At 36.8% G+C, this 69,547-nt stretch overlaps 4 protein-coding genes, 2 long non-coding RNA genes and 1 pseudogene across 7 annotated transcripts; 3 read left to right on the top strand and 4 right to left on the bottom strand.

Annotated features, from left to right (window-relative positions):
- Positions 1-21,014: 21,014 nt before the first annotated feature.
- Positions 21,015-22,960, bottom strand: LOC133869055 (pentatricopeptide repeat-containing protein At2g17525, mitochondrial-like; annotated as a pseudogene).
- Positions 22,961-31,119: 8,159 nt separating this feature from the next.
- Positions 31,120-34,680, bottom strand: LOC133869513 (beta-amyrin 28-monooxygenase-like). Its single transcript, XM_062306541.1, has 3 exons — positions 33,669-34,680; positions 32,919-33,106; positions 31,120-31,654 (listed from the first exon to the last, which is right to left on the bottom strand). Exons 1-3 carry the CDS (start codon positions 34,618-34,620, stop codon positions 31,358-31,360), a joined length of 1,437 nt encoding a protein of 478 aa, XP_062162525.1. The 5' UTR covers positions 34,621-34,680; the 3' UTR covers positions 31,120-31,357.
- A 2,682-nt stretch (positions 34,681-37,362) lies between these two features.
- On the top strand, positions 37,363-41,142 carry LOC133869543 (uncharacterized). The gene is made up of 2 exons (XR_009900467.1): positions 37,363-37,694; positions 40,662-41,142. It is a non-coding gene; the product is annotated as an uncharacterized LOC133869543 (long non-coding RNA).
- Positions 41,143-43,306: 2,164 nt separating this feature from the next.
- On the top strand, positions 43,307-45,232 carry LOC133867703 (uncharacterized). Of its 2 annotated transcripts, XR_009900146.1 has the most exons (4): positions 43,307-43,608; positions 43,676-43,730; positions 44,682-44,781; positions 44,875-45,232. It is a non-coding gene; the product is annotated as an uncharacterized LOC133867703 (long non-coding RNA). The 2 variants fall into 2 exon arrangements; XR_009900147.1 differs by lacking the exon at positions 43,676-43,730 and having other exon boundaries at positions 43,313-43,608.
- Positions 45,233-45,792: 560 nt separating this feature from the next.
- LOC133869054 (uncharacterized) lies at positions 45,793-50,502 on the bottom strand. The gene is made up of 6 exons (XM_062306030.1): positions 50,434-50,502; positions 50,269-50,337; positions 47,552-47,797; positions 46,408-46,515; positions 46,263-46,312; positions 45,793-46,104 (listed from the first exon to the last, which is right to left on the bottom strand). Exons 1-6 carry the CDS (start codon positions 50,500-50,502, stop codon positions 46,014-46,016), a joined length of 633 nt encoding a protein of 210 aa, XP_062162014.1. The 3' UTR covers positions 45,793-46,013.
- Positions 50,503-52,522: 2,020 nt separating this feature from the next.
- On the top strand, positions 52,523-53,644 carry LOC133869053 (extensin-like). The gene has a single exon (XM_062306029.1). The coding sequence runs from the start codon at positions 52,523-52,525 to the stop codon at positions 53,642-53,644; it is 1,122 nt and encodes a 373-aa protein (XP_062162013.1).
- A 4,708-nt stretch (positions 53,645-58,352) lies between these two features.
- On the bottom strand, positions 58,353-59,189 carry LOC133869052 (uncharacterized mitochondrial protein AtMg00310-like). The gene has a single exon (XM_062306028.1). The coding sequence runs from the start codon at positions 59,187-59,189 to the stop codon at positions 58,353-58,355; it is 837 nt and encodes a 278-aa protein (XP_062162012.1).
- Between the last annotated feature and the right edge of the window lie 10,358 nt (positions 59,190-69,547).

Raw genomic sequence — 69,547 nt, 5'->3', positions numbered from 1 at the left:
GGAGTGTTCCAGATACTACGGAACCAGTTACACGTGGCAACAATGGCAAAGATCAGGTACTTTCTCCTCTTATTACCGCATCTAACGATAGTGGAGGAGGAAATCTCAAACATTGGAAAAGATTGGCTCGAGGGGAAGGAGTGGGTCATTTTTTTGTGTCACCTACTCATTGGGATGAATCTTCACATATTCGGCCTCCTCAGGGGGATCAGAGGTTTGCTATGGAGACTCGGGGCTCCATGTATGCTTTGAATCTTTTGGAGGATGGTGATGTATTGGCGGAGGCTGCTGAGCAGCCCCACCCATAGCAATGAGTATGTTCTGCTAGAACTCCCGGGGACTTGGGAACCCCTAGACAGTTCGTGAGCTTCGCCGGATGGTGAAGGATAAGAAACCCCATTTTCTGTTTCTTTGCGAAATGAAAGTGCAATCAAAGAAGTTTACAAAGTTTACGAAGATCAATGGGCTATGAGGGGATGTTCCACGTTGATCCGATTGGTAAGAGTGGTGGTTTGGTTTTATTTTGGAGGGAAGGAAAAATCCTTGAAATCCAGAATTTCTCTTGCCACCATATCAATGCAAAGATTACCATGGCAGGGTCGTCTCTCTCTTGATTTTTTTCGGGCTTCTATGGACACCCGGATCGAACCCAGCGAGATAAATCGTAGAAGTTGCTGTCATTACTCGAAAATTATTGCCCAGGAGCTTGGTTGTGTATGGGTGATTTTAATGAAATTATGGATCAAAAGGAGAAGCAGGGAGGAGCTCTGCGTAGTCAAGCTCAGATAGAGAATTTCAGGAGGGTGGTCCATGAATGTCATTTCGGTGATTTGGGCTACAATGGTTCTAAATTCACTTGGAGCAACAAGCGAGAGTCGGGCATTTTTGTGAAGGAAAGGTTGGACCGTGCATTAGCAACTCTTGAATGGTGTGCTCAGTTTCCGAATGCTATTGTGGAGGTGAGTTCTGTTACTAATTCGGATCACAAGCCATTTTGGCTCTTTTTTAAACCCTATGTTCGGCCGGCTCCAAAACATTTTAGGTTTGACGCTTGTTGGAATGTCGACGAGGATTGTGGCACAGTGATTGAACAGGCATGGAACAGAGATTTGGAATGTTCTAATTCGGTGCAGAATGCTATGCTCAAACTGGATTTATGTAAGATTAAGTTGGCGGAATGGAGTAAGCAAAAATATGTGGCGGGGAGACATACTCTACGGGTCCTGGAAAAGAAGCTGGAGAGTTTGCAGCATCAGGAGCATCCTGGAATGATAGATCAGATCCGAAGCATTCAAGGGGAGATTAACAAGATGCTGGAAATGGAAGATATTAAATGGAAGCAACGGGCAAAAAGGAATTGGTATTGTATGGGTGATCAAAATACGCAATTCTTTCACACCTGGGCAAACCAAAGGCGACGTTCTAATGCTATTGGCTCTATAAAAGACCTATCAGGAGCAGTTTGGACAGATCAATGCGGGATTGGCAGTGCTTTTACATCTTATTTCCTGCAGCTTTTTACCTTTGAGGGAGCTCCAGGGCTTGAAGAATGTATTCTCACGGTAACTCCCCGAGTAACATTAGAGATGAATGCTCATTTGACTGCAGCCTTCACGCCCGAAGAAGTAGACCAAACCTTATTTCAGATGCATCCCTAAAATCACCTGGACTAGATGGCTTTGGAGCAAGTTTCTATCAGACACATTGGCAGATTGTCGGTGATGAGGTTAGAAAGGTTGTTTTGGAATTTCTGAATTTCGGTGTTATTGATCATGCCTTAAACTCTACTTTTATTGCCCTAATCCCTAAAACTGCTAATGCTTCTTGTGTTAGTGAGTTTAGACCAATCAATCTTTGTAATGTACTTTATAAGCTTATAGCAAAAGTCATAGCAAATCGGTTTAAACAAGTGTTGCCTGCCATCATTTCTCAATGCCAAAGCGCTTTTGTACCTGGTCGCCTTATAACAGACAACATTTTGGCTGCGTACGAAGCTCTTCACTCCATGAATACTCATATGAAGGGCAAGAAGGGTTATATGGCTGTGAAGTTGGATATGAGGAAGGCATATGACCGTGTGGAATGGTCTTTTCTTGAAGCAATGATGAAGCGCTTAGGTTTTTGCAGAGGGTTGGATTGCCATAATCATGAAATGTGTTCATAGTGTGACCTATTTAGTTTTGGTGAATGGAGTACCTCATGGCAACATTATTCCCTCCCGGAGTCTACGACAAGGGGATCCGTTATCTCCTTATCTTTTTCTATTGGTGGTAGAGGGACTTAGTTCGTTACTTGTCTGGGCAGAGATGGAAGGCAAAATTACAGGGGTTCCCTTCTCTTATAGGGGGATTCGACTCAACCATTTATTCTTTATCGACGACAGCTTACTCTTTTGCCGGGCAAATTTCAATGAATGGGGGAACATTTTGGGGATCCTAAAAGTGTACGAGGAAGCATCAGGTCAAAAGCTCAATGTGGCCAAGACCTCGATTTTTTTCAGTAAAAATACTAGAGAGGAATTTAAAGACTTCTTGCGTTCCTCTGTCGGAATTTCTGCGACCTCTAGATATGAGAAGTATTTGGGTCTCCCATCCTTGGTTGGGAGGTCAAAGACAAAGACCTTTGCTGGGATTGAAAGCAGGGTACGTAAGAAACTAGATGGGTGGAAAGAAAAATTCCTTTCATAGGCGGGCAAAGAGATTCTTATCAAAGCGGTGGTTCAAGCCATTCCCACCTATACTATGAGTGTATTTCAATTGCCGAAGACTTTATGTAATTCAATAAATTCGATGACAAGCCAATTTTGGTGGGGTAAAAATTTAGAATGTAAAAGAGTTCCTTGGATGAGTTGGAAGCGAATGGGTGTATCCAAATTCCATGGTGGTATAGGGTTCCGTGACCTGGAAATTTTCAACAAGGCCTTGCTAGCTAAGCAAGGGTGGCGACTATTAAAATTTCCAAATTATTTGGTAGCTAGAATATTGCAGGAAAAGTATTTTCCAGGGGGAGATTTCTTAAAAGCTCCATTGGGGAGGCGGCTGTCTTATGCCTGGAGAAGTATGTCAATGCTCGAGAGGTTTCGGAGTGGGGTCTTGCGTGGAGGGTGGGAGATGGCACCTGCATTCGCATTTGGGGGGACAAGTGGCTTCCACCACCCAATTCCATCTTGGTTCATCAACCACAACAAACATTAGCAGTTGATTCCCGAGTTATAGAGCTGATAGATCCCCATACTCGATGGTGGAATTTTGACCTTATTCGAGCAAACTTTAATCCTTGGGAAGTGGGTCAGATATGCAGTCTTCCACTTAGTCCCCTTGGTCAGCCGGATCAAGTTGTTTGGCAAGGTACCAAAAATGGATATTTCACAGTCAAAAGTGCCTACTATCTAGAGATGCAACACAGAGACTGCTCCAATGGGGAGAGCTCTACGCGACGACATGATGAAGGGGTGTGGAAAACAATCTGGAATTTGAGTGTGCCACCAGTTCTAAAGAATTTTGCTTTTGTCTAAACATACTTCCGACAAAGGCTAATTTGTTCTTAAAGAAAATTGTCCAAGACCCTCTTTGCCCTTGCTATTCCAGGGAAGAGGAGAGCCTCTTTCATAACCTTTGTTCTTGCCCTTCTTCTATGGCAGTTTGGCAGGAATGCTCTGGGAGAATTCAGAAGATGGCTATTGAAATAATAGATGGATGGGGGCTGGTTCAAAGTTGGATGGCAAGGTTGGAAGGGGATGAGCTCATTCTTGTTCTCATGGTAGTAAGGCATTTTTGGATTAGAAGAAACACTTTTGTTTTTGAGAACCTGTTTTTGTCTCCTGTGCAGGTGTTGAATGAGGCAAAATCTATGGTAGTTGCTTTTGAAGTAGCTATCACCCCCCTGGGAGTTGCACATAGTCCTCCGGGTTACCCATAAGTCAGATGGAAAAAGCCTCCCTTAGGCGTTGTGAAGCTTAACTGGGACGCTGCTTTGAATAAAGAGACGAAGACTATGGGAGTTGGTGCTGTTATTCGGAATGAGGAAGGGGAGTTTGTGGCAGCCTTGACAAAGATTGTCCCTTTCATTATTGATCCTCTCATTGCTGAAACGGTTGTTGTGTGGCATGCAGCTCAATTTGTATGTGACCTGGGCTTTCAACGCATGCTTCTAGAAGGTGATTCCTTACATGTGATATCCGAATTGAAGAAGGTCGGCCCTTTAGAGAGCAGTAGGGGATAATTAATTTTTGATACAAAGCTTATCCTTTCTAGCCTCGCTCAATGTGGTTTTCAACATGTTAGAAGGGAAGCTAATAAGGCAGCCCATTGTTTGGCTAAATTTGCTCTCTCTCTCATCAGCTTGAAAAAGTCTGGATAAAGGCTTGCCCCTCTGTTATTTAGCATATTGTACTTGCGGAGCAAAACGCAATTTCCTCATGAATGAAAATTTCTTGTTACTCAAAAAAAAAAAAAAATTAATGCGTTATGCACAAATCAAGATTCAAGTCATTGATTGACAAAGAAAAAAAAATCAAACAATGGTTGTTCAAAAAATTAATGCTCGCTTCTTCTCGCATTAGATCCAACATTCGATTTGCTTCTAGCCTTCTACAAGATTTGGTTTTGAAATTGAAAATAATTTATTGACTTCTAAAACAAAACAAGTGTGTGTGTTTGTGTACAAACAAATATCTTAAATGCGAAATTTAAATAAGACAAGATATTTGTTACGAAGTGGAAACTCTGTGAAGAGAAAAAACCACTCCGGGGTAGCCAAACCCAGAAAATCCACTATCCAAAAACAAAGCTAGTTACAAGACACTCATACTCACATAACCCTATGCAGTAGTCGTACCTTTAACTCTGACTCAACACGAACGCTTTCCAACCAGATCTTCCACCTGAAGGGGCTTTTGATGGATTCCTTTACCTTAGGGCCAACCCCTAAGATAAACTTCACACGAACACTTGAGCACACACTGGCAATGGCTTCAGAGCTAGCAGATCTTCGATTCTCCCTAAACACCCTCTCAAAGCACTATGGAATTCACTGTCGAATTTTGTACAAAACACTAGCCTAGAGCCCTCTATTTATAGGCTTCAAGAGACCTAAAAAACAGCTGAAAATCGGACTCTGGCTGGCGAGCGTCCGGACGGAAGTTAGCCTTGTCCGGACGGATTTCTGTGATATCCGTTCGCTAAAATCCTTTCCGTGTTCGAACGAAATCCTGGAATATTTTGATTTATTGGATATCGTCCAGACGAATTTCCGAGTCGTTCGAACGTCTTGCTGAGACTGGACATCGTCCGGACGGATTGCAGAAACTTTCCAAACAGTGTCGACTTATGAGATACAACTCCTTGTTGAATACTAATTGACCTAGCGTCCGGACAGTGTTGCTCTGACGTCCGGACATCTTCAATGTTTATCTGTAAGACACTGCAGGACGTTCGGATGCCTTCGAAGGCTTGTCTGGACGGTTGCACAGGAACCGGCTGATTTGTCTTGGTTTTTGCAAATGACTCTTCATGGATAACTTCTAGAAGCTTGTGAATAGTAGATGTCTAAATATATGAAGATTCCAATTTGAAAACCAACTGTTCGAGTATATGAAGATTGAAAAACCGACTGTCTTGTTAAAACGCAACCATTACAAAAAGTATTTTGTTTTAACCAGAATGTAGCCAATAAAAATACTAACAGAAATCTTTTAGAGTTTCGAACCCTTTTCGTCGGATTCGAACCAGAAGACACTGATCAACTATCTCATATCACTGCTAGATCCCAAATTTTATGCCAATCTTCTATTTTCCTCACACGTACTCTTCGCTTTGGCAAAGATAACTTTTGTTCTAATTGGTATGCTACTTATGTACTGAGCTATAAATCTCTTGATTTGGTTGTATGAGAGCAAGAGCATTTCGAATGGAGAACCCACACCCTGACTCTTGATTCTTGAAGAAGACTTCAAGCTAGTTATGTTTCATATAACCTTCGATGTTCTTATGATTTTTCTTTCAATTAGTACTTATTTTTTCAATATCTCTGAGCTCTAATGGTAATGTTTGATATGATTTTTCAACTTTCAGGGGACGGCTGTTCAATCTTTGCTTCTTTGGTTTTGTTTTTTTGACTCTACAAGCTACAAACCCGAATACAACATACTAACTCAGTGGCTATTTTAATTTGTTAGATAATTTGTAGATATATTTTTTGTCTGAACTGCCATGTAACACGGTCATTACTTACCTACCATGTGTGGTTTTTTTCTTTCTGGTTTATGCTCTAATTAATGATCATAAAACTTGAGATACCCTTTGTTTTTTGATTGTCGAGTTGTGAATCAACCCATTTCTGATTAATGTTATGCTATGTAATAGAATATATTTTTTCTAATTAATGATTAAGAGTATGCTTTGTATTTTTTATTACGATGATTATGCTTTGTATGCTCAATATTATTGTAATGTTTATTTGATTAATGATCATGCTCTTTTTCTAATAATACCTATTATCTACTATAATATCTTAAAAGGATGAAGGGGGATTTGAACTAACTTGATCCAGTGGAAGAGTATGACAACGAGAATTCTTTTGAAATTAGCAATGGTGCTACTACTACTTCCCCATAAAATATTGGAGTTCAAGATATTGCCTTTAATAATGTTCCAATTGAAGAAGATCCGCAAAAGCATGCTTATCAGAGAAAGATTTGGAAAGATTTTTCTGAGGTGGAGATAAGAGGTGTGAAAAAACATAAATGCAATTGGTATAAGAGGACATTCACTGTATCAAAATAAAGTTGTACAACTATGTTGGGTAGGCACATGACAACTTGTTTTTCATACATTGGTTCCAAGAAGAAGCAAAAGATTTTGTCCATTGATGGTAAGAAGTTTGATGGTGTGGGCACGGTAACAAATTTTAGTTATGATGAAAGGAAAGAGAAGGTAAGAGAACTTTGTTCTCATATGATTCTCTATCATGAATATCCTTTTATGCTTGTGGTGCATGTGTTGTTTAATAAGTTTATGAATGCTTGCACATTGTTTTGCTTAAAAATGACTCGGGCTACAACAAAGAATGATTGCTTTGCCACTTATGAGAATGAGAAGCAGAAATTGAAAACTTTGTTGAATGGGTTCACAAAGTTAACATCACAACTGACATGTGGACTTCGTATCAAAAAGTTTCGTATATGGTTGTCATATGTCATTTCATTGATTTTAATTGGCGTCTAAATAGGTGTGTGTTGAACTTTTGTAATATGCCATTGCCACATACCGTTTTTCTTATTACAGATGCACTACATAAATGTTTTCAAGACTGGAGGATTGAAAATAAAATTTGTTCAATCACTGTTGGCAATGCAAAAGTAAATGATACAGCCATGAGAGTCTTTAGGGATTTTTTAATATGAGAAAAGCTTTGCTTGTTGGTGGAAAAGTTTTATGTATGCTTGGGGTGTAAACGAACAAAGCTACTTGTGAGCTCGCCCGGGCTCGATTCGGTAAAGCTTAACTTGTGCGTGACTCGATTATTATATAAGTCATTCGTGAGTACGAAACTATACTCGATTATTAAATGATGTATACTCATATAAAACTCGGTTCGCTCATTTAAAATTCGCGAACATACTCGTTTAAGGGCTTGACTCGTGTGTGTGTGTTTGTCTATATATATATATATATATATATTAATTATTATAGTATATTACTTATTAAGTAACCATAATTGATTGGTATACAACATATAATTATAAAGTATAATTAAATAATTATATCTATAGGTATCTATATAATATATAGTTTAATGATAAAAGTACTCATATGGTCATATCTTAAATGATCTATCCATTAAGTAGAGCTAATTTGGCCAAGCAATGAGTCACAGTGTTAGCCTTTCTTCTAACATGGTGAACAGAACAAGGCTGCAAATGCTGAAGACAAATCTGGGTATCCGCGATCAAATGGCCATAGCTACTCCAACATGGACCTTCTTTCTTCAAAGCTGACACTACATTCAAAGAATCACCCTCTATTTGCACAGTAGAAAGACCCATATTACATCCTAACTTCACTGCAACCCATGCTCCCAATGCTTCAACCATAGAAGGGTCCACCAAATAAGGGAAAAAATTTGCATGTGTTGCTAGCAATCCCCCCCCCCCCTATTGTCTCGAATCACAACCCCAATTCCGGTCCTCTGCTGCACTGGATCTAATGCAGCGTCCCAATTTATTTTCTTCCACCCACATGGAGGAGGAACCTTGCTAACCACACGGTCCTTGAGTCCTTGAGGTTGTGCTACTGAGCTCTATGTCACCTAAGGAAAATTTCCAGCCATCCTTCTTGCCAACGCTAACATGTTGATAGGAGCTGAGAAGTCCCTACCAAATACCAAGTTATTTCTCCTTACCCAAATCAACCTCACTATTGTAAGTGCCAGCAGTAACTCCTCACTATCAAGTTTCATCCACAAAAATTGTAGCAAGCCCTTCCCACTTGTAGCCTCGATTGCAAGCTTATGGATTTTACGTCAATGTTCTTGCCACACCGCCATAGAGGACTTGCATCCTCATAGGATGTGGACCACATCTTCAGTTTCTTGTAGGCATATAGGGCAAACCAAATTGTCAACTACGTGTGTTTGAAATAGAAGCCCTTTAGTAGGGAGCAAGCTCGTTGGCCACTTTCCACACAAAATTCTTTACCACAGTATGGTCCTGCAACCGCCAGATTTTAGTCCATATACCTTCCTCCTCCCTTGCATTTGAGCTCTCTCCCTTACCTTGGACTCTCTTATGCACTTCCATGTAGTAAGCACTCCTTACCATGAACACCCCTTGTGAGTTCCCCTTCCAAATCGTAGTATCTGGAGCTTGTAGAGGGCTGGGAATCACACTACAAATACGTACTACCTCCTCCTGAGTGAATTTCTCATGAAGGAGAGGAATATTCCACCACCCCGTCCGCGGTTTAATGAGAGTAGAGACCTGGGAGTCCACATCCAACCCTTGGTGAGGGGAGTAAATAAGGGTAGAAAAAGGAGGAGGGAGCCAATTATCCTTCCAAATTCTAACCTTTTCACCATTCCCCACCTGCCACATTAACCCTTCCTTTAAAACCCCCCTAGCTTGAAAAATGCTTCTCCAAGCATACGAAGGCCGGTGTCCCAACTGAGCCGACATGAAATCCCCATGAGAAAAATATTTATCTTTCATAACATGAGCAACAAGAGACTCCGGGTGTTTGATCAATCTCCACCCTTGCTTTGCTAGCAACGATTGATTAAAGATCTCCAAATCCCGAAATCCCATACCACCCTTCTTCTTGGAGGCTCCAAGATGACTCCAACTCATCCAAGCTCCACCTTTGGCATCCCCCGTTCTACCCTATTAGAACCGACTCATCAAAGAGTTTAGATTAGAACACAGTTTCTTGGGCAGCTGGAAGACACACATGTTATACGTCGGGATTGCCTAGACCACTGCTTTGAGAAGGATTTCTTTCCCCGCCTGGGAAAGAAATTTCTCTTTCCATCCGTCTAGCTTTTTACGAACCTTGTTCTGGATACCCTCAAAAGTTTGCATTTTGGATCTACCCACCAAAGTAGGAAGGCCTAAATACTTTTCATAGCATGATGAGGCTACAATACCAGCCGAGGATCGAATAAAATCCTTGAATCCTGCTCTTGTATTTTTGCTGAAGAAGATAGAAGTCTTACCCACATTAAGCTTCTAGCCTGAGGCAACTTCATAGGCTTTCAAAATCTGTATTGGGGACTCCCATTCAGGAAAATTTGTCTTGCAAAACAGCAGGCTATCATCTACAAAAAAACAAGTGGGTTAGCCGTATTCCCCTTGCAGATATACTGATATGTCACAATGTATCTTCATTATATAATGTAAATTATGTAATAATCACATGATTCATATCAACAACATTTATTTTGTATGACTATTGACTAAATATGATCTAATTAGGTAAATTATGTAATATGATCTAACAATTTATATATATATATATATATATATAGATAGATATAACAATTCACATAATTCTTTAATCCTAACTTATAAGTATACAATGCATAATAATATAAACAATAAAGATTATGTTATAAGTTATAACTATATACAATAAGCACATAATTTTAATTAATACAAATATACAATAATACTTCTAGCTTAAATATAAAATGATAATTACTTTTTTCTAAAAAAAAGTGTAAAATAATAGTTAAGTATGAATGTATGATTATTAGGAATTTATTATTATAGTTTATTAGTTTAAATATAATTAATGATTTGAAGGCTGGTCCTATGATTAAATGTAATTCTGATTAAGAATATAGTTGACTTAGTAGTTAGTATGCTAGTAGAATGTTAATACTTAAGGTAATAACATACAAAGTTAATACTGAAAAAGGTTATTTTTTTGCTATTAACATGTAGTACTTAATCTTATATGTTAGTGTATGCAAGGGAGGAGCCTGGGGTCGAGAGGGGTCAAGTGCCCCTCTCACCTCTCAAAAATCCACATTAACTCTAGTGGAATTTTTTTAGATGTTCCAGGGATGGAGCCAGAGGGGTCGAGAGGGGGCAAGTGCCCCCCCTCACCTCCTAAAAAGTTTATTTACTTCCTGTGAAATTTGTTTGAATATACTTGTTGCCCACCCTCAACAACTTATTACGGGGTAAATTATTTTTCAAAAGGATTGAGATTTATATATCTTAGCCAACGATTTATCGTGTTTTGGTAAAATAAGTTGCACAAAGTTGTTCAGTCTTTAGAAGAAATAGAGGTTGAAGACGAACAATACAGTTCGTAAAATGCGGTGTTTAAGCTGTGGAACAATGAAGGTGTTTACAAAACAAATTTTTTTATTCAAACGCTCCGTTTCATTTATTTGCTGGAGTTGCATTTCATCAAGACTCAAACGCACTGTTTCTTTTATCTTTATCTTTATCTTTATCTTTTTCTTTAAGCAAAAGAGCAAGGAACAACTTTCAGGGAAGGGTATTTGTAAGAAAAAGTTCTCTCGGGAAATGGTCTTGGACTCTTGGGGAAATCTCACGAAGCTAGTACAACAGTACTCTAGTCTCTATTCTATAATTAGGCAGGCTACCTTGAATGGATATAATTCGGTGTGAAATATATTTAGTTAATTCCGTGTGTATATTTATTAATAAAAATAAGTTATATATATAAAAGTTTGTATCGTTTAATAATTAAGTTTATTTTCGTATTTACGAATAGCTCATTTAATAATCAATTCGAGTACGAGTCGAGTTTAATTGAGTCGATCTCGAGTAAACTCGCGAGTATTTCAGCTCGTTTACACCCCTATTTATCTGTAATTATGTGAGACTCATGAGACTTTTGTTTTTTCACCATGATATAGTGACTTTGTGTGACTGGTGTCTCTATGTTAATTTATTTATTTATTATTATTTTTTTTAATGAAAGTGATGTGAGTTTGTCACGACAAGTGAGAGTGTGAGACAGTGAGAGAGTCCAAGGAGTAGATGCCCAAACACTGTTTCAATTGAAGGGTGGGTCTATGACGTTTGTCTGTGAGAGGCTAGTTTTTTTTTTTTTTTTTTTTTTTTTTTTTTTTTTTTAAAAAAAAAAAAAAACACAAAAAAAAAGCTGAACATTAAGAAGTAGCTTGGCTTTAAAAAAAAAAGTTAATTCATTTTTTATTAAGTTTAGATTATTTTCATTTATCAAAAATAAAATAAAATTGACCCCCTAACTAAAATCCTAACTCCGCCATTGAGATGTCCAGGTTGCCCACCCTCAGTTGCTCATCAAGGGACATCGACTTTACACCGAACTAGGATTCACGCTCAACCGCTAATGTGATTTTTTTTTTCCTGTACCTGTTAGTCTGTTTAGGGTTAGGAGATTAGGTCACGAAGGTAAAAGAAGGAAGAGGGGAAGACGAGCTTTTAAATTTTACAAAACGCAACGTTTAAGTAAGGTAAAACACTGCGTTTAAATAAAGTAGAAAACACTTATTTTGTTCACGAGAGACCCATTGATGCCACTTAGGAAAAAAGAAAAAAGAAAAGAAGGAAAGACTTGGTTGTTGACGCGGTGACGCCTCATAGCGTTAAAAGTTGAAAGGAGTTAATGGCCTTGTTTGGAAACTCCAGGGACGAAACAGAGTATTGCTCTTTACTGTTTACATTTTTTTAATTTTATTTTTATATTTTTCAATAACAATCAACATCAAAATATTCTCACTTTTTTCACTTTTTATATCACATAAATAATTTTTTATTACTATTCAAATAAAAAAATTCACTACAATACAAAACTTTTTCACTTTTCTATATAATTTTTTTTTTTTTACTTCATATTACAACATCACTTTTCACTAATTTCAAAATTAATAACTCACTAATCTATTTTGTACATGTATTTGCCAAACAACACAAATATATAACTTCATGATTTCAGTGCCGAATTTAAACATGTGTTTTTTAACTTCTTCTTCTTTTTTCTTTTTTTTTTTTCTTTTTTTTTTTTTTAAAGCACCGAGTCACCTACTTTAAACCTGAGTTACCTAAGGGCTAAGTATATATAAATAAAACATTAGTGTGACTTTGTGCGATTTGATTCCTTGTTTTCGTCTACCGAGTACAATTAGCAAGAGAGACCTTTCTTACTTTTTCATAGCGAAACAGTCAAACTAAGGCCTGAAGGCCCTGAACTTGTCTTGTGATTAGTGAATTTTTTTAATTTTTTAATTTTTTTTTTTTTTGGGGGGGGGGGTGGGGGGCGGGGTGGAAGACATGCTATATTATATGTACATCTTTTGTGTGGGTCCTAAAAAAAAAAAACATTTCTCTTTTCTTAGCCAAATTTGTCAAAAAAAATATTTGAGATTATAGGGAACAATAATAATTTCATTGAGCTCCAATTATATTCTAAACGAGCTCGTGTTAAGGTAGGTTTAACAAATCTGTCACTAGATCTTTGCTTAGTTTTTTTTTTTTTTAATTATTTTTTTTCCATCATAATTATAGAGACCAAATCCAAATAGCATATCTACGAAAATGACCTTATCAACAAGTTAACCATTATTTAAACAATAATAAAATTTTGTTAAATTATTTATTTATTTTGTTAATTTATTATTTAATAATATTTTTAATAAATTTTTGTTCAACTTAAATTATTTTCATTAAAAAACCTTGACTCATTTGAGCCAAAATCCTGACTTCGCCACTGAGTGTATGTTAAATATACCAACTATATGTTAATAAGTTATTAGCAAAAATTACATTCTAAGGTATTTCTCATATGCTTTAAAGACACGTCTCACTATCCCCAAGGGGTAGTTCAATCGGCTAGAGACCACGCCTCATGAAGCGGAGGTCACTAGTTCAAATCCCCCATTTTCCCTCTTATGTGGACTTGTCAAAAAAAAAAAAAAAAAAGACACGTCTCACTTTATGACACTGGTTTGTAGGAATTATCTACAAACCACTTTGTAGCTAATTTATGTCCTTAACTTAGTATGTTATTACCTTAACTTAGTATAAATATTCTTTCTTTTAAAAACAAAAAAAAAGTATTAACATTCTACTAGCATAATGACTACTAAGTCTACTATATTAGTGTGTTAGCTTAGAAAAAACAAAATCTTATATAAAAAAATGGGGTAATTACCTTTTCCCCCCATGAACTACCAAAAAATGTGCGATGCCCCCATGAACTACCAACTCGACCAAAATAGAGCATTCAACTACCAAAGATAACCATTTTCTCCCCTTCCGTCAGTCACACGCCGTTTTACCCTCATTTTCTTCCTCTTTTCCCCCTATGAACTACCACCATCTTCCTCTTTTCCCCCCATGAACTACTATCATCTTCCAACATGCCCCCATATAAAACGGCACATGACCCGTTGACCGTTTGTTTTAACCCCTTTGACTGACGGAAGGTGGGAAAATGGTTGTCTTTGGTAGTTGAATGCTCTATTTTGGTCGAGTTGGTAGTTCATGGGGGCATTGCGCATTTTTTGGTAGTTCATGGGGGAAAAAGGTAATTACCCCTAAAAAAAAGTACTTAATATACTATTAACTACTAGGATAATATACTAACATAAGTACATAAGGTAACATAACTAGTTAGTATACTAAATGTTAATATATTAATGTATGTGCTAGTGTATATTAACTACACTAACTATAGTTAAATTATATAATTTTTTCATTAATATACCATATTAACAACTATATAGCATATTAACTAATTACTCTAAATGTCCCCAAAGAGCAGCTTAATCGGCTGGAGATCACGCCTCATGAAGCGGAGGTCACTAGTTCGAATCCCCCCTCCCCCTCTCTTGTGTAGATATGTCAAAAAAAAAAAAAAAAAAAAAAAAAAAAAAAAATTACTCTAGATGACTTGCACATATTATATAACATATGTTAAAAAATTAACCAATTAACACATCAAAATGTTAGTCTATTATTAATGAAAATTAATTAGTTAATAATTAATAATGCTTGATTATATAAGATACGATATTTATATAATAAAACGTGACAAACGTTATAGAAATTTGTTGTATATTAACATATGTTGGCAACACGACAAAAAATAAAAAAGTGTTCACTAATTTAATTTTTTTTTTTTTTTTTCCATTCAATTGTGGGGAGGGAAAAGGGTCACTGATTTAATTGTTGAACACTTTAACGAACCCTTAATGTTTAACATCGAGCACCATTCAACATCTTTCTCAACAAATCTTATATAAGTGTGGCCTGCTATGGGAAAGATGTTGAACACTAATTTAATTTAAAATGAAATAAAAGAGAGCTCTAATAAGTCATAAGTACGTCTAATTGGGTTGCTCAGGAAAAGAAAAGGAAAGGTACGACTAATTAGGTTAGGGAGGTGACTATTTCTACCTTATTATTTCACTAATTCATTGTCATTAAGTAATGGGAAATGAAAAGTACGTACGTCCATAAGAAGTTCGGAAGGGCCAGCAACTAAAGTCACGTAACGTTGACGCACTTCTCTCTCCCCTTTGGTCTGCTCAAGGTATCCATCAATACTTTTCCTTTGCACAAAGCTTGTTTTATCTTTTTTTTAGAAAAAAAAAAAAAAAAAACCCCTTCCCAAGGCCAATCCTACTTTTCTTCCCCTTTTTCAAGAACCATCCCAACCGTTTATCCCAACATTACTCACCCATATTCTTCCAAAATGCAACCAGTTTAATGCCTAGGATAACGACCTTCCAAAAAACCATTTCAATTCTTCAAACTCTCTCTGACCCTAAGCGGCAAGGTCTCTATCTCCCTCATTCCAACGAGCCCAACCATGGTTGAGAGCCTGAGTGCGATGGAGTGTTAAGGATATGCTCTCTACTGTATCAATCAAGGGAACCATTCGAGAAAATTATGCAGCAAATAATGCTGCAAATTATGAGAAGAAGCAATCACCAGCTCATAGTACATATAAGGAAAGCTATGCAGCAAATCATGCTGCATGCTATCAATACACGCTGCTTGACCATCACTCTAAGTCCTAGAAGGCAAGTGCAGCAAATGCGTGCCACCACGCAAGGCAAGAACACAATCACAGTAATGAAGAGATTCGGCCTAAATAGAAACTTCTCAATCATCACTGATTTGGTGAACTATGACCATCAATGCTTTCCATTTTTTGTACACCTCAATACTTGTATATATTGTGATAGATATCACATTGTAATTCACTCATTAAAAACAATTGAAATAATATAGCGTTTTCTAAACTCAAACTTGGTATCAGAGCCATATTGGCTAACACCTCATTTTTTGATCCATCTCTCCCTTCCATTGTTTCAATGGCATCTGCAAGTTCCTCAGCAGTTTCTGCTCCTTCCTTTGTTGTCCCCAACATTACCTCTTTGGTGACAACCAAACTTGAGGGTCCAGACTACATGAGTTGGACTACTCAATTTGTTCCGGCTTTGAGCACACATGACCTTCTAGGCATTGTTGATGGCTCTGAAGTTTGTCCCTCCAAGTATGCTATTGATGTAGAGGGCAAACTCACATCTACTCTCAATCTAGATTTTCTAGTATGGCAGAAAAAGGACCAGTTTGTACTGGCCTGGCTCAATGCCACCCTATAGGAAAAGGTGCTTTCCATGGTTTATGGACTCAACACTTCTCAACAGGTTTGGGCACATCTAGCAAAGCGGTTCACGCCTATCTCTCATACCAGAATTTTCAACCTCAGAAGGCAACTTCAGACCATTAGCCAAGGGTCTAAAAGTTGCACAGATTACTTGCTCACAGCTAAGAACCTTGCTGCAATAGGCAAAGGGGTTGAAGATGAAGATCTTATCTCCTATGTGATTGGAGGACTCAACCCCTCTTACCATACATTTTTCACCACCTTCAGCTATGGCAACCGTAATGTACAAGTCTCCTTTGAGGATTTCCAGACTGAATTGCTCAACTATGAACAGCTGCTTGAAGCACATCAAAAACCACTTCAACCGGATGGAGGACAATTTGCTTTTCACCTTCATAAACAGAAAACTCAGCCATTCCAGCACAGAAAATATCGCTCTCCTCAGTATGGCAGGAACTCTTCTAGACAGCCCCAACATCATCAACCTACTGCCCCTCCTCACCACTCGGCACCTCCACCATCCAATTTTCCTGCATCCTCTCATTATGGTAAACCCCTCAACCCTGCCACTCATTTTTCCCCTAATTGTCGTCCCCCATGTCAGATCTATGGGAGATCAGCCATCAAGCATTGGATTGCTACCATAGGATGGACTTTACCTTTCAAGGCAAGCATCCACCTGCTCAATTAGCAGCAATGGCAGCCTACTCTCCAGCCACAACCGAAGTTGAACAGCCCTGGTACCTAGACAGTGGAGCCAACCAACATGTCGCTTTTGAACTGGAAAAGCTCACCATTCAACAACCTTATCAAGGGCAATAAAAGTGTGACAGTCGGCAATGGCAGTAGCTTGCAGATAGCCAACATTGGTTATTCTCTAATCTCTACACCCTCATCTCAATTCTTTCTTCACAAAGTTTTACATTGCCCGAATGCTTCTGCTAATTTGCTGTCTATACAAAAATTCTGTAGAGATAATAACTGTTATTTTATTCTCACATCTACCCATTTTACTATTAAGGACATGCAGACCAAGGAAATTCTGCTGCAAGGGCCGAGTGAAGCAGGGTTTTACCCCATTTATCTCAAGCATCTCCAATCCAATAAAGTCAAGAATCAAGCCTCTTTCCTCTCTTCCACAACATTCCTATCTCACTTCACTGCCTTCCTAGGTGTCACTGCCTCCCTTGACATTTGGCATACACGACTTGGTCATCCATCTAGTTCTGCTATGAATAAGTTGTTGTAGCAATCGTTAATCTCTTGTAATGGTTTCACCAAAATGAATAAATTATGTGATTCTTGTCAAATTGCCAAAAGCAAAATCTCCCCTTCCTTGATTCCCATCATATCTCTAAGCATCCACTTGACTTAATACACTCGGATGTATGGACATCCCCAATTTTATCCCTTGGAGGCTGTAAATTTTATGTCCTTTTTGTTGATGATTTTTCCCGGTTCTCATGGCTCTATCCTCTGCAGGCTAAAAGTGAAGTCCTTGCTTGTTTCATCAAATTTAAAACCCTTGTGGAAAAACTATTCTCCTGCCCCATTAAACAACTTCAAACAGACAATGGGGGATAATATGTTTCCTTGGCCTTTAAACAGTTCACGGACACACATGACATCCTACATAGGTTCATATGTCCCTACACATCTGAGCAAAATGGTATTTCTGAACGCAAGCATCGACACATAACTGAAACTGCCTTGTCCCTCCTTGCTCAATCACAGCTAGCTTTTCATTATTGGGTTGATGCATTCCTTACAACAATCTATCTCATCAACCGTCTCCCTACCCTTGTGTTACAGCATCAATCCCCATATTTTAAACTCCATCCAGATTACACTCTTCTCAAAACTTTTGGATGTGCTTGCTACCCCTTGCTCAGGACCTACATTCCACATAAACTGTCCTATAGAAGCACCAAGTGTCTTTTTCTCGGGTACGACAGCACTCAAAAAGGCTATAGATGTCTTGACCTCACCACCAATCGGGTATACACCTCTCGGCATGTTATCTTTGATGAACAACAATTTCCAGCAGCTCATGCAAGCCCTGCTTCCAAGCCCTCTGCAGCTGAAGCTCCTCCCGGTGTTGTCATTTCCATCCCACTAGGTATCTCTACTCCCTCCTCCTTACTTTTATCCCCTACTACTACTGCTCCTGCCTTACCTTCCCCTACTTAGCCATCTACCTCCAAGGATGCTTCATCCTCACCAAGCCTTCCCTCTCCTGAACCCATTTCTGCCCTAGAAGCTCCCTCCCCACCTTCTACTCCGTTGGAACCTGAACCAACCTCTCCTTTGGAACCTGCTCTTCCCTCCACTCCTAGCTCTCCTTCCTCACCCACCTCTAACACTGCCTCTCCAAGTCCCCCTGCACTCCCTGATCATCCACAGCCCCCCCCCCCCTCGCATGCTGACTCGGTCTCAAACCAACTCCCTTCATCCCAAATCCTTTCTTGACTACAAATTGTATTCCTCTACTAAGTACCCTCTTCTAGCTCTCACCAGTGTCACCTTACCTACTGAACTTGAGACTTATAACCAAGCTGTTCAGAACCAATGTTGGCTTAATACTATGAAAGCTGAGTTTGCTGCTTTACTGTCTAACTATACTTGGACTTTGTGTCCTCGTCCTCTCCACCAGAAAGTTATCCGCAACAAATGGGTTTTTAAACTCAAACAAAAGTCTGATGGCACCATTGATAGGTATAAGGCCCGGCTCGTGGCCAAGGGCTTTGATCAAGAGGAAGGGGTGGACTTTCATGAGACATTCAACCATGTTATCAAGCCAGCAACCATTCGGTTAGTCCTGGCCCTCACAGTTCACTTCAATTGGGTTATCCACCAACTTGACATCTCCAATGCCTTCCTTCACGGCTACATTGAGGAAGAGGTCTTCATGGAACAGCCTAAAGGGTTTGAAGATCCTCACTTTCCAGACTATGTATGTCGTCTTCACAGGTCCATTTACGGCCTGAAACAGGCGCCCCGTGCCTGGTTCATGCGCCTGTCCCAAGCCTTATTGGAATTGGGTTTCTCAACCTCAGCAATTGACACCTCTCTCTTTATGTTTCATCATAATTCTGTGCATATTTTTGTACTAATATATGTTGATGACATCTTAGTTTCCAGCAACTCTCGAACAGCTGTTTCAGGTCTTATTAGCCACTTGCAACGTGAATTTGCAGTCAAAGATTTGGGGGCCTTGTCCTACTTCCTTGGCATTCAAGCTACTCAGCTTCCTTATGCTCTTTATCTCACACAGAGCAAATACATAACTGATCTCCTCTGCAGAACCCACATGGATGGCGCCAAACCTGCCTCCACGCCTTGCACTCCTGCTGTCAAGCTCTCCCGCTTTGTTGGGGACCCTCTTGCTGATCCATCCGAGTATCGTCACATCGTCGGTGCCCTGCAATACTGTACCCTTACGCGACCTGACATTGCCTACAATGTGAACCAGCTCTGCCAGTTTCTACACTCCCTAACCACAGTCCACATGGTTGCTGCCAAACGTGTCTTGAGGTATCTCAAGGGGACACTCAACTTTGGCCTATGCTATACCAAAGGATCCCTGCAACTAAATGGGTATTATGATTCAGATTGGGCTGGTAGCCCTGATGACCGGAAGTCCACTACTGGCTATGGGATTTATCTCGGACCTTGCCTCATCTCTTGGGCTGCCAAGAAGCAATCAGTCATTGCTAAGTCCAGCACCAAAGCGAAATATAGATCAATGGCCTTTGCTGTTGCTGAGATGTATTGGTTGAGGATGTTGTTTCAAGAGCTCCGTGTTCCTCTCTTACTCACTCCCTGCCTATGGGTTGATAACCTTGGTGCCCTCTCCTTGTCCTCTAATCCTGTTTTCCACGCTCGCACCAAACACATAGAGGTTGATTACCATTTCATCCGCGAAAAGATCTTCAATAAAGACCTTTTCGCTCGTTACATATCTTCTCAGGCTCAACCTTCGGACATATTCACTAAAGGCCTGACCAAGTTAATGGTTCGTTCACTACCCATTAACTTGAGCGGGGATGTTAAGGATATGCTCTCTACCGTATCAATCAAGGGAACCATTCGAGAAAATTATGCAGCAAATAATGCTGCAAATGATGAGAAGAAGCAATCACCAGCTCATAGTACATATAAGGAAAGCTATGCATCAAATCATGCTGCATGCTATCAATACACGCTGCTTGACCATCACTCTAAGTCCTAGAAGGCAAGTGCAGCAAATGCATGCCACCACGCAAGGCAAGAACACAATCACAGTAATGAAGAGATTCGGCCTAAATAGAAACTTCTCAATCATCACCGATTTGGTGAATTGTAACCATCAATACTTTCCATTTTCTGTACACCTCAATACTTGTATATATTGTGATAGATATCACATTGTAATTTGCTCATTAAAAAATAGTTGAAATAATATAGCATCTTCTAAACTCAAACTTGGAGGTGACTGTAGTTGATTTGGGCGAGGCGTTAGTGGTGGTTTCTTGGGTAGACTGTGGTCGTGGAGGCCCACGTAAGAGACTCTGCGACAAGGCGAAGTAGGTGTCAGTGACGACGTTGGGGCATCTTGTGAAGTCCGGAAGGACAACACTAGTAAATGGTGATTCTTTAGGAACATGAATGGTTATTACAAAGAAAATAGGGAAAATACATTTAACCCATTGAAGTTGCACCGCTTTTTCGATCTTGCCTTAAATTTTTTAAATTGGCAATATACCACCCCCCCCTGGAAGTTTTTGAGATAAGTATTACCCATTTGTTAGCCATTTCCGTCATCTCTAACTCGTTTACACCCCTAATCACACACACACACACACATAATCTTTTGGAATATACGGAAAACCATAAATTAATTCATGTCTCAGCAATCTGCTGCAACAGGTGAGTTACTCGGAACATGTTATTGCTGGTTTCTTGGCACAGACATAGAAGCATAGAGTTCCACGATGAATAATCAGGGGTGATCCCCATTTGTACCATATGTGAAAGGAGCTCCAAAGCCTTGTGAAAATTTCCCTTCCTACAAATAGCGTCGATGAAGGGATTATAACTTGTTATATCGAGAATGCAACCCCTCCCAATCATGTCATCCATGAGCTTCAAAACGCTGCTAACTTTTCTTTGCCTGTAAAACCCATTGATCAGGGCATTGAATGTTCGTGCAATTGGAAAATAACCAAGATGAACCATCTCATTCACCAATTCAAATGCTTCACGCACACATCCTTGTTGGCAAAATCCATGGATTAAATTATCATAAACAACAACACTTGGAGCTCCCCTTTCTCCAAGCATCTGATCAAAAACCTTCTTTGCATCCTCAATAGCTCCCTCCGCACAGAAATCTAAAATGCTTAAGCTCCTATCAACAGCTCTAGGAAATAACTTCCACATCATGGTCAGAAATGTGAGTGCTTCATCCAACTAATTTTCCTTATACAGACCATATAGCACACTATTATAAGGACTAATACGACTCCCAGATCCTGCCTTACTCTCCTCCATTAGTTCCAAAATCTTCAACCCATCTTCCATCCTACCTCCTAAAAACAAAGCTTTAATTAGTGTATCGTATGTAACAAAACTCCAATTAATCCCATTTGTTTTCATCTCTTTAAACAGATCAAGGGCCAAATCCAACATCCTGTACTCACAAAATCCAGAGATCAAAATGTTGTAGGTGTCTATATTTGGAAGGTAGCCCTTCCTCTCCATCTCCATCAGAAAGGAATACCTCACTTTCATTTTCCCTAATCTACAAAAACCCTTTATCAAAGTATTATAAGCCACAATGTCAACCACACCTCCCTTACTCTCCAGTCTCTCAAATCTCAACAGCCTCAGTTACACGACCAACATTACAGAGAAGTTCCAGAACCTTAGTTTTTTTTTTTTTTTTTTTTGAAGGGAATCCAGAACCTTAGTTACTGAAACAACATCTGGCACATACCCCAAACTGAAGCACTTCTCCAACAGAGTTAGAGCTTGAACCAAATTCTCTTCTTTAGAGTAAGCAGATATTAAGACAATAAAAGTCTCATCATTGGGCTCCTTCATTTCATTCATCAAGCTCCTTGCTCTCCCATTTTTCCCATTCCTGCAAAATGCATGAAGTAATGTGTTATAAATTACGGTATTTGGCATAATTCCCCTTTGACGTCATCGCTTGCAATAGCTTACAGCCATCACCAATCCTGTCAGTTAAGCAAAGTCATTTCATTAAGATCCTGGAAGTTTAATCATCACCTTCAACACCACTTCCCATCATTCTCTTCCTATAAAACCATCTAGCCAAATCAATATCGTCCATGACAAGAGCATTTAGTATTGAATTAAAAATCTTCAAAGACGGTTTCCTTTCACACCGAGAAACCAAGTCAACCACTTTGATCCCTTGCTTAACCATACGTGCCCGCCCGAGACCACGGATGATCGTTACGAAAATGTCGTCATCTGGGGGTGACCCGATTGAGTTAGGCATTTCGTCGAGCAGATCCTTTACAGTATCAAAGCAACAAAAAGCACATATATAGATTGCGTATTAAAGCACGATAGGTGGACTGAGAGTGGGTGAAGTCGGGGAGTTTGGAAGCCCATTTGAAGGTTTCGAGGGCTTGGGAGGCCGATTTCTGGTTTAGTATCAAATGGGCAATTTGCTGCTGGGTTGGGACATGATATGATGATGTGGAGGAGGAGGAGGACAATGAAATGGGTTTTGATTTTCAGCGGCGAAGAAGAAATCTTTGAAACGCTTCTGGGGAGAAGATTGCAAGAGTTGCAGAGTTGGGGGTTTTCGGCATGGATGACTGATCATTCGATGACTGCCAGAACCTAATAAGTACTAAAAACATCTACAATAACCTAATCTCGAGCTTTAAACAAGATCCTAATGATCTCAGAAGTTCTATAATATACATCATACATCATCCACATACGCTTAAATCCAGCATAATTTCATACGTAGCTTTAAGACGTTAAAGGTACTAGCTTTTATTCTCATAATCATAATCCATTGCTAACCAACCATGGAAAATTATCTTAAAGTGTTGGAAGATGCATTAATACTGTTTCACATAAAAGGAAACCCATCTTTAAGGTTTTATGAATTTTCATGCACTAATCAACTTTCCTTTTATAAAAATATCAACTTTTTAACTCATGTAATTAAAGAAAGCATCTAAGCATGTTTAGTTACAAAAAATTACAGTAAAAGCATGCATAAAAACTGAAGGTTAGAGATTGGGTTAAGCTCATTACCACATGGCCCTCTCTCTCTCTCTCTCTCTCTCTCTAGGGATGGGTTTCTAGAAAGGGGCGGAAAGGGGACCTAGGGTTTATCCTAGGTTCTTAAATAGGACCCCTCTCACACATCAAATGATGAAAACCCTACAAATTTTCATGCAAGTGGGCATCGATCATTTGATCAATGACAGCCACGTGCATTGATCATTCGATGTGGGATCGATTGATTGATAGCCGAGGTTCAATTTTTAATTATTATTTGAAACACCCTTTTTAAATACAATTCATGAAACACTTGTTACATGCTTATTATATACATTTGAAAGAGGAGTTTGCATTTAAATAATTTAAATATTTAAAACATGTGTTGTTTATAGTTGGTTTGTTGGATGATGATGGGAACGGTGGAGAAGCATCCCTTACGTTTGTACCTTTTTCACCTATGAAACATGCGTTGTTTTATAGTGGAGCCTTTTAAGGATGCCAAAAACGGTAGTAAAGGAGCTTTTGTTCTTGGTAGTTATGGAGAATTTGGCCTAACTCCTTTTTGCAGAATCAGACCTCGGGTTGTCAAAGATAATAATGGTTGTGCATATACGGGAGAGGATAGTTGACTGTTGCTTAGCTAGACTATTTGCATGGTGTAACGCCCTACCTTTTCAAAAAGCGTAAGTGAATTTTTTTCGATTTCCACGTGACATTACTAACTCATCAGAGTTATAAATTAGCAGCGGAATATAATTTTTCTTTAACAATGACACATCAGAGCTGACTAAATAACCTCAATATATAAAAATAATAACCTTTTGTTCTGATATAATAATTACATCCAAAATAATAACATATGCGTCACATGCGGCACTTAATAAATACATAATTACTGTCTTCTCCAAGATAAAAAATATTTCATATTAAAATAATTATTCCAATAGTCTTGACATTTGATACACCCTGCAAAAACTCGCATGAGATTGCGGTTATCATCACAATTTCATGCTGTGATCAAGTGAGTCAACAGTCCTTGACCATAGTGAAATACTGCATTATTTAAAAGTACACTGAGCAATCAAATGATGACAGTTATATAAATACATGCACAACCTTATATACTTCTCGCATTAACCTTACTAAGAACCTATGTTCCATCCATTTGAAGCCTATGCTTTACTTATTATGAGCCTATGCTCCGTTAGATTGAAGCCTATGCTTCTTTCATTATGAGCCTATGCTCAATGCTTATTAATGGAAGCCTATGCTTCATTAAATCTCTCAGATGGCCTATGTTCCCACTGGTGGCCTATGCTCACCAGCTTTGTTATTATTATTCCTTCAACATTTGGTTTATTCGTCGGTTTTATCAGTGTATTAATGCCTTGGTACCTAAACTTCGGTTTACCCGTTGGTCTAGTCAATTGCTTGACGCCTTAGTACGTAAACCTCAGTTCATCCGTTGATCTCCTCAATCACTGACGCCTTGGTACCTAAACCTCCAGTCTTTTTATTAACCCATTTATAACTCATAACTTTACCACAGTATAATCATGCAAACAACATCATATACATAATTACAATCAGAGCATGTTAAACATACCAAATGCCAAACCATATGCATACAATTAAATAAAGCAAACTTCTACATATAATCAAAAACCACCACACGTTTCATTCCCAGTAAGTAAGAAATACTCACAGTAGTTCTTCTAGCTTCAGGAAAGCGTTCACAGATATAATCACTGCAATATATACATATATAATACAAGCAAATAGTGAATTAGTATAATTCACTAAAAATTACATTTTAATCCTATTCTAATTTCTAACCTTTAATTCTTAATATAATTTCCTATTTAAGTAAAAATATATATAACAGTTAATATAACCAATTGTAGTCATAAATAATTCCAATTTTATATCCTATAAAATTGAGCAAAATAATAGCATTAATATTAATAATGCCTAATATTACTTTTAAAACACTTGGGCATCATAACAACGTGTTTTATAAATTATTACTCCGCTTTGAAAAGCCATATTTAAAAACATCACTTAAAACGTTAGATACGTTATAATAAAACTCATAAAATTATAAATATTAAAACAATATTTTATTTAAAAGTAAATATCCCCTTCCTTATCCTTTTATTCATTATTTCTTTTAATTTATTACTTTTTGTTTGTACCCACCGAGAGAGAACTCATCCCATCTACTTTTTATCTACCTTTTTTACTTCTTTGTTCCTTCTTTGTCCTTTTCATTTTATCCCTTCTTTCTTTTTCCTTTGTTTATTCTTCTCCTCCTTTACGGTTCCAGCCTTCTTCTTCTTATATTTTTCTTTTCTCCTCTACCTTTCTTCTACTTATCTTTTCCTCACTGCAGGTTGAACCCGAGAGAACAGAAACAGGGAGAGGAAGAGAACTAGAGAGAGAGAGACTACCTGTGGTGGAGAGGATCCCTTTTCTTCCTATTTTTCTTCAACTAGGCCGAGAGAAAGGAGAAGAAGACAGCTGCTGGACGAGTGGGGAGAAACAGAGAGCTCTTATGCTCTGTTTTTCTATTGCTGGACGGAACTACACAGGGAAGAAGACGAGTTTGTTTCTTTACTATTTGGTTTGGTTTTTGGCTAATGGAACGACAGAGGGAAGAGGAGAATCGGTTTATGGGTCTCCTACTCAATTTCTTCTCTCCATCTCACGGTCTCTCACTCTCTCGTTCAGACTCCCTGTGTCTCTCGGCAAGAGAGAGTAAAGGGAAGAACGGAAAAGAAGGAGAACAAAGAAGAAAGAAGAAGGAAGGAGAGAGTTGCTGCGGGTTGGAAGAGAAACATAGAAGATGGAGAGTTTCTGCTTCTTCTTCTTTTCTTTTTCTTTTTTTTTCTGCAGAAAAACTGAAATGAAGAAGAGGATATGTGCGAAGAATGAACGGGAACTGCACCTCCATTTATACACGCATGGAAGGTTAAGATCAATTGGGCAAGGATTGATCCATGGCTAGGAAGGATTCATCTCACCTGGGCGTGAAAAGGGGCTGCAACACGGTTAGATGAGTTGTCCAATGAGTCATGCATGTAATGATTGGTTTCTCTCTCTAAGAGACGAGTAGTTTTGTTCTAACTATTGCCTTGATTCTCTTTGTAATTAAACTGGGCGGTAAACTGGGCAATATCCTATTATCCACGTGCAAGGAGGCTGGGCTGGGCTAACATGGGCTTGGCTAGGTTTTTATAAAAATAGAAATGGGCCCACAAATAATATAAATCTGAATTTTCGTCTAACTTAGAGGTATAATTTTTCGCAGATGTTTTCAGATACTAAATGGAGTCCAAAAATTATGAACTTTGGAGGGTAGCTAAAAGACTTTGAGACGAGCGTTTTGACTTTTGAATCGACTAAAATGGAGTTCGTTTGACCCTATTTTCGTAATTTCAAAGTTTAAGGTCCGTTTGAACTTTTATTAAACTAAAACTATAAATACATCTTAATAAATAAATATTTATTTTCATAAATATTTATATTTATTCATTTGCCTTATTATTAGGTCTTAAATCATATTTTAAGATATTTTATTTAATATTTTAAAATACGGGGTGTTACACATGGTGTTTACCTCATTTCAGTGTGTTTGGGCTAAAGCTCCTCAAGTTAACTATGAGCCTGTGGTGGAGGTTATCTAGGATTGTAATCTAACATATGAGGATTTTGACGAACTTAACTTTTGGTCTAGTTGATTGTGTTTTAATGTTTTAGTACCTTTAGCTTTGGCTTGTAATATTTCTCTTTGATGTGATGATCGATCTTAGATCGTAACATTGGATGGATATCTATGTTATGTTTTGATGTTTTAGTTTAACTCTAGTGGTCATCTATTATGACTTTTAATTAGTAACTAATCTTGATTCATTTTCTTAATTGAAGTCTTTTGTTGCATGAACTCTCTCTTGAGGGAGGAAGTTAATGCATGTCCCTTGTGTTTCCATTTTGTCTGGATGAGAATGGGGTGATGTATCGTGGAATCAATTACCGGTTAATTTTCTTCTCGGAGTTACACTCCTAACTTAGTTCCTAAGAGAAGATGGTTCAACAATGGCCGACAAAGTACCCGGGGAGATAAGAGAGGTATTGCAGATCGATGTCAATGAACCAGTTTGGACAGTGCCATTTGACGGATCCTCCACCACAGCTGGAGGGGGAGTAGATGCCCTGTTGACCTAATAAAGCGAGGTGCCTATAGCTGTGTCATTTGATGAGTGCCAAAAAGTGTATATTTGGACCCCTTAATTTACATTAGTTAAACCTTTAGTTTTGTTATTTTCTAATGTTTTGGGTAGTTTTTGGTGTTTTCTGTTTTTGTAGGACAATAAGAGAGGAACGACAAACTTCATAAAGAAATAGCGGGAAATTCGGATGCAGCAGACCACTACATTTAGACTGATCATAATAGGACCAAACGATATCCGTTTTGGGAGTTTCTTAGGTCTAAATTGAATTTCAAGATGTCAGCTTTCCAACGCAACAAGTTTCAGCCAATTTGGAGACCCTGACAAGTCGATCGATCGAACTTAAAAGTCGATCGATCGAAAAGTCGATCGATCGAAATAAAAGTCGATCGATCGAACTTATGCGGAGCTGGAATTCCAGAAACCCTAGCTAACTCTATAAATACATTCTATTCTCATTTCTTACGGGAAGAGGCCGCTTGAGAGCGCCCTAGGGGCCGTTCTCTCTGTAGTTTAGGGCTTCTTGTGTATATTTTCTCTTAGAACTTCAAATCCTTGTAAGTTTCTTTGATTTTAATGCATTCCTTTTGTTTATTTATGCTTTCTTTTGTTATGGGTAGCTAATATTTTCGTTTGGGGTTGAGGATGAAACCTCACCAGTGAAGAGAAACCGAGTTTTGTGCTTGTTCATGCTATTTGAGTTTATGGTTTTGATTTCTCATTGCTCTACTTCGGTTTTCTTGAAATGATGTTTTGATATCTCTTGTGGTTTCCGGATACAAGTGATGATGTGGAATAAGTTTCATTAAATCGGTTGCTTGGTTTTTCATCTATCAAAACATTGGACATTCATTGTGCGCCGTTTGACTAATACATTGTTTTATCGGTTAGAATGAAGATATCCATTGTGATTGAATGATACATTGGATGTTTGGATTTCAATTGGTACTCTTTGTGATTTGTGCTATGAACGGAATCATTGAATGATCTAAATGATTTTTGAAGCAATGTAGAGCATACCTAAGATTTATAAGTGACAACCTCGAATAAGTGTGATGAGCATGAGATTAGGTTGATATGATTTGGTGAGTGTGGATTCCAAAACCCTAGACCCCTTTATTTTCGTTATTTTTGCTTATATTTTCTTTTATTAAAAACCTAAATTTGGAACTAGGTTAAAATAGGATTAGTTTGAATAGAGATTAATTTTCGCAACACAATTCCCTGTTGGATCGACCTCGCACTTGCATAACGCTATATTGTAAAACGATTCGTGCACTTGCGAGTACTATTTTAAAACACATCATCATTCAAATATGAATTCCATGCTCTAACAATGTGGCAGGGCATAAGGTTTATCTCACATGGCTCTCAGTGGCCCGAAAAATTGAAAGTAAAGCACCTCCAAAGATCATCAATGACTCCAACTCAGTGGTCTGCCAAGCAAAGGGGACTTTCACTACAAAAAAAAAGGAAATTCTGGACGGTTTTAAACCGTCTAGAAATGCAAAAAAACCGTATGGAATCAATTCCAGACGGTTTTTTTTGGACGGTTTCAAACCGTCTAGAATATAACGTCGTTAAATAAATTTCTGGACGGTTTGGGCAAAACCGTCCAGAAAAATTATGGACGGTTTTGCCCAAAACCGTCCACAATTTATTATTTTTTTTAAAAAAAAATAATTTGTTTTTTGTTATTTTTTTATTTTGTCCAGTGGTCAATAAGCTTCTACGCGTGTTCTACCGGGAAATCCACCGGAAAATTCATCGGAGAATCAAGCTTCTTCGGTTCAGCTGCACCATATCTCCTAGCTCCCTTATTTGCACAACCCAACAACTACAGCCACGGCTAAACACCCCCCCTTTCACAAATCAACCAAAAAATATACCAACCCAAAACGACCCAGAGCCGGTTTCGGTCGGATCTGGCCAGAAACCCCAACGGCCTCGCCAGATCGGCTAGAAACCCATGCACTGATCTCTCTTTCAGAAATGAGGAAGATTATTCTCGTGATATGGGCAACCCATTCGACTCTGTAATAGACGCAGTAATTAGGGGAGAAAATATACCGATCCCTAATCGCTTTGATGGCAGAGGCGTGACTCCGGGTATTTATGGCGTGCTAGGCGGAGGCAACGATCTTTCCTTCATAAACGAGGATGTTTCTTCGCGTGATTTGGGCAACAATTTCAACTCTGTAAACGGCTGCAGTACGTAGGGGAGATGATATGCAAATTTATGGCAAAGGCATGATTCAGGGGATTTCTGAGGGAGGTAGCGTGAAGACAGGGATAGACGCAGATGGAGGGTTCAATGGGCCGGAGGAAGAAGAAGAACGAGAGAGAGAGAGAGAGAGAGAGAGAGAGAGAGAGAGAAGAGATTGATGGTTTTAAGAATACAGTGTGCGTGGGTTTTCAATACAGCTAGTGGGCGTGATGGTTTTAATCGGACGGTTGTATTTTGGTTAAGAAAGAAATCGGAAGGCTGCAGTGAAATAAGGGGTATCACGCGGATCGATGACATGGCATGTGCAAAAAAATTTCCAGACGGTTTGTTAAAAACCGTCTATAAAATTTCAGACGGTTTTAACTAAACCGTCTGGAAATAATATTTACAGACGGTTTAGAAAAAAACCGTCTAAAAATTTATAGACGGTTTTTATAAAACCGTCTGGAAATGAAAATTTCCAGACGGTTTAGTTAAAACCGTCTGTAATTTTATGGACGGTTTAATCAAACCGTCCATAATAAATTTTTTACAGACGGTTTTGAAAAAACCGTCTGCAAATTTTGTTTTCTAGACGGTTTTAGAAACCGTCTAAAAAAAAAACCGTCCATAAATGCCATTTTTTTGGTAGTGTTTGCGCTCAAGGAAGCATCTTTAGCCCCCCGACTGAGCCCTTGCCTAAAGATTGGAGGACTGTTTCAAGACGTACATTCAAAAACTAGCACACCTAACCGATATGTAGACACACTTGCAACATTAGGCTCAAAGATCACATTTGAGGGAGCACACACCGAAGTTACACTCATGATCGAAGAGAGAATCAGCGATCACAGACCGGCCTCTAGAAGAAACCGACTGCCGGCAACTGTTAAAAGCCAGTCTATCGGCCTCAACAGGGATAACTAACATGAAGATTATCAAAGATTACACCGAAAGGCTCGAGCAAACTACCAGAAGCTTCCGGGGGCGTGCTATCTAGGTGCCTAATTACAGTGGCGGAGTCAGGATTTTGATTTGGTCAATATTAAAAAAATAAAGTTAAATAAAAATTGATTAAAGAATATAAGTAACGAAATAAATAAACAATTAAACAAAAATTAATTATTGTTTAAAACATATAAATGTAAATTACAATTTATTTTGTCAGGCCTATTGCCTAACGTTAATTTACTCGGTTATTCTTGACAAGTTTTCATATTTTGAAATTAATACATGATTTTCTTCATTACTAATAGTCTTGAATATATCATTCTCAACGTACGTAACCAGACAATCATTTATTCATTGATCTTCTTTATTTAGTTACGTAAACGATATTTAACAATAACTGTCACAACTAGCAAAATAAATAACAAAGTTTAGATCAGTGGATACACGTTATCTATTTTCATCTCGACCATCCTTTCAGCAAGTTATCCAATTCCTTTGATGATTGCGAAATCCTCGGTTGGGATAAACTTGAGTAAGACTGTAATTTTTATTTGTTAAAAGCAGCAAAGAAACGAGGCGTACGGCTAGTGAGGTTGAAGACGAATTGGAAGTCCTTTCTGTGGAGCGGGCATCATATCACCGATAATTTGCTCGTGGGGAAGCACCAACTCCCATTTGAACCTCTTTACCACGTTGTGAACAAAAGTGAGGATTGCGAGGCGAGCGTACTCTTTCCCAGGGCACATGCGAGGTCCACCTCCAAATGGAACAAATGTGAACGGAGGAAATGCATTTGCGTCATCGTACCTTGACGGCTCAAACCTTTCTGCTTCTCCAAAAAACTCGGGCTTCTTGTTTGTCGTGCTCACTGTCCAATATATCTGCCAACAACAAAATTTTTTGTCTTTACTATTAACTATTAAGCTCTTTTTTTTTTTTTTTTTTAGAAATGATCCATACATTCATTTCTCACAACAACCCCACAACAAGCTGATGTGGCTGGTAATATTTTATTATTTTTTTTGTTTTGTTTTGTTTTCTTTTTGTAAAAAAATAATAAAATATTACCAGCTACGTTAGCTTGTTGTGGGGCTATTGTGAGAAATGAGTGTAGGGATCATTTCTCTTTATTTTATTTATTTATTTTTTTTTTTTTGTGTGTGTGTGTGTGATGAGACTTAAAGTAAAAGGAATTGTGAGTTTTTTTCATAGAAAAATTGTTTATTAATATTTTGACCTTTTTTTTTTAGTATAAAGGAAAAAAATAAAAGAAAAGGAAAATGAAAAACTTCACTTAACCTTCCTAAACTTCTATTACTTTTGCAATCTCTCTTTTGATGTTTGAAACTCTCAATTTTATGTATCGAACTTTCAATTCTTTGCAATCTCACCCCTCCCTTTAAAGTTTTGGGTTAAATCAAATGGTCAAAGGGTAAAATTAATGACCCGTATATACCCCTATAAACTCTATAAAACCACGAAATTATCTTTAAATTACAACTAATTTTCTTCAAAAAATGAGGGTATTTTGGAAAATTTTCATCCCTCCATTGGAATTTAACGGATTGCAAATTTTTTAAAGCTTGATACACTAAATTGAGAGTTTTTTTAATTGTGGGAGGAAAATTGTAAAAGTAATAAAAGTTCAATAAAGTTAAGTGAAGTTTTTGAACAAAAAAAAAAGAAGCAAAGAGAGCCTTTAATATGTTTTGTGCAAATCTTTTCCTAGTAAATGCCCAAATTTCTTGCTATGTGATAATATAATTGTATAAATCCTATTTGAATATACGAGTAATATATATATATATATAATTCAAATATTTAGACATGGATATTTTTGTAAATTTCATCAAATTCTGACTAATTCTTAAATCTTTTCATTTTTTTTTTCCCAAAAAAAAGAGAAAAAGGATGAGTATTTTGATAATTTTAAATCCGAACGAGGGATGAAATTGAAAAAAATTAAAAAGATTGATACACTAAATTGAATTTTTTTAAAGTTTAGGGATTAATTGCAAAAGCAATGACAATTAGATGGATGAAGTGAAATTTTTATAATAAGAATAGAATGAAAATTGAATATATATATATATATATATATATATATATATATATATATATATATATATATATATATATATACACCTTCCACCCCTTTGGAATGTTGTAGCCGGCATAGGTAAAATCAGTGAGAGCCTCTCTGAAAGTCCCCTGGAGTGGTGGTGTGAGCCTCATGACTTCATATATCACGTTCCATGAATACTTCATTTTCTGTATCTCATCCCAATCCAATACTTCCCCAGACTTCTTTGAGGCTGAGACCTCCAATTGCTCTGCCATGCCGTAATTAAAAAATAATAAAACATAAAAAAAAAAAAAAAAAAAAAAGAAAAGAACCCATTCACGAGCATTAGCAATGATGCTATGATACATAAAAGAGAAATAATCCCTACACTCATTTCTCACAACAGCCCCACAACAAGCTGACGTGGCTGGTAATATTTTATTATTTTTTTACAAAAAGAAAAGAAAACAAAATAAAAAAATAAAAAAAATATTACCCACCACGTCAGCTTATTGTGGAATTATTGTGAAAAATGAGTATATGAATCATTTCTCTACATAAAAACCAAAGAAGATCGACTTTGATAGAAAAAAAAAGGAAACAAGAAATGATACACACACATATATATATATATATTTTATTTTTTTTAAAATTTTCATACAATTAAATTTTTAATTTATCATTGAATTTGTGAGAATATTCAATGGGAGTCACAAATCTAATAATAGATCCTCGCCGGTTATATATATATATATATATATATATATATATATATATATATATATATATATATATATATGTACTTTTTATAAAACAGATTAAGTCATCACCGGCGAGGATCTTGTCGTAGATGTCGGGCCTCTCTCCAACATATTTCATGAAGAAAGTCATGGTAGTAGCAACTGTGCTATACCCTGCAACCAGCAAACCCATAATGTTGTCCGCAATTTCAGCCTCCGGCTTATATTTCCCGGACGGGTCAGTGGCGACAATCATGTGCGACAGTATGTCCTGCATAGGTGGTCCTGTTGCCATGGCAGCCTTCTTCTCCTGAATAATTTTCCTTAGCTCCCTGCGGATGGCCACAGCTGCTTTGTTCGCTTTATGAAAAATTGTTCCCGGGAAATTCAGAGGAATCGAATGCATCCCCAGAGTAATGTCATCGAAGCGGGTAACAAGCCTAGCAATACGCTGTGGATCATCCGCGCCCAAGAAAAATCTGCAAGCAAGAGTCAACGTGAGGGTCTTCGTAAGAGGGAAGGCGTTGACCGTGTCTTTTCCTTCCCAGTGGGTTTGCAAGTGTTGCTGTGTGATGGAGTCCATTTTCCCCAAGTACCGCACCAATGCTTCGGGCTTCAAAAACCCTGGAGATTTTAAGATTTTTGCCTCGGCGGCGCGTGAGATTTGTGCCTCGGCGGCGCGTGAGATTTGTGCCCCCGCTCGGTGAGGCCGGAAGATCTTCTGCATTGAATGAGGGCGGAACGCGGTGAAGAGCTTTTGCTCGTTGGAAAAGAGGAATTTGTGTCCGCTGGGGCCGCATATGACGGCGGTTTCCTCTCCAAGAATTTTGGTCTTGAAAACCTCAGGCGAATACTTGTTCATCCTATCAAACACAAACTTTTCTGGCTTCCCAGACAGGAACTCAAGAGTTTCACCCACGATAGGCCATCCCAAACTCCCTGGCGGCAGGTTTCTGCAACCCTTGGACCTGCGTGTCAAAGCAAAGATGCCAAGAACAAGAACCACAGGGACCAAAGATAGCAATAGGAAGAAGGCCGCCATGGTTGATGTTAAAGAGGTTGTTGAGAATGAAGATATACAAGGGGAAGTTGGTAAAGCACGCTAGCTTGAGACTAGAATTTATATAGTTGATGACTATATGGCATGGCAAGGCGAATTGAATGCCAATGTCGTTATTTAAGTACATTTTTGTTTGAATAATTAGACTGACATTTAGAGGTTGTCTCACTATTTATATGACGTGGTAAATTAACGGATTATTTTGACTTGGTGGACGGAAAATAGGTTAAATGAGTGATTTGTAATTATAGTTGACCACAAAGATCCTCCATGAACTTTTTGTACCACATGTAGTGTTTCGTAATTTAGGCCAACCTCAAGGACCAGTAGTACAATTATTCCTAAAAATTAATTAATTTTTTATTATTTTACGAGCATTAATTATTATTTTTAATCTATTAATAAAAACACAGTAAGGATTTAAAGAGATGAAAATGAATTATCTTCCTTGTATGATGTGAATCTGCATGTTCTTCTGATGTTCTTCACGCTTATCAATAATTTACGGGACTTCGATGCCTAAATTTGATTATGAGGGAAAAATTTGCTCAATGCATAAAATATTGAATCTGAGTTTATACCTGGGGTATGTGCCTATTTATAGGCAAGAGATGGAGTTAAACCTGGATTTGGATTCTTGCTCCTTGTTGATTTAGAACTGCCGTCAGAGTTCTAATTGGACTTTGATCCTTTATTAGACTTCTAATCTTATCATTTATTAAACTTTTGATCTGATCTCTTATTTGACTTCTAATCTGATTAGACCTTGAGTTCTATCTCAATTCTACCAATAATAGGATTACTAATCAAACTATACTTGGACTAAGAGTCCTACCCCAATTCTACCAGAATAGGACCACTAATCGAATTATGACTCTTACTTCAATTCAACTTGGAGTAGAGTCGTAATCCAAATCTACTAGTATAAGTAATACCTGATTTCTCGGGAATAGCTGTTAAGTGTCTAACTCCCGGGATTAGACTTTCTAGGAGTCTTGTTCTCTCCTCCTTCAATCGGGTTGAGTGAAATTTATTCCCAACATTCCTTATGTAATATATAAAACTTAATTTTTTGCAATTATATATATATATACACTATTAGATACTTACAGAGTCTAAATTTGACATCACCATTATGCCAATATTTCGTCAGCTTCTTGAGAAAAAAGAGAAAAGAAAAACTCTTTTACATAATATTTGGTTTAATTTCTTTTGAGTCATCAGCAGTAATTGTGGAATTGAAAATTTTGATGGGTAGTTTCTATTTAAATTGACATGACTATGTATATATGGGAAATGATTCATGCACATTACATAGGTTTTACTCCAATGTGTTATGGGGTTGTACACTAGTTGTGCACTAGTTATATTTTTAACATTTTCCTATATATGTAAACTACCACTCATAAATCATTAATCGATAGATTTTTGAGATGTGATGAATGATGATGCCTATCATTCTATACATGCTGGATGTGGACCTGTTGAAAGACTCAAGAGCTAGTTTCCTGCTGGCAAATGACAGCGCCCATCTTCTGCCGTATAGACTGTTTTGAAAGAAAATGAATTGATTTTTTATTTTATTTTATTTTTTTAAATTTATGAATAAATGAATGAATGAATGAATGATGGCTCCTTTTAGTTTACGACATGTGCAGAGTATTAATAGGAGAAGATGATCCACTTTACAAAGAAAGAAATATTTGTACGATAATTTTACATAAAGGTAAGTTGTGCTAAATAAAGGATGTCGGAAGTGTAACAAATTGAGCAGTAGATAGCCCTTTGGTGAAGATATCAGAAGTTTGATTCTCTGTCTGAACAAATTGTACCTTGAGAGCACCATAATTGATTAGATCATGCATGGATGAAGTGATAATCAATTTTGATGTGATTTGTTCTTGCATGAAAAACAGGGTTCGTAGCAATATATTAACATTGTCACAATACCCATCAGCTCTTTATTTTTATTTCTTTTTAATAGGCTGATCTAAAAATTGATGGCTACTGTCATATTAATCCAATAGAAGAGAAGTTCAGTATGTTGCATTACTCAATTATTATAAACCACTACCATTAAGAAGCATATATGTACTACAAATTCAAATCTTTCTATTTGTTAAAAAAATAAAAAAAATAAAAATTTGAATTTTTTATTTATTTATTAATTTTTTTTTTAAGAAAACAAAGAAAAGATGTTACTATGCAGAGTTTAGCCTCCCCCGAATTTGGATCCCCATTTAGTGTAAGAGTGAGGATGTAGTTGTCTTTTCACATGTGAAATTACCAAAATACCCCTCAACATAAGGGACTGGCTCTTCTCCCGTTGAAGTACAACCGGAGAGGATCCTAATCCCCCCCCCCCCAACTTGATCGTACACAAAAACAATAACATATACTTTCTGTTCTAATTAAAGTTCTATGCAAACGAAGGGAAATACAGAAGGTGAAATTAACCAATAGATGGGTGGCGTATGCGGTAGAAATTCTAAAGATTTAAGGGTCAAATGTATAATTATTAGGTGTAAAATTCTAAAGATTTAAGGGTTAAATGTAAAATTATTAGGCCTTACACCTTGATCATTATTCATCATTTCCTTACCCTTAAGGTCCTTGATTAAGTCCTCTTAGAAGATGAAAAAAATAAATTAGAAAAAAATACCCCCGAAAATCGTTGGTGATTCTTGCGTCAAATACCCCCGGGTTTGTCATTAACTTAATTTAATAAAAAAATAAAACCTACCTTTAGTATTACCCCCAATACCCGTAAGGCCATAACCCTAATTTCTCCAACTCGTCTCCACCACCGCCATTCAACTCCAACGCCGCCAAGCCCATCTCTGTGAATCCATTCAACTCCAACGTCTCTGTGTTCAACTCCACCGCTAGCTCTTGATGATCAAAATCCGATTCTTATGGGATGAATTTTAAATGATTATTGGATTTCTTGAATTTCTTTCTTGTATATCTGGGTTTATTCCAGAAACAGAGAAATTGTTGGAGGGGAATCGGTGGTTGAACTGTTATTGAAATGATTGATGTCATTGAAAATCCTGGTAATGTTTCTGTGATCTTATTTATGATTTTGATCATTGTTTGTGTTTATGCTATTCAATAAATTCCCCTTTGTACGTTTGGATCAAATTGATGGAAGAGAGTCTAGTCCTTGTTGGATACTCGTCAACTAATAGAATTTCAAGAGTCTTGGGTTTCTTTTAATCTTTTTTCTCAATGGGTATGTATAGGGTTTGGTCAGGAATCGGTAAATTAAGTATGTGGAATTGAAAAGTCAGGGAATGAGTAATCAACACTTGATCTTGAAGAATCAAAGAAATTTTATGGTTTTCTGAAGAATCAAAGAAATTTTTGAAGAATTGAAGTGTTTGATATTGGTTACATATTTATGGTTTTCTGAAGTTTTTTTTTTTTTTTTTTTTTTTTTTTTTTTTAAATTTCTAAAAAAGTTAATACCCGGTTTACCCGGGTTAACCAGGTAACTCCCGGGTAACCAGTTTTCCCGATTACCCGGATCCGGACTAGGTTTTTGAAATTCCGAAACCGAGCACCCCGGTTCCGGTTCTTGGTTTTGACCAATAACCGGGAATTGAAACCGAATTTACACCCCTATTTTCTATTATTTGGTTTAAAATCACACGTTTGAAATTATGATTTCGTGAATAAAAAATATTATTTTAAATCAAATCGCAAAAAAATAATTTGTTTGGGATTGTATTTTTAAAAAAATTGCGATTTGAAAATGCAAAAACTTTTAGAATGCAGAAAAATTGGTGCTTTTTTGAAAACGCACATTATTAATTTTAAAAGTAACGCTTAACTGCATTTTTAATAATCACATTTCAAAATCGTTGTGTTTAAATCACACTTATTGAAATGACAAATTAGAGCAAATCCATATATATAAATATTGTCGAGATTGTCATAAACATCCGGTACAAGTTTTTGACAATCTTAATAAACCACTCATTTCTTTTGATATATATATATACCATTGAAATGAGTGGTTTATTAAGATTATCGACAACTTTATTGTCAAGATTGTAATAATCATTTGGTACAAGATTGTCAACAACTTTGTTGTCAAGATTGTCATAATCATCTGGTACAAGATTGTCAACAACTTTATTGTCAAGATTGTCGTAATCATCCGGCCCAAGTTTTTGATAATCTTAATAAACCACTCATTTCTACTGGTATATATAAAACTCATTTTATATATACCAGTAGAAATGAGTGGTTTATTAAGATTGTCAAAAACTTGCAATAAAAGTTTTTGACAATCTTAATAAACCACTCATTTCTCCTGGTATATATACCACTCATTTCTCCCGGCAATGGTTATATATATCCGGAGAAATAAGTGGTTTATTTAAATTGTCAAAAACTTGCACGGGATGTTTATGACATTCTCGACAAGTTTTTTGGGGCATGTTTGCGTGTGTTAATTTGTTTTTTTGTATTATATTTTATTATTTTTTGCTATATTCAAAATTACGAATATCGAAAAAAAATTAATTTTTGAAATTATGTTTGGATGGTTTAAAAAATATAAAACAAAATTAAAAAAAAAAAAAGTTGAATAAAACTTAAATAGAATTCAATTTTATTAAAACAACCTAAACATATATTTTGGTCGATTAATAGAATTTGGTGTTAAAAGGACATGTTGGCTGCCGAATTGACCGTTGCCTGAGTCTCTCCTTTCACGTCACCTACGGCAGTTTGAGCCGTTGGGATTTTTATTTTTTTAATGGTGGACAACCAAACGGGCCGTATAACTTCAAACAGCAGGCTTGAAAAAGTGGAAGGTTTAATTACTTCACCATTTCAGCTTAATTTGAAATTTGATCAAGAAATATATGGTCTCTCTTCACAATGGCACTTGTTCTAAATCTTTCGATCATCATTTTCTGTACATACAAAACCAAGTTTGGAAGAAAATTGGATAATTTGACTTGACTTGGCTACTCGGCCTTCTGCTGTACGTACGTGTGCGTGTGCACGTGGTGAGATAATTATCTCACTTTCATAATTTTTTTGGTTTTTTTTATTTTTTTATTTTTTTATTTTTTATTTTTTTATGAAATGTATTTAGTATTATTCTCTTGCACATTTTTTTTTTCTTTTCTTTTTTTACAAATTTACTAATGAATATGTGAAACCAATATATAGTCTTAGACTCTTATAGATTCAATGGTAGATTTACATATCTTTTGTACGTAGATGAACAATAGATGTGCAATAGAATTAATTAAACATTCTACAGTTTTTTTTTTTTTTTTAAAAAAAAAAAAAATTAAAGAAGACTTTATACTTTATTCATAATCATGAAGATAGAGCTAGTTCCTCTAACAAAAAGTTTTGGCGTGCACATGTTCTACAAAATAATTCATAATTTACCTTGTAGTTGCTGAAGCTTATGGTGCTTGGAAGATAGTTGAATTCTGACGAGATATAGAATTGTAAAATATTCTGCTGGATGGAGATGCAATGAAAATTTAAAATGCTTTACGAATGGAAGGACAATCCTGGAGCCATTATGGTGAATTGATTAAGGATGCTAAGTTTTTACTTTAAGGTTTTTGTTCTTGGGATGTGTGCCTGTTAGGATGGGAGCAAATATGGCTGCCCATGGACTAGCATAGGAGAATTGTACAACAATCTTTAGAGTAAATATGGATAGAAGATTCTTCGGTTTTTATTCGATCATGACATTGTATGTATTGAAAAAATTTCGGAATTTTGAGTTCTATAATCAGATATCGGCCCCTTCTCCATAAATACCAATAAACATTTTGGCCCTATTCACTAAATTAATTTGGCCTCACCCAACTAATTTTTTTGCATTACCCAATTAAGCCTAAAAGCCCAAACAAAGATTCCTCTACTACAATTGATGAGTGCCAAATATTGTCTATTTAGACCCCTTGATTTACATAAGTTAGACCTTTAGCCTTGTTATTTTCTGATGCTTTGGTTAGTTTTTGTGTTTTTATGTTTTGTAGGTCAATAAGTGAGGAATGGCAAAATTCATGTGGAATTGCTTGGAAAATTCGGAAGTTTTGAAGAATTCGATTGATCGAACCTAAAAGTAGATCGATCGAATTTTGCCCGAAGTCGATCGATCGAACAAAAGTCGATCGATCGAAATTTCCCAGAACTTACTTTTGCAGAAGTGCGCCAGAACACCCAATCAGGAGCTTCTCCATGACAAAAAGCAGTTCTCCCTCTGATTTTCGCAGCAGAACACACTGGTTGCATGACCTTGGTTGTCTCTAGCAAGAGAGGAACCCTAGAGGGGGTTAGAGGAGTCATTTTACATGGGTTTCTAGCCCTAATTTCCCTCTATAAAAGCTATAGCCATACCTCCTTGTTGAGGGAGTTCAGAAAACAGTAACTAGGTTTAATTTCGTGCATTTTGTAGTGTATTCCAGTAGCTTTTGTTTTTAGACACTTTCTTTTTGTAAAGCTTTCCTTTTATTTCCATGGTTGTTCTTCATTTTCTTGTGGTGTTCTTAGTTATGGAAGGCTAGTAACCTCAACTAAGGTTGAGGATGAAACCTTTCCATTGATGACACTCACACTCTTATTATGATACTTGCACATTTAATGATATATCATATTTGTTATTCAAGTTCCATTCATCTAAATGCTTTATCTTTTGCAATGAATGTGGTTGTTGGTAGATATAGGACATTTAATGTGTTTCAACCGATGGATACATTGTTTTATCGGTTTGAATGATGATATCTATTGTGATTTGTTCATTGAATGGATACATTGGATGATTTGATTTCAAATAGGTACTTTTTGTGATTTATCTTTGAATTGGATTCATTTAATGGTTCTAGAATATGTGGTTGAGAAACTTGAATGACATCCTAAGCTTAATGTTCTTTGGGTGTTCAAGTAGAAACCAAGAAGTGTGAGTTGTTGGATTTGGTTTGGTAGATTCCTTAGCCTTAGTTCCTTTTAATTTGCACATTTTATTTCATCTCGTTTGTTTAGTCTTTTACTCTTGAATCAATCCTCCAACCTTTGGAACTAGGTTAAAATGAGGTTGATTAAACAAGACACTAATATTTGACAATTTCTCTGTGGATTCGACCTCGCACTTGCACACACTATATTGCAAACGATTCGTGCGCTTGCGAGTACTCATTAAAACACACATCAACAATCAAGAAGCAAAAAAAAAATTAGAGAACAATTTGAACAAAAATTGAAAACAATCAACCTCTCGGTCCTGACTCCTCACCTAACCTCCTCCGTCTCTGAACTATGATTCCCACAAATCCCACTGGCAGTTGGCCAGTAGCTGTAGGCAAATTGCTTCCGCTTCGTTTTATCTCAGTTTGTGACCGGGGCAGCCTATTGGACGGATCTCTCGTCCCAACTTTGTAGGTTCTCAAAACTCTAACTTCAATGTATTTCCTTCATTTTTTCTGAAATTCTGGTCATTATAAGCCATAACTCATAAGGTGAACTGAAGAAGAAAACATGAGAAATGAGAAGATTAGTCAAGGTAATGGCAATTTGGATTTGGGTTTGGGAGTGGCCGAGTGGAATTGGGAATTTGGGATTAAAAAACATGGGAAGAGAATTAGTGAAAGAATTAAATAATAATAATAATAATAATAATAATAATAATAATAATAATAATAATAATCATGAGAAGATAATGGCAGAACCTTGGAAGAACTGGAAAAGAAGAGTCTAAAGAGTCGGTCAGTCAGAGACAAGACTTGAGAGAAAAGAGGAGAAAAGAGTTGCAAACAGGAAATAAAGAGGAGAAAAAAAATAAAGTGATTGAAGATCAAGTTGTACAATTCCTAATAAAAATAAAGTCTAGACGACTCAGGAAGAGTCCATGTCCTGCAGTCGTGGTGTCCATCACCACTAGGCACTAACTTGTCACTCGTGATTCATGAAATGTGAATTTAGAATAAGAGTAATCCCTAGGCCTTTGTCCTGGCTTTGCCCACTCACTATTAATTGTTTAGTTTTTATTTTATAGTATTATAAAATTTTAATTTTCAAAATTATTGATTTAATCTGATTTTTACGGTACATAACAATAATTACTTCAAAATACAAAAGCATTGTAAAACCAATCAAGGCAAATTGCACTTTCAATTCCTAATATAAATGGTATTGTAATTTTGATATTATGGTTATTGAATATTGAGAATATTAGTTATTATAGTTTATAAGTCTAAACAATTAATTTGAGAATTTGACACTTGAAAGCTATTATATTATGTTGTTCTTTATGTGAATTTGTTAATTTCTAATTTACAAATATTTTTTCTTACTTTTTTAAAGACTAAAATATAACCATGTAAATTTATTTATAAATAATGGAAAAGCCAAATACAATACTTGGCTTTTTTTTCAACAAAAAAAAAAAATGCACAAAATGCTTTGGCCCCTGCTCAAAATATTATCTGGCTTTGTCTTTGTCTATAATAAATAATATTTTCTAACCAAACTATATTTATGAGCAACAGAATTTGCTTATCCTCTAGTATGACAAATTTGTGAGTAATTCTAGCCGGCGCTCCATCGTCCCTTTCTTGTCCATCTCCATCTGACGTGGCATCAGCCACGTCAGGCCATTTTTTTTTTTTTTAAAAAAAAAAAAAAGAAAAATTTCAAAAGCTGCGTTTTAAACACGAAAACGGAAGCTAAAAATTTCCCCAAAAAAAAATTCCCCCAAAATTTTCCCTCCTCCCTTCGCCCACCACTGGCTACCATTGCCACCAGCTACCACCATCCATCTCCATCTTTAGTCACAAGGTACCGTGCGGTCTCCATCCCCTGTATCGCCATCTCCGACAACCCATCCACCAGGTAAGACCCATCTTCGTCTCCATCCACGACGACCCATTACACCGCCGACGATCCCAGTCGAAGCACCACCACAACCGACGAGCCCAGCCATCAAAAGAGGTAAGCTCTCACACTTCGGTTCTTCAGTTTTTTGTTCTTTTCAAACTTCGTTTCAATTCCTCTACAGAGAAAAAAGAACTAAATCTCTGCAACCATGCTAGTTTACTAGGATCTTCTCACAGGTAAAATTTTATCTCTATTTTTCAATTATAATCTCTTTCTTTCGGATTGGTTTCTAGGGTTTTTTCTATGCCTCTATATAAAATTCTTTGGATGAAATTTTGTCTGGTGCTTGTTTGGATGTAAAATTTTCGAGTTTTGTTTTCTGGGCTTGATTCTATTTAAGCGTGAAAGGGTGTTGTGAGCTAATTGAAGCTCAAATATTAATTAGATTCTCTACATCTTTTTTTGATTATAAGCCTGGAAAAAGTATAATTAAGTGGTATTTTTCTGAATCTATTCAATAATATGGTTACTTTTGCAATGCTGTGTAATTTAGTCACTTCCTTGCCTTGTGGGCTTTATCAAATAGATTCTTTTACGTGTACAGATAAGTAATGAGCACTCTTGGGGAATGGTTATTATTCATCACATAGAGATATGATTCTGTTGAAAGTAAGCATTCCTGTAAAGTCTCAAGCTTTGTGGATTGGAACGTTTTTGTCTGCATCAACTTAGATTTGCTTAATGTTCTCTCTTTCAAAATGTGAACACTAACCATTCCTATGTATTGTTTCTTTCTCACTTCTCACCTTGTTTGTCTCTAAAAGTCTTATCATGACCACCATGAAATTTGGGCCTGTAGTTGCACCCACCCAATCCTGCAATGTCGGGGGTAGTAGTCATTGGATATTTAGCATATTGTGCATGCCTTCCTCAGAAATCTTAACCACCCTCGGGACTAATTGAAGCTCAAAGTGGATGTGAGTTAATTGAAGCTCAAAGTATAATTGTGTCAATGATCTCCCCTTCCAAAAAATTTTGCCCCCAAAAGCTCAAAATATATAGAGATTCATGTACTGCTTCTAGTTAATCACCCTTTCTACTGTGTGTAATTGAAGATGTCTAAATAGCTACTGTGAATTTGCAAAAGAAAAATTGTTGTGTTTATATTTATTCACATTCACAATTAGGTGAAGACAGCACATTGCAGAAGCCATTGTTCTTTCTAGATGACAATTAGAGGAAGATTACGGACTTGGTGATACCTTATGGACTTAGTGTGGCAGCAAGGTTTGATCAATCAAACATATGCAGGTCTTGCTTGCAAATAGGTGCACATAATAACTCCTTTTTTTTTTTGTGTTTTTTTTTGTTTTGTTTCAGGAGCTATATGTGCAGGTGTTTGATTCACTTGAAAGACCATTAACTGAAAATATTAACGAGATGCAGATGGATTGTTTTGAAGGTGGTGTTAATGCATCTACAAGATGTCTGCAATCTGCTTAATGTGAAGTTTGACAGAAAAAACATTATTCTTTCATTCTAAGAGGAAAAAATTATATTGAAATGAGTGATTCTTTTACATGTTGGAACTTGTAACATGTAATTTGAGAAGTTAGGTGGAATTTTTGATGGAACAAGTTGATATTTGTTCCTTGTACTGCCTATTTTTGGTGCATTGAAGTACAATGTGTTGTGCAGAAGCATTGACTAATGTATTTTACTGGGTGCTTCTTTTCTTTGCAATACAACCTTGTCTCCCAGGAAAATAAATTATACAAGAAAAGCATCTGATTGAATTAAATAACTACAATATGGATGGTCTCCCTTCTTTTTCAAGATATATCTTTGATACCCAGATTCATTCAGATAATTAGAAGTCTTAATTTGAAGACATTTTTGGATGGCAGATGAATCCAAATTGGAATTCTTCCCTACATCATTAAATAAAACGTAGCCATCAAAGGACTTGAATGGGGTGAAGAAATGAATGTAAATTACAAGAATGGGGTGACAAAAGTTCAAAGAAATGCAATCATATTATGAAGTGATGGAGATTACAAGACTTCAATCATAAATAAAACTACTTTGAATGATCACTGATCACGCAAAAAATATATAACCCACTTCCCAATATTCACCTACAATAAAATTTTCAGCTCTAGTTTTGCACATAGATAACTATCCTCGACCAAATAATGGATCATCACTTCTGAGCATGCTTCCTGGAACAATAAACATCACAATAAGCATCACTGGAACAATTCCATCATTATTACTCAACCAACCAAAAACCAAACAAGCAAAATAAAGCTTCGTCCTCAATATCAAATAAATAAGTCAAAGTGCCCAAATTGAGAATCTTCAAGAAACTACATAACGAAATAAGAGCCCAATATAGACCATGAAAATTTACAGATCATTCTGCAAAACCTCAATAAAGATCATTTTAGGAACAAAATTACATCAAATATTTCTCAAATAGAAATATTGAATCATCCCATACATTAATTTGCCTCACATCATATGCTCCACCAAAACACTAAAGCATGCTCCACAGTAGCATTTTCGATGTATGTTTCTAACACAATCTCCATGACAAGCAGCGTCTCACTGCATGTTTAAAAAATGACCAATATCAGCAAAAAACTAAAAATAAAAGAAAAGGAAAAAATAAACAAAGAAAAGACAATCTACATAGTGCTATATAAGTATGATAAACTTTCAATTTAAACAACATACTTACCAAAAGTGACAACTAGAAAATCAACCTTGATTGACACAATGTGTCATAGCCTGATTCTGCAGGATTTGAGATTGTCTGCAAATTATGACAAAAACATTATAGGTAGCACCAACATTTGTTTATACAATTCATCGGTTATCATATGAAGCTCGCGTTTTCTTTTGTAATACCTGAGTAATTACACTATTTTGAGTTCCAATTACATTGTCATGTTGAATATTACTAACAGGAGGCAACAAATATTCATGTGTGTCCACAATAGCATTTCCTTGGGAAGTCTTCCATTAATAAAACAATACAAACTTGTTAGTGAAAGCATTTAAAAAATATTTAAACAAGCATAATTAAACACAAAGAATAAAAATATGTTATGTTGTAACTCTAATTCAATTATTGAATATAGAATAATTGAGTTTTACTGAGATTGTCCACCTCTCCAGAAAGAGTACTAATCGAATCCTAGTAGTTCAAATTCCAGAACAGAGTATTCAAGTACAAACCCCGGTTTACACTGCTGAGATCAACCACGAACCATCTCGATGGCTTCAAATTTGGGATTGCAACAATTCCCATAAACAAGAAAGGAAGAAGTGAAAACACTCCAAGCAATATAGCGACCTATCCCACAATGTTTAAACCCCTGTAGTTCATATAAGTGAGTGCCACTGTCAAAACCAGTACCTCCATAATCCTCGGTAAACCAGCTTCTAAAGCTGGGATGGCTGATTTCATATAGTCAAGAAACAGAACAGGATATAGAGCATTATCATACCATTTTCTTTTCCTTGATTGTAACCGAAAGAAAGATTATTAATCTATGTTAGGATTGGGCACAATAACTCATTGGTTTTTTCTTTTGGCTCAGGAAAGAATCAATTTTTTTTTTTTTTTTTTGATGAATAAGATTTTTCATTCCAAACACAAAAGAAACAAAGAACACTCCGGTAGGCTAGAAACACCAAGCTTAAACCCAGAATATTTGCAACAACAAAAAACACAACCAAAAGCCCAACTATCCATACACAGCCAAACCCCACATAAAAAATCCTCGAACCTACACACTTAACAAACAAAACCAGTAAACCGAAAACTATACATTTAGCAAACCAGCAATTTTTAGTAGAACAGAGCCAAAAAAACCCAACTGCCTAGATACTAGCGCAGCAACCCTTCAGCCATTCAAATCCATAATACTGAAAGGAATGCCCCAATTTTTACTAAGCTTGACAAAAAAATTAAAAAACCTAAGCACAGACTATAAGGGGTTTGAGGGATTAGAGATTCAGACCCACAAAGCTAGAGATGGAGGGGTACCTTGTGGATAGAGATGGAGATGGATGCAATTGGCAGCGGTGCTTGTGGGGTAGTTGGTGGTGGCGATCGGTGGCGTGGAGGGAGGAGGGAAAGATTTGGGGGGAAAAACTTTTGGGAGAATATGGCAGCTATTTCGTGTTTAACCTGGTTTTGAATTTTTATTTTTTTTATTTTTATAAAAAGGGCCTGACGTGGTTGATGCCACGTCAGATGGAGATGGACAAAGGAGGGACGCTGGAGCGCCGGCTAGAATTACTCAATTTGCCAACTTACATCGTATTTGAAACCACTTTTTAGTATCCTCTACTAGTTGGGCATTTTTATTCCAATTTCGTGCCGTAATCTTCACGGCATTCACTATTTGGATCGCGTTACCCTTCAACATGGCTGTGGACTGAATTTTGCTATGTATTAAAAAAAAAAAAAAAAAAAAATTAAATGTTTAATTAATTTATTTACAAGATTTTTTTTTTTTTTTTTTTTTTTAAATTTATTTTTTAACAGATTCCATGCATTCACTTTTCAATCATCTCTCTTGGTTCTCTCTTGTCAATTAATTTCTCCATTATTTTCTCATCCCTATGCATATTTTCTTCTTTCCGATCCCTTTAGGGTATACGCGTATCGGCACATGCAAACAGACGTCCGAGATTCAGCAGAGTGTAGAGTGCAGAGCGACCCTCAATATTTCTAATTTTCTTTCTACGCACGCTTCATTTATTTGGTAGTATGTTGCACCCTTTGTGGGTGTCACGGACACTTTTGTGAAAAGGGTTTTGAGGGAATCACAGTCCGTGATTAATGGGTTCAATATTCATATAAAAGAAATGGAAAATATACCTTTTTTTTTTCTTCCTTTTTTAGGATAAATACGAAACAATTATTTTTCACATGTGTCACAAATTCAATGCTTGTTTTGCAAAAGATGACATCATAGGTACAAGAATAAATGATTTTTTATTTTATTTATTTATTTTTTCCATATCTTGTACATGTTGATTTGCAAAAAAATGGACAGCAGGTAGATCTTACAAATCAAATGGTTCATTTGCAAAAAAGATGGATAATAGATGTACATAGGGCTGACAATTTTTGCCACGACCCGTAAACTCGATACGAACCCAACACAAAATTAAATGAATAGGGTTGAAGAGTCTGACCCGTTTAATTAAATAGGTCAGGTTATAGTTGACATATATATAATCCTACACTTATGATTTGACACGACCTGAATCCGATACGTGACATAATAACAGACAATTTTTTATATGACCCGCAAATCCGACATGAATCTAATACAAAATTAGAAGGTTATAATTAAGAGATTTGATACGTTTAATTAAATGAGTCGGCTTATAGTTGACTTATGTAGTCTTATACACATGTCTTGGTACGACTCGAACCCAGAATACGAACACGAATTACCACCCCTAAATGTACTTGGAGAACTGATTTTTTTTCCATTTCGTGTATGTACATGTTGATTTGCAGAAAAGATGGACAATAGATTGGACGTGTATTATAATGAGTAGCACTTTCAGTGAACGTGGAAGCTTGTTACTATGTACTTACATATGTAGATATGATATGATATGATATATACAAACTAATATAAAAGAAATCACATCGCTTTGATTTTGATTTATGTTATATATATATATTTAGTATTACGACATGTGGTGCAATCCTAAGCTGTTGAGTCTAAAACTTCCATTTTCATTATATGTAACTAGCATTCTTTTTTCAAATTTTGATAGGTCGTTTACTCGTAAGATATGATTGTCCATGACAATAACCAATAAAAAATTTAAAAAAACGCCCGCTTAGAAAATAGATTTGAGAGAAAAGAGTTACTCCCCCCTCATCTCTATTTCCTTTTCTACTCCCCACTCTTATCTTCCTTCTCCTATTCTGGTGTTTTCTTTTGTTTTTAGGTATTCTTTGACCATTTCAGCAATTTTGGCCTCTCCTCTATGCATCCGTCCATCTACCTCAGTATTGTATCATTCATCTCCTCCCTAACCACTGCTGATGTTTGCTAGTTGTGTTTTTACTTTGAATAAGAGTTTTCTTCTCTTTAGATCTACCCTCATAGGTGATCTATGGGATGAAGGTTAGTCAAGTGAATGAGTTATCTCTCACGGCCTGGATAGTTCGGTGTACATGCCAGTTATCTCTCACGGCTGGTTTAAATAAATTTTTATTGGCTATCCTTGTCTTAGATCCAGTCCGCTTAGAGCAGATCTGCTCTTTAACTATTTTTGTAAGGTTTCATCAATATCTTCATTTGATCCCCCCTGACTGACGTCATACACGTCCCTTGCTTTAGTTTGAAGTACGGCAACCCAATTTGGGTTCTTATCGTCCACAGTATAATATACTTGTGATGCTTGATAAGACAATATGAACGAATCATCAGTGATATTGTCACCAATGTGTATTAGGTGAGTAAAATTCACAAGGATTAAGCCAGATTCATCCTTCATCCATTCCCTGTCACGTGTTACATCCGCCGAATTACACTTGAATAGCACTTAACGTGATCCATCATAATACTACAACTCAAATATGCGAGTTAACACGCCATAGTAGGTCGGGCCATCTACACCGAGTATACTAACTCCACTAATTTGGGTTATCTTTCCTTGATTGTCCTCAATAGTGCGAAACAAATTGTCATTGCTGATATATAGCTTCAATTTCGAGGTTGTTCTTACAGGCCCTACAACATACCACTTTAACTTTTCCCCTAATTCATTCATGCGGAGCTCATCCATTTGTTGAACCTGATATTTGGGCTTCACATCATTATAATGAATATAATTTCACAAAAGGTAGGCAATAAATTAATTGTGTGTATCAGCGTGCGACATAACACTTACATAGTCCCTATACCAATCTAAAAATTCTGCGATATGCTTATTTAAATCTTCTATCGTTACTCTTTCCATATCGCTTGCTTGACTACTAAATATGCAATTGCTAAATATCAACTTAGAACCCTTAATGAGAAAATTTTGATATTATTCTTGCAGTCATGTTAGTGGGACGAGATATTCATTCAGAGCTTGGATTCTGAAGTAGTGACAAACTGTTGGAGTAAATAACAATCATTCGTGATTGTATTTGTTGTTATACTTTTAGGATTATCTCAATTAAAAGCATAATCATATGTTTTTTTTTTTCTTTTTTTGTTAAAAGTTAAAAAAAAAAATGGTTATATTGTAATTTTTTTAAGGAAAAAGTACAAATACTCCTCTCAAACTACCATTTTACTGTCAATGTTCTCCCTAAACTATAAAAAAGTGTCAATGTCCCCCCAATGACAAAAATATACCCTTAATACAATTATATTACCAAAAAAAACTTTTAAAAAATGGTTAAATTATAGCAGATTTTCTGTGGGTGTTTGTTCTCGATGGTAGTTGATGGTCGATTGAGGTTGATGCTTGATTTTGGGTTAATTCTGTTTGGTGCTGCTTGGTTGGTTTTTGTCCGAAATTTTTTGTGGTATTTTGCTTCTTCGGGTTTCTTTCTTCGAATTAGTTCACTTCCAATTCTAAATTTTTCAAGGTTTTCCTTTCAATCTAGGATATTGGTGTTTGGATGCAAAAGCAAAAGCAAACCGAGGAAGAACATAGCGAAAAGTTTCAGGAATTGCAATGAGTTAACTTTGTCCAAAGAACTAGAGCAGAAACTCAAGAGGAAGGTTCAAATGTTTTTAGGAATGTTCAAGCTACCCCATGTATTGGATTGAAGATACTCAGAGAGTGGATAAGATATAAATGTTCATTTGGAACTAATGTGCTACCAGTCTGCTGTCCTATTAGCTAGTTCGGTTGTTTTGATTTACTTTGTCGTGTGTTGTTGTATTTTCGTATAGATGTAGACCAAATGGCTCTCACAGCAGTAGAGATTTTTTTATTTTTTATTATTATTATTATTATTATTATTATTATTATTATTTTTATCATTCAAAATAATATTGTACGATACATGAATGTTGTCACAAAAGCTGAATGTGGCATGCTCGAACACCTCTAACCGAATAAAATTCATAAGAGAATTTGTACAATTTGCTTCTTATATTAATTTGTGTGGTGTACCTAGTCTCGAAGGACCATCCCAAATCCTGAAGGGTTCTTAAGGCCCACATATTGAGAAGTCATCTACTGGCTAGAATTCTCGTGGGCCAACCCATAACTAAGTTGGCTTAGGAAATTGGAAGGCTATTGGTGTATCCATCCTCGCTAGGCCCATAAGGTCCATCTATCTCATACCCTCTCGGGCACAAACACAACCAAGGTTCTTCACTTCCAAAGAACTCATAAGACTCGCCAGTCAAAAGGCTCATTTGTCAAGAGTCTCGGCAATCTAACCAGGATCAACAGGTCAAGGAGATTGAGACCTTTTATACATTATATATATATATATATAATAAGGATTTTACACCCGTCGTTATTGAATTTAAACTCATAATATAAATCGTTCTCCATTCCTAATTAACTTCAAATGGGTCATGTGGTAAATATGAGACTTCATTAATTTCAATAGTTTTGAATTATTTGTCAAAGTAGTAATGCCGTGTAAAAGGTTTAATCTGGAGAGAGTCAGGCGTACGTAAGCGTGTTTCCTCGCACCAAAGCCAATGCCCCCCGATGCTTTCAACCAGTTTTCTCCCTTCAAAGTAGCCCAAAAAGAAAGCCAATTAATGGTGAAAGAAAGACGTAAGCTTTAGGATTGAAATCAGACCCAGTTTTTCACTTTTGCGACCCGTTCAACTTTCAAGCTTTTAGCAATTTAGCATATATATATATATATATAAATAGTCAAGAGTCAAACGGTTCCAACATACAGAAAATTGGAAAATTCAAGTCATAGAAGTTGGGGCATATATATAAATACCCCATTTCCCTGACAGATTCTTCATCAAAAATTTTTATTACCAAAGTTAATTGCTTAGAGAACAAGATGAGGCTTCTAAATGTGCTTCCTGTACTCGCAACACTGCATTTTCTTATGAGCATTCACGCATACAAGTGCAACGCTTTCAGAATCTTGCATGGTGAAGAACAAAAGTTGATGAACAAGAGCCTTTTGTTAGGGTTACTGCAAAGGGGTTATGTGCCTCTATCTGCACCTAATCCGCCCACTCACATCCCCGCTTCAAAGCTCGGGCAAACGGCCTTTGCAGGTCACAATGTAGCTCCTTTGATGGGATCATTGCAAAAGGGTTATGTGCCTCCATCTTATGCGCCCAATCCTGGCACTCACATCCCCGCTTCAACACTCGGTCAAAAGGCATTCGCAGGTCACAATATGGCTCATTTGCTAAGCTCACTACAAAGGGGTCCTGTCCCTCCCAAAGATCATCCAAATCCGCCCACTCACATCCCCGCTCCAAAGCTCGGGCAAAGGGCCTTTGCGGGTCACAATTTCGCTCCTTTGATGGGATCATTGCAAAAGGGTTATGTGCCTCCATCTTATGCGCCCAATCCTGGCACTCACATCCCCGCTTCAACACTCGGTCAAAAGGCTTTCGCAGGTCACAATATGGCTCATTTGCTAAGCTCACTGCAAAGGGGTCCTGTCCCTCCATCTTATGTGCCCAATCCTGGCACCCACATCCCCGCTTCAACACTCGGTCAAAAGGCTTTCGCAGGTCACAATATGGCTCATTTGCTAAGCTCACTGCAAATGGGTCCTGTCCCTCCCAAAGATCAGCCAAATCCGCCCACTCACATCCCCGCTCCAAAGTTCGGGCAAAGGGCCTTTGCAGGTCACAATTTTGCTCCTTTGATGGGATCATTGCAAAAGGGTTATGTGCCTCCATCTTATGTGCCCAATCCTGGCACCCACATCTCCGCTTCAACACTCGGCCAAAAGGCCTTCGCAGGTCACAATATGGCTCATTTGCTAAGCTCACTGCAAAGGGGTCCTATGCCTCCATCTTATGTGCCCAATCCTGGCACCCACATCCCCGCTTCAACACTCAGCCAAAAGGCCTTCGTAGGTCACAATATGGCTCATTTGCTAAGCTCACTGCGGGGTCCTGTCCCTCCCAAAGATCAGCCAAATCCGACCATCCCTTAGGCGCATATGCCAGAGTAATATTTGTTCCTCATGACGTACATGCCAATAGAGAGAAAAGAAAGCTCGTTTAACATAAATATAAAAAGAAAAAGAAAAATTAATCCAAAACCTCTAACTTATAATTACTATTTTAGTTGGTGTAAGAATAATGGCAACAAAAACACTTGCCAGCCTTTCTTTCCATTTCATTTTGCAATTCTTTTGTGTAAATCCTGGTATTTGCTACATACATGCAGTACTACTATATGTACTTGGAAATTAAGAATAAAATGAAGCTGATCGACGAGATTTTTTTTCTGTTTTTCTAGTGCATCCATGAATGTGTGTTGTTTCCGTCTTCTGAAATAACAATATCAATCTCCTAATTAAATTAATTATTCATTTTATGTTATGCATCCTAATCATTTATATATAAATTATAAGCTGCTTAATTGTGTATCCTTAATCAAACCATAATATACATGCAATAGACATAACAAGGAAACAAATTTCATTGAACAACGTTGACTAGTCAGAGGTTTCAGCGAGCCAACACTCAAATGTAGAGAAAGAACTAGAGATAGATATGGACGCTGTATTTATGTTGGACCATGATATTTTGACCTTGAAAAATATCAATTATTACTTATTAGTTTGGATTTTATATATGCATGGTGTTTTTCTCTTCGGATTTGTCATGGGTACGGTGATGGGTTAAGCCTATGAGAATAGTTTATGCTTTGAAGGTTGATTGGGGTTGTTTAATTTTTATGTTATGGATTTAATTTGTTTTATTGCTGCATGTTTTGAGTTATGTGAAATAATAGTTGATGGTATTTTCCAGTTAACGTACATTCATAGCACATGTATATATTCATTTTCTCTTCTTTTCTTTTTCTTTTTCTTTTTTTTTTGGTTGATTACTTCTGAAATATTGTACGTGTATCGTCTTCATCTCCAAGATGCTAAACAAAAGTTGGAAATGAAAATTGAAGATATAAAATAAAGGGAAAGTATGTACGATATAAATCAATAATATTATATTTAAAATAAATTTGGAACAATCAATCTTTTGTATGTGGTTGACTATATGTTTTATAGTCCCATTTTTTTTGCTTTCTTATTTCAGATGTGGTTGAGCAACATTTGATTATTTAACTCTAACGGTTAAATTATCAACATTCTTAATTACTAAAACTATAGCTTCTTGTACCTCCTTGTTTTCTGGATTTTATTTTTTTTATTTTTTTATTTTATTTTTTCATATTAACAGGTTAAAAAAAATTTGGTTATACTGTAATTTTTTTAAGAAAAAAGTACAAATACTCTCTTCAAACTACAACTTTATTGTCAATATCCTCCATAAACTATAAAAAAATATCAATGTCCCCTAATGACAAAAATACCCTTAATAAAATTATATTAAAAAACCAAAAAAAAAAAAAACTTTAAAAAAATGGTTTTAATTTTTTTGTTTAAAAGAAATAGTTTTTTTTTTTAAAAATAATTTTCAAATTTTTTGTTATTTTATTATTATTTTTTTAAATTTTGCATTTATTTTTGTTAATTTTTTCGAATTTATAAAGACATTTTTGTGTTATTGAAAAAAATTTATGGTCATTTTAGTATTTTTGTTGTTATGGGGAAAGACTTTGACAGAATTGGTAGTTTAAGAGAGACATTGACAATTTGAGAGAGATATTTTAAGGTCACTAGCTCGAATCCTCCTCCCCTCTTGTGTGGACATGTCAAAAAAAAAAAAAAAAAAAAAAAAAAGACCATTAACGCATTTCTCAAAAACGCTGAAAAAAATTTAAACGTGCAACTTTTCCTTAGCAATTTTACATAAAATTTTCGGTGTTTGTTTTATAGCGAACGGTGCATGCTAAATGCCGCAATACATTTTCAGCATATAATGAATGCCACGAAACTACATTTAGTAGCGTATATTATACGTCGATAAATAAAAGCCAATAATTAGTTCTTGGCGTTTTTTACTTGGCAACCGTAGAGAAATGTTCTTTGTTTTTTTTTTTTTTTTTTTCTCTTTTTTGTATGTGTAGTGAAAAATTGTTGTCTTTTTAAATTCTGATTGCAATTTTGGCTGTTCAAAGCTCATCACAAGGCCTAAAAAATCTCTACCCACAATATAATTGAATATTATTATTATTATTATTATTTTCGAACATTTAAAGTTGAAAAATAGATTTTATTTAAGAATGTCTTTAATATTATTTGATATATATCTTATTTAATACTATCAATTTTTTAAGACTTATTTCAAGAATGGAATGTAAATAATAATAATAATAATAATAATGAAATGTTGGAAAATTAAATGATATTCATGCATTTTTAATTACTTATTACTATAATTAGGGCCTTAATTAAAGAATGTTAACTATAATTAAGCCTTCAAATATTTTTTATTATTATGTATTAATTGAGAGCCTTATTAAATTGGAGGCCTTAGGCGACTGCCTAATTTTTTTCTATATAGAGCCGGCCCTGAGTTCGATCACTACACGGAGCTAGATCAATAACTTCCATGCCACTACAAGAAAAATAAATACACCATTGATAAGATAACTTCAACCTGCCATGTGGCAAGCATCTAAAGGCCATAATCAGGAGCTTCTTATGTTAAAAGGGTAACTCTCTCCAAAAAGAAAGACACTCAAGTATGCTCTCTATATAAACTTTTAATTAATTTTCCATTCAGATATATATTTTATCAACAATGTATTAAGTTAAGCATCGGAGTGCCAACGGATTTTCAGTGACCATTTTTTCTATTTTGCAAGTATTGGTGCGGCGATCGAAAAATTGCTTCAACATATACTATAGAGGGTTTAATTTGTTAAAATACTTGTCACTAAATCAAAAAGAAAACAAGATCGTTCTATATTTATAAAGATGATAGAAAGGAAAATCACTGAAACGCGGTGGTGTGTCGACTCGTTCCCTTCCCAACTTCAAATGGGCCATGTAATACGTGTGAGAGACTTCATTAAATTCGATCAATAGTTTTGAATTATTTGTCAAAGTAGTCTTGTCGTGTAAAAGGTTTAGCACACGCGAAAGCTGGCCGGGGATCGGACCAATTTAATCTGGACAGAGGTAAGCGTGTTTCTACGCACCAAAGGCAATGCGGCTGCCAAGCTGGGGATTATGTTTTCACCAAGTTTTCTCCGTTCAAAGTCGCCCTAAAGAAGCCGATTGTGAAAGAAAGTGTCCGGAACTGGGCTTCAGTCAATTAAGCAAGGGCTACTTTTTATTTTTTTTCTTCATTTTCAATTTCTTTTTCCATTCAAAATGCCCAAAGAGAAAGGAAAGGGTAGATCGTTGCAGCTGCAGGGAATAACCAAAGGAAATTCCAAGTTGATTGTTGAATCAAATGCATAAGTCATTCTTTGGTACGTAGGGCTTACGGCCGGACGTACAGTCCGTTCAAAGTTTTGGGAGAATGGTATTACATTTAAATATGTAGAAATTTTTAAAATATAACTCTTGGAAATCTTCCTTTTAATTATCATTAAATTAATTACCAATATCTTAAAAAGTTTAAGTTAATAAGAAAAATTTAATCAGATATTTTACCAGTCTCGAGTCTTGACAATACTGTAGGTTCATTGCACTGCATGACTTCTTTTTCATGTATGTGAAACACATAAACTTTAGGATTGAAATCAAACCCAGTTTCTTTCTTCGCGACCCATTCAACTTTGAAGCTCATAGCACAAATGGTCAAAACTCAAGAGTAAAACGGTTCCAACATATAGAAAATGGGAAAGTTCAAGTCATACAATTAACTTGGTGAGCATATAAATACCCCATATCCCTTTAGACAGATTCTTCATCATATTGTTTATTATTATCTTTGCTAATTAAAGAAGAAGATGAGGCTTCTAAACGTGCTTCTTGTACTCACAACAGTGCTTTTTTTTTTTTGGATGAATGAAAGCTTTATAAAACCAAATACAAACTACAAACACACCAGAGAAATCTGGTTCAAACTATTACATGGGCAAAGAGAAAGCCCAAAACAGCTCATTCAAAAGCCCTTACAACTAAGACTAAATGCAGAAGACAATCTGCAGCATCAACATACATCCTGACTAGTAAACTAGAACAGAATCTACAAACAAATAAAAGTCAACAAGACCTCAAACTCAACAAAACAAGAGAACCAACTAACCACAGAACTTAAACCACATTCTGCAGATTCCACAACTGGACTAACATCAGATTCTCAGCTTTCTTCTTGTAAGTGCCCTTCACCAAAATTCTGGCTCTCACCTCCCATTCTGGCTTCCTCTGAACTCGGGATATTCCCATTTAGGATGTCATTTCTATGTTTCCAAATTTGGTACACAGCAGCTCCTAGGCAGAGGATGCACAGTCTAGTTTTCGGGCAGTCTTTTTTCAGATTAGAAATACTCCAATTCACCACCTCCTCCCATGTCTCCACTGGATTAGTCACTAAACAAGAAGCCATAAGGCTTTTCCAAATACGTTTGCTGAAACTATATTGGAAGAACAAATGAGTTCTGTTTTCCAACCTTCCCCGACAAAAAAGACACATCTCCCCTAAATATCCCCACCTACATATCCTCTCCTTAGTTATTAAAGCATCACGAAAAACCAGCCATAACATGAAGGAATGCCGAGGGATAGCCACTTAATTCCAAACCGCTATCCACCATTTCTCAGGAACCTCTTTTTTCCTTCAAGCATCCCATGTCTCTGCACAAGTATATCTCCCTTTCTTACGTCTCCAAATAGGAAAATCAGAATTACCAATCTCTACCTCCAATAGTTTGCTCTGTATATCATCAATTCGATCAGATCTAGCATAAGGCCAATACCACTCCCCATTACAAATAATAGTCGACAACTTGGCATCAATTGAGCTCCCTGCATCATACACAACCCTATAGCCATACTTGTCTAGGAGACACCCATCCAGTTGCCAGTCATCTAGCCAAAGAAATATTCGGTTGCCATCTCCCACTTTAAACTTCAAAAACCTCTTAGCCACCTCTCTAAGTTTGAGAATTTGCTTCCAACTCCAAGAGCAGGATTGAGGAACAGGAATTTGCCAAAAACTCCTCCCCTTCAACCAATTTTGATCCACCCATGCCACCCAAAGTGAACCTGCCTGAGCAAAGAGGTTCCAAATATGCCTAAGCATAGCCGCCTGATTCCAAACATTTAACCTCTTAAACCTCAAGCCTCCTTCCTTTTTCGGAACACAAACCTTCTCCCATGCAACCTTAGCCTTAGCATTCTCATTACTTCCTCCCCACAAGAAACGGTTTAGTTTCTGCTCCAACAACCGAATCACTGCTTTGGGAAGTATAAAAATACTAGACCAGAAGACTTGATGGCTGAAAAGTACCAAGGAAATTAGTTGTAACCTCCCTGCAAAAGATAAATGCTTGGCACACCAAGAATCAATCCGAGAAGTGAACTTTGCCACCAAACCTTCACAGTCTACTACTATAAGCCTCTTATTTATAAGAAGAACTCCCAAATATCTCACCGGAAACCCGCCTTTTATCATCTGCTAGAGAAACAGTGCTTTTTCTTATAAGCATGCACGCATACAATGCTTGCAGAATCTTGCATGGAGAAGAACAAAAATTGATTAACAAAAGCCTTTTGTTAGGGTCACTACAAAGGGGATTTGTGCCTCCGTCAGTGCCTAATCCGGGCACTCACATCCCGGCTTCAACAATCAATTCAAGGGCTTTGATGGGATCTCTGCAAAGGGGTCATGATGTGAACCCGTGGGATCGAACTCCCTTGAACCCACAATCAAATTGAAACTGTTAGTATTTTAATTGGCTACATTCAGTTGACAAAATCACTATTATGTAATGTTGCTGCTTTCACAGGGATGCCGTATATTTCAGAGTCTTCAGATATTCAGAGTTTATTTTTCTGATGTGGAAAGAGCCGTATTATGACAAGTTGTAAGTTTCACAAGCTTCTAGAAGTTATCCATGAAGAGTCCTTTGCAAAAACCAAGACAAATCAGTCGGTTCCTGTGCAACCGTCCGGACCGGCCTTTAAAGGCGTCCTAACGCCCTGCAGTGTCCTACAGATAAACATTGAAGATGTCCGGACGTCAGAGAAACACCGTCCGGACGCTCGGTCAATCAATATTCTACAAGGAGTCTATTTTCAGAAGTCGACATTGTTTGGGAAGTCTTTGCAATCCGTCCGGACGACTCGGCATCACGTCTGGACAATGTCTTGTATTTGCAGACCGTCCGAACGACGCAGCAATACGTCTGGACGATATCCAATAGTTCAAATAACTTCAGAATTCCGTTTGTACGAGGAAAGGTTTTAGCGAAGATCGTCCGGACGCTCAGTCAAGCCGTCCGGACGCAAACCTGATAAGGATAGAATTGCATTGTTTCTGAAGGATATCACAGAAACCTGTCCGGACGTGGCAAACTTTTGTCCAGAAGGTTGACAGACAGAGTCTGATTTTTAGCAGTTTTGAAGGTCCTTTGAAGCCTATAAATAGGGGGCTCTAGGTATGTGTTTTGTACAGAATTTGATAGAGAATTCCTTATAGCTTAGAGAGGGTGTTTAGGGAGATATTGAAGATCTGCTAGCTCTCTAGCTTTTGCTAGTGTGTGATTTGGTCGTGTGAAGTCTATCTTAGGGGTTGACCCTAAGGTAAAAGAATCCATCAAAAACCCATTCAGGTGGAAGATCAGGTTGGGAAGCGTTCGTGTTGGGTTACACGTCAGAGTTAAAGGTATGACTACTATATAGGGTTATGTGAGTACGAGTGTCTTGTAACTAGCTTTGTTTATGGATAGTGGATTTCCTGGGTTTGGCTACCCCGAAGTGATTTTTTCTCTTCATAGAGTTTCCACTTCGTAACAAATATCTTGTCTCATTTAAATTCGGCATTTAAGATATTTGTTTGCACACAAACACACACTTGGTTTGTTTAAGAAGTCAATTTTGTTTTTTCAATTGGTATCAGAGCTGGTTCACTTGTGTTTGGATTTATTTCCTAAGTGTGATCCATGACTTCTTCTAACATAAATCTTCCTGAGTTCTCTGAAGATGATTTTTATGATTTCTCTAAAGATACCCTTTTGATAGGTAAAGTCTTTAAGAAATCCAATAGAGAACTAAAGAAGATTAAGCAAGAAAAAGAGTCTTTGATTTTACAGTTATCTAAATCACATGCCTTGATTGACTCTTTGACATCTGAGAATACCATGCTTTTTGATACTGTCAATGCTCTAGAGAATAAATTAAAAGAATCAGAGGATCTCTTGAAACAATTCTCTAGTAATAATTTGAAAAGCATGCTTTGTATTCATACAGATATTTCTAACAAGCCTGATTTAATTGTTAATGATTTAAGTACTTCTACTTCACATGCTTCTGGTTCTAAATTAGATTCTGTTGATATTAAGCCTGTGATAGTAGATGCAGCTTGTTTTGAAAATTCTTGCTTAAATAACTGTGTGAAGCCTAACTCCAAGGATTTGGGAACAAAAGGTAATTAGTTTGTTCCTATTTGTCATCATTGTGGGAAGGTTGGTCATATTAGACCAAAGTGTTATCTGTTAAAATCCCATAAACCTTGGAAGAAGCAGGAGGATTCCAAAAAGAGCTTTATTGAGAAAACCTCTTCAGATAAATATGTTCCACCCCATAGGAGGCATATATCTCAAAGAGGTAAGGACTTTGTTATTTGTGAAAATGCTAATCTTAAATTTGCAGAGCCCTTCAAGAAGCATTTCAGCAAACAAAATCAACCTACCTGCTTTCATTGTGGTGTCTTTGGACACATCAGGCCACACTGTCCTCAGATCCGACATCAGCAGCCTCGGATCAGGAAAATAGAGCAAAAGACAGGTAAGTCTAGCTCTAAACCTTCCAAGCCTCATCATGCTTTTCGGCAACAACGGCATTTCCTCAAAGGGGTTCTCCCTCTTACCGTCAATATGGTAAGTATGGCCACACCAAGGCCGAATGCTTCAGAATGAAGCGTCCCAAGCCCAACAAGAATCAGACCAATGAAGGGCTTGTCAACATGATGAAGAGTGTCGTAGTCAACTGATCAATTTGGACATGGCTACACCCCTGCCTCACAGGTAGAGAAGGTATGGGTAAGGAAGGATAAGACCATTCACCCCTTGAGGAGGAGTGGACTCACCTAGTAGGTGAGGTCTCCCATGCCTAGGATTTTGGTTCCTTAATCCTAGTGCATGTCAAGTATGTTTGCATTGCATCTTTATATAATCTTATCTCATGAATGCTTTGCATGTTGTTGTGGAACCCATCTTTTCTATCCCTATATTCTCTCTTGTTTGTCCTGAGGAAATTCTCAAGGTATTAAATAGGGATGATAGTAAAAGCATGTCAAGCGGCTGCTTTTCTATCTTGGTACTATCAAACCTCTCTCCCTGAGGTTAGGTTTGTTTTTACCTTACATACCTGGTCTATATTATCCTCTTTATTGTGAAGCATGTTTTTTTTTTTTTTAAAAAAAATTGGGGGAGAAGATGCAGAATTTTATTTTTTTTATAGCTTTTCAGATATTGTATGTGTTTTTGCTTGATATCTTTGTTCATTGTGCATTAATTGAATATACTTATATATGATTGAGAGTTTATGTCTGATATCTGCTAAGTTTTCATGTGCATCTTAATGTTAGATAGTTGCTTTTCTCATGTGATAAAAATATGCACTATCCAAAGCTCCCCTAAGGTACATTCTTTTTCTCTCTAACTTTTAGCTTCTGGAAATTCTATTGAGAGAGATTTTTTTTGCTAAGATGGTCAAATTGACCAACTTGCTAGTTGAACCTAGAACCCATAAATTCTGGCATTCTTTCTAGGTTGCAGTACCAAGTGATAAAAAACATTCAAAACCGAATATATATGGATAAATAAAAAGATCCACTGCTTATGTTAAATCTGTTCTTGACCTTGTCCTTAAAGAAATAGTCAATGACCAAATCATTGCGGAAATAGACGATCACTAAAGAACGAAGTAAAAGAAAAGTGTTGCAGCTTAGGGAGAGTGTATCAGATGAGGGTGGCTAGGCCTGAGTAAAATAAGGTTTGACTTTTGACTGATCTAACATTGATTTTCTCTCTTATTTAGAAAATCCGGTTGCTTTGAGTCATATCAATGAACTTCATACCTTATTGAGAAAGCTTTCACACACACACGCATTGCATGAGTTAAGTTTACTATTGAAAAATTTCTATCTGCAGGGAAATTTTTGTGCTTATTGACTCTTAACTCTCAATTATATCTTGGTATATTTTTGAAATGCTATTTGATTGTTTTATCTGTTATTTATACATGCGTGTTCTGAAGCTAAAGTTAGGAAATTTTTTCTGCATATTTCCCTCTGTTTTTCAGCTTCTAGTGTGAAGCGTCTGGACGAACATGTTCTTGCGTCTGAATGCACTCGCCTCTGTCAATCTCATATCTGACAGCATGCCGTCCGGACGAGTATGTACCACGTCCGGACGCGATCTTTTTGCTTTCTCTGCCAAACACACACTACTTTTTGCCTATTCTATCACGTCGGGTTGTGTGTGTATTCTCTCGGACTAATCCCGAGATTTTGGCATTCTCCGTACATCTTTTCTCATTCCCAAGTATGTCCTTTGACTTTCCTTATTCTATTAAGCTTTGGTTCTTTTTAGAATATTGAAATATTTGATTGATTGGAATGATGATTTGAGAGATTGTGCATCTTTTTCTGTCTTTATGCTGGATGGATATTACTAATCTGTGCCTTTTGGATTGCTATATCTACTTTTGTATTTCTTTATTCATCCAATTGATACCCATCATAATACCACATTCTTGTTGAAACTAACAGGATCTAATATTTCCTTGTGGTGTTATTGTTGGATAGATTTCTATTTAAATATTTTCAGGAATATGTTGTCCGGTGGCTTCTAGCATAGTGTCAGACAGAGGGCTCTTTGGAAAACAGACCAGTGTTGAAATCATATGTTCCAGAGATCTCAAATTTTAGATGAGCTCATTCCCCATGCTCATACAGAATCTTCCGTAACCTTTTCCTCTAGATCTGCACCAGCTAAAGATTCAGGGGTGAATCTTCTTTATCATCTTGCAGACCACTTGTCTTGAGGATTTCTTTCTGTGGATGATCAGTTTCGGGCAAGAAGACTCAAGTGACTGAAACTTTTCAGTCTATGGTTTCCCGGCTTCAGGAGCTAGAAGCCGAAGTAGTTCAAATCCAGCATTTTATACGGTTTTCTCTCCGTTACTTGATTTCAGTGGATCAATAGGATTTTAGAATGTTTTTGTCTGTGGATTTTATATACTCTGTTTACCCTTGTTCTGTTGAGACATCAAAGGGGGAGTATTTAAATACTGTGGTCTTTCTATACTCTGTTTACCCTTTGTCCCTTTGAGACAAAAATGGGGAGTATAAGTTAGTTTTTGGCTTTTTGGACAGGGAATGTATTTTTAACCGGTTTAGTGATTTTTGTCCCAGAATGGCCAAAGGGGGAATTTGTTAGTATTTTAATTGGCTACATTATGTTGACAAAATCACTATTACGTAATGTTGCTGCTCTCACAGGGATGCCGTATATTTCAGAGTCTTCAAATATTCAGAGTTTATTTCTCTGATGTGGAAAGAGTCGTATTATATGACAAATTGTAAGTTTCACAGGCTTCTAAAAGTTATCCATGAAGACTCCTTTGCAAATACCAAGACAAATCAGCCGGTTGCTGTGCAACCGTCTGGACGGGCCTTTGAAGGTGTCCCGACGCCCCGCAGTGTCCTACAGATAAACATTGAAGATGTCCGGATGTCAGAGCAACACTGTACGAATGCTCGGCCAATCAGTATTCTACAAAAAGTCTATTTTTCAGAAGTCGACACTATTTGGGAAGTCTCTGCAATCCGTTTGGACGACTCGGCATCACGTCCGGACGATTCCTGTATTTGCAGACCGTCCGGACGACCCAGCAATACGTCCGGACGATATCTAGTAGTTCAGATAACTCCAAAATTTCGTTTGTACGCGGAAAGGTTTTAGCGAAGACCATCCGGACACTCAGTCAAGCCGTCCGGACGCAAACCTGATAAGGATAGAATTGCGCGATTTCTAAAGGATATTGCAGAAACCCGTCCGGAAGTGTCAAACTTCCATCCGGACAGTCGAAAGACATAGTCTGATTTTCAGCAGTTTTCAAGGTCTCTTAAAGCCTATAAATAGGGGGCTCTAGGTCTGTGTTTTGTACAGAGTTCGATAGAGAATTCCTTATACTTAGAGAGGGTGTTTAGGGAGATATTGAAGATCTGCTAGCTCTCTAGCTTTTGCCAGTGTGTGATTTGATCGTGTGAAGTCTATCTTAGGGATTGGCCCTAAGGTAAAGGAATCCATCAAAAACCTATTCAAGTGGAAGATCTGGTTGGGAAGCGTTCGTGTTGGGTTACACGTCAGAGTTAAAGGTATGACTACTGCATAGGGTTATGTGAGTACGAGTGTCTTGTGACTAGCTTTGTTTTTGGATAGTGGATTTCCTGCGTTTGGCTGATCCGGAGTAGTTTTTTCTCTTCATAGAGTTTCCACTTCATAACAAATATCTTATCTCATTTAAATTCCGCATTTAAGATATTTGTTTGCACACAAACACACACTTGGTTTGTTTAAGAAGTCAATTTTGTTTTTTCAGAAACCTACCCAAGAAAGCCAAGAATCAAGTTAAGAAGATATAGACCTGTTGAAATCTTGTTTCAAGAACCTAGATTCGGTGAGAACGCCACAAAGGGTTTGTCTTTGATAAGTTCTTAGTTCAATCAAGAACAAGTAGAGGAAACTGAAAAGTTTTCTATGAAGAACAAAAACTTCATTGACAATCAACTTGTCTAGCAAATGTGGCTACAAGTCTTTTTAAAACCTCTCCATGAAACCCTAAACCTACTAAGGCCTACATCAATTAAAATACATGGGCTGAACATCTTCAAGCCTAAAACATCCTAAACTACACTTCTATAACTAATAAAAGAAGTCCACTTAATGAAATAAATAGGCCCAAAAGCCTATATCCATAGAAATATAAAAATAGGCCCACACGCCTATACTTAGTGAAATAAAGGTTTACACTAAACCACTAGGCTATGCTGCCCCCATTTGTCGCTTGTATCACATGGATTAAAGTTGGTTCTTCTTCTTTAAGGCCCATCTCGAATGTTGGGGCTTGCTCGATAAATTTGCAAACTCGGCCCAAGTAGATTGCACTAATCGTTGCATTGCTTCCTTGATCTTCTTCGCTTTTGACCTTGTGATTGGCCCATCTGAAACTTGCAAGGGATCTTTAAGATTCGGTCTACCATGGGGCCCATAAGGTCATGTGCCTCCATTTGCACCCAATCCAAGCACTAATTATATCCCGACTTCAACAATTGACCAAAGGGCTTTCACAGGTCATAATATGTCTCATTTACTAGGTTCATTGCATAAGGGTCCACCCTTGCCTTTAGGGAGTTCTTGGCCCCCACAAAAATTTAGAAATGCCACAAAAAAAAATTGAGTTTTTTTTTTTTTTTTTTTTCCTCTGAATTTTATGTATTTTTATAAAATGGATTCCCAAAATTAATTTTTACCTTGAAATTTTTTTAAATTTTTAGTTTTGTCCCCCCTCTCCTAATATATTGGTTCTGCCCTTATAGGTACCCACATCCCTGCTTCAACGCTCGGCCAAAAGGCCTTCTTGGGTCACAATTTCCCTCCTTTGCTAAGCTCACTGCAAAGGGGTCATGTGCCTCCATCTGAGCCCAATCCAGACACCCACATCTACATAACATTACCCCGCGACTTCGGAATCCTATAACTATCTTTGGCCATCTCTCTAAGTACTACCGCCAACTAATCTATAAAAAAAATTATTTTACAGCTAGAGATCATGTAAGTATGTGGCTTAGTAAGTAAATCGCTATGAAACTTAGCCCATGTAATGAGCCCATTGTGTGTCATTTATAGAAGGTTATATGTTTAAGCATGCACAAAACTAACATAGTGAAAATCATTGAGCAATGGCAGAAATAAGGCTTAAAAGTACAGTATAAAACAATGAGTTATGCTTAAGGGAAACATTGCTTTAACTTTTGCGTTTTAAGAAACAATGGCTTTGGCAAAAGGATTGTGTTATTATTCTCAGAAAATCATGCTGATGAAGTGCATGTTTAAATACTAATACATATATCAATAGTTGTAATCATTCTCCATACGGCCTATATGTGCCCTTAACCCCTTCACGGTAAGGTTTGCACATCTCATAGGACTTATGGTGCAACCCCACAGCCAACGAGTGATGCACATAGCCAACCATGTAATGTCCAAGAAATTAATTAGGTATTAAAAATCTAAATTAGACTAATTATGTGAGAAATTAAGAAAAATATGAGAAAAACACTTAGAAAACGTTCAGAGATGAGTTTCTATGTAATGCGTCTGGACGGACCAAAATATGTGTCCTGACAGACTTGGCAGAAAGTCTGTGTCTGCTGCTGTGTCCGGACAGCCAGCGGACGGAACTCCCATCGAGTTCTAAATCATGTGCGTGTCTGGACGGACCATTTTCATGTTCGATCAGGCCACATTTTAAGACACCAACGAGCTCATTTCTCTCTCTCTCTCTCTCTCTCTCTCTCTCTCTCTCTCTCTCTCTCTCTCTATCTCTCTCTAAATCTTGGTAAATTGAACCCTCCAAACTCAAATCCGACACCAAAAATGTGATCATTGCTACAAGATCTATGGTTTCACCAATTGGTTTGAGGTAACTCCGAAAATCCTAGTTCCTCTAAATTTTGTGTAGATTTTTTAGAGTTTGAGTTTGATCTCTCAATTTTCTTTAGGTATTGTGTATTTTGAAGTGTTCTACACAATCTCCAAGCATTGGGTTTCACTTTTGGTGAGAAATCAAGGTAAGACTCAAAACCCTAACTTTTTGTAAGTGTTGTAAAATTAGCCATTTGTGTATCTAACCCTAAGATAATCTTATGGGTTAGTGTTCTTATTTAATGGGTTGTTAAATGGATCCTTATAAATTTATGGGTTTTCCATGGGTTATAGTTCTTGAGCAATTCAAGAGCTAAATAGAAATTTAGAGCTAGAAAATGTTATGTGATAATATTAATGTGTCATCACAATGTATTGTACAGTGATACATTGTGTGGCTTACAAGAAGAATTTCTTCATAGCCAATTGTCAAGCTGCCTAAGTGAGTATTCAACTCATCGAGAAAAGATATTACATTTTGTGAAGTTTTTACAATGAAATAAATGTTAGATTTATGATAAACCGAGCCAATGATATTTTAAGATGATATATGCTTGTGAATGATTTCAATACCTTCAAATATGTTTAAGTTATGTCTTAATATGATTTCAAATGAGTTAAGGTTTCATTTTACAATTAGAATGATGTGAAAAACATGAAACGTTGAGAATTGTATAAGTGTGTGAAAGAATGAACACGTATGATGTAAGTCACGAAAGCACAAGCATGTACATGGAACAAAACGCTGAACCAAAAATCCTTGGGCTACATACTGCTGGGCGCCATGCAACAAGACCATTGGCTTGCGTACCCCTTGGCACTATAAAACAAAAAACCCTTGGGCTACGTACCACTGGGCACAATGAAACGAAAAACCGTTGGGATGTGTACTACTTGGCACTATGAAACGAAAGACCCTTGGGCTACGTACCCCTGGGCACCATGCAACAAGACCATTGGGCTGCGTATCCCTTAACATTATGAAACGAAAGAACCTTGGGCTGTGTACCCTTGGGCAACATGAAACGAAAGACTGTTGGGCTGCGTACCCCTCGACACCAAAATGAGATGAAAACGAATGATGAGTACAAATAGCATGATGTTGATGTGTGACATATTTTAAGATGATTTCATAACTAGATGTATCAGTATGCCTATGAGTTTGAATGTAACAGAACATATGTATACAGTTACAGTTAGATTGCATAGATTTTAATACGAAATTTCATGCTAGGCGTACCAATATACCTATGAGTTTGAATGGAATAGAATATATGTATATAGTTACGGCTACAATGCATATGACGTTTTATAAGGCATTGTGCTTGATTGTGCTTAGATATGGGTATTTCCCCAAAGGTTTGAAAATGCTCGTATCTTTGTATAGTTGAGTTATGATGCCGCTCATTTTCTACTTAAGACATACTCATATACTTGTATTTCCCGATGGATGGAGGACTTGTATACGAGTATGGCTTAGCCACTTGATATATGTATAATGTGTGGATAAAGTAATAAAGTTTCTCTTGATACAAGCACATATGTTTACTACATTAGCTACGAAACATTTAAAAAAAAAAAAGACTCATAAATAGTAACTATTATAGTAAATATAAGGTAGAAAAGATGGCTCATTGTGAAAACTTAGTGAGTTTTATACTGTTGAGTTTGTGGACTCATACTTCCACCTATGCGGACATGGCTATGACCACTACCGTGTAGATGCTGATGTTGTGGCTACAAGTACCACTGACGTCGACTAGGACCCAATAGCGTTATATTTGGGATACTACGATTAAGGCCCACCGCATTAGTCGTATGTGGGTAAGACTATGGATAGTCCATATTTTGTATAGACATTTGATATATGGCTTGCGTTACATATGACATTTATTTTGTATAGCCATTCTTTGATGTAATTAATGTTTTGATTAAGCCTTAAACAGATAGACAAAAATATGGCTTTGTTGTTGTATTTACACTTTTCAGTTAATGAATTTAGTTCCACTGCTATAGGTTTATCTCTGTGCATATATTATGAGATGTATTAGGTTAAAGTTGGCTTTATGACTAATTGCCATGCCACTGTGATGATTTC

The sequence above is a fragment of the Alnus glutinosa genome, chromosome 5, assembly GCF_958979055.1.
Source record: "Alnus glutinosa chromosome 5, dhAlnGlut1.1, whole genome shotgun sequence".
In the NCBI taxonomy this organism is placed as follows: Eukaryota; Viridiplantae; Streptophyta; class Magnoliopsida; order Fagales; family Betulaceae; genus Alnus; species Alnus glutinosa.
The sequence above is the reverse complement of the archived record's forward strand: the minus strand, read 5'-3'. Positions and strand labels throughout refer to the sequence as shown.

Coding starts and splice junctions, on each gene's coding strand:
- LOC133869513 (XM_062306541.1), bottom strand. CDS start 34,620: ATGGCGGCCTTCTTCCTATTGCTATCTTTGGTCCCTGTGGTTCTTGTT. Junction 33,107..33,668: donor CTACGACAAGATCCTCGCCG/GTGATGACTTAA, acceptor ACGGCATGGCAG/AGCAATTGGAGGTCTCAGCC. Junction 31,655..32,918: donor ACATTCCAAAGGGGTGGAAG/GTGTATATATAT, acceptor TGTTGTTGGCAG/ATATATTGGACAGTGAGCAC.
- LOC133869054 (XM_062306030.1), bottom strand. CDS start 50,502: ATGGAAAGAGTAACGATAGAAGATTTAAATAAGCATATCGCAGAATTT. Junction 50,338..50,433: donor TAGATTGGTATAGGGACTAT/GTAAGTGTTATG, acceptor CCCAAATATCAG/GTTCAACAAATGGATGAGCT. Junction 46,516..47,551: donor TCTCCATCTCTATCCACAAG/GTACCCCTCCAT, acceptor TATTAATGGAAG/ACTTCCCAAGGAAATGCTAT.
- LOC133869053 (XM_062306029.1), top strand. CDS start 52,523: ATGAGGCTTCTAAATGTGCTTCCTGTACTCGCAACACTGCATTTTCTT.
- LOC133869052 (XM_062306028.1), bottom strand. CDS start 59,189: ATGATAAAAGGCGGGTTTCCGGTGAGATATTTGGGAGTTCTTCTTATA.